Source organism: Oncorhynchus clarkii, chromosome 23 (assembly GCF_045791955.1).
Source record: "Oncorhynchus clarkii lewisi isolate Uvic-CL-2024 chromosome 23, UVic_Ocla_1.0, whole genome shotgun sequence".
Lineage (NCBI taxonomy): Eukaryota > Metazoa > Chordata > Actinopteri > Salmoniformes > Salmonidae > Oncorhynchus > Oncorhynchus clarkii.
This window is the reverse complement of record NC_092169.1, coordinates 44,666,033-44,738,121: the sequence shown is the minus strand read 5'-3', so window position 1 is coordinate 44,738,121 and position 72,089 is coordinate 44,666,033. Positions and strand designations below refer to the sequence as shown.

Here is a 72,089-nt window from a genome sequence, read left to right as displayed (position 1 = left end):
GCTTCAATTCAGATTTTTGGTTGATGTATCACACATAGCTGTTTTAAAGATGATATTTTCATTCACTCCTGATGTCAGACTTTCTTCTGTCCAGCCAGCTTTGCCATAAAAGAGGCTTTACCTTTGTGTATCGTCATTGGGTGTTACAGTAAACCCCTGCTCTGTTGCAACGTGTGTGTGTGTATCCTGTCCTGCTGTCCTCCAGGTGTGTATCTGTCACCAGCGCAGCTTCAACACGGCCGTGAGGGCCACCCTCAGCTCTGGCACAGACAGGTCAGCTACCTCAGGCACCTTTTGACATCTCACATTCTCACCACTCAGAACAGATCAACAGCAAATCATATGGGATTGTCTGGGAGGGGGGGGGGGGGGGGGTCTTATATGAGATCTTGTAATCACCTCATTAAATGCATCCATAGAGTAGAAATACTGTGTTGAATACATTTTGGCTGACTAGTGCAGCTGTGATTACAATAATCACTAACAAGATCACAGTGAATATGCAGGGGAATGCATTGAATGTATAATCATATATGAAGCGACGTGCAGTGTCTGAAAATCTATAATGTGTGTCCTGCAGGGAGTGGATGGCGAGGACCCACCAGTGCCCACACACCAGCTCAGAGGTACTTTATAGCCCTGTTATATAGGAATAGCCTTCACCGCTCTTCGCATGCCAGGGGGAATATACCCCCGCAGGGATTATAATGTCCCTTTTATGAGGCAATGAGCACAGGGTGTTAGACAGCACAAATATCTTACTGCAAGGCTGGGTGATTCACACCTCCAGAGTCCAATTCCAACAGTGGGAGAGGAGAGACAGTAGTAGGGAACAATGCAGTGTCGATGTTGGCTTAACTGTTCTATGTCAGACCTGTGTCAAATACATTTTGCCAAACATTTGAGCTGCATTTGATTTAGTTTGGGCTGGAAAATGGAACAAAAGGAATAGTCCCAAAAGTTGAAACTCCAAGCTTGAAATTGCACGTATGTAGACTATATATAAGGTATGTTATCAGTTGCATTTGTTCTACTGAGTGAAATGTTTCGGTAATGGTTGTTGGCCTGTATGTTTTTAGATGTGTCTCCCACAACACAGTCCCTGTGTGGGGACGTCGTGACAGTGCTACTGTCTTCTGTGAGAAGATGGAGGGGGTTGACCAGTAAGAATGATTCTTTATTCAGAGTTAAGGGCTTGTAAGTAAGCATTTCACTGTAAAGTCAACACTTTGTTGTATTTGGCGCATGTGGCAAATAAAGTTTGATTTTCTACTATTTTTTGATCCTGCTGCTCAGCCACTTTACCCCTGATTGTGTACATAGAACTACCTCATCTATCACTGATATCGTTATTGATATTGTTCTTGTACATACTCTATATTATTTTCTTTATTTTAACACTATTTCTGATATTGCTACTATGCAAGTAATCATTTCGCTGTACCATTTGCACCTTCTATAGAGACCCATCCACTTAGCTAGACGTGGCTAGGGGTTATAGCTTTTCTTTCACATGACCCATCAATTTAGACAAGTGTGTTTGGGTAAGCGTCATCTAATACTTATAAAATCATTTATTGGACACTTTCTATTTACCTTGAATTTTTCCTTATTGTAGGTTACTACTTTTAGTCTTAATCTTTACTACACTACTCACTGTTTAGCACATGACCTCATGTGAATCCTTACAGAGATGGGTGGGGCTGGCTTAAGAGGGTGTAAACAATGCTGAATGGGTGTAGACAAAGGAGAGCTTTCCAGTAGGTACCAAAACATTCAAAGGCCATTTTCTCAAAAGTGTATCAACTTTCAAAGCAGAATTAGTTTCCCAATGTTCCAGAAATGCAGTGTATGATATACCATTTTGTAGCTCTGTGTTTCTGCTTTTATCCAATGTAAAAAACACAATTTCAAATGTTGCTACATAAGACCGAATCAAGGTGGATAGTCATAAATACACTCTTGATGATGTTTATACTAACTTACCTGAGCCGAGATGCGGGAACCTTGGCTGATCCATTTTGTTTCTGAAGTGTTTCTGTAATCCTATTCAACACAAAAGTAACAGATTACAGGTAAAACAGAAAAACACAAAGGACTGTACTGGCCCCATGGTTCTCCGTCTGTCTGTAGAATAACATAGGACTGGACAGCAATCTGGTTCTCAGTCGTTCTGTACAAAACAGTCATTGTTGTGGTACAGTATCAGAAACATAGGTCAGTTTGGTTGATGTTTTCTAGAAAAACAGGAAGTTCATAAAAATCTATCACCATAGGATGATATTCACATGTGGTGTGGTAGTGGATAAGTTCTCCTTGCCCTTTCCTTTATCCATGTGCAATATTGCATTAATCTCGCACCAGCATACCTGCTGTCCATTGGAATGCAGCTGCAGGAAGGAGGGCAGCTGTCTGCCAGGCAGCCCTGTGCTATCGTGTCACTCTAATTCCTCACAGAGAGGTGACAGGAGCCTTGCAAAGAGCAGGTTCCACCGTGGTGTGGACAACTACAGTACTCAGTAATGTACTTCACAACAACCTGGCATTTTGGTATTGCATGAAAGAAAATGTGGCTGTCAGTGATAGAACTTGGCCTGAAATTCAAATGTGAATATGCAAATGTGCTCTGTACTAATGGGAAAACTGCTGTGCCATTATTGAATAGGCCTACCTGTCATATTCTGTGACTACAAGTTCCTAAGGGAGTCAATAATATGGCTCTGTGTAGGGCCTAAAGAATGTGCCCAGTGGGGTCAATAATATGGCTCTGTGTAGGCACTAAATAATGTGCCCAGGGGTCAATAAATATGGCTCTGTGTAGGGCCTAAAGAATGTGCCCAGTGGGGTCAATAATATGGCTCTGTGTAGGCACTAAAGAATGTGCCCAGGGGTTAATAAATATGGCTCTGTGTAGGGCCAAAGAATGTGCCCAGGGGTCAATAAATATGGCTCTGTATAGGGCCTAAAGAATGTGCCCAGGGGTCAATAAATATGGCTCTGTGTAGGGCCTAAAGAATGTGCCCAGGGGTCAATAAATATGGCTCTGTGTAGGGCCAAAGAATGTGCCCAGGGGTCAATAAATATGGCTCTGTATAGGGCCTAAAGAATGTGCCCAGGGGTCAATAAATATGGCTCTGTGTAGGGCCTAAAGAATGTGCCCAGTGGGGTCAATAAATATGGCTCTGTGTAGGGCCTAAACAATCTGCCCAGGGGTCATGGAAAGTGCATTATATATTATTATCTCATACAACAATATTCATAAACATTATGATTGAAGCAACAGCTATTGCCCACCTGTCATTCATAAACGTTATGGATTGACGCAACAGCTATTGCCCACCTGTCATTCATAAACATTATGGATTGAAGCAACAGCTATTGCCCACCTGTCATTCATAAACATTATGGATTGACGCAACAGCTATTGCCCACCTGTCATTCATAAACATTATGGATTGAAGCAACAGCTATTGCCCACCTGTCAATTGCATTCGGGACAATAGAAGTAGGGGACAGAGTGCTTTAATAATTGCACTGATCTGGGTGCTGTCAAATTGGCCATGGCACATAATGCTACGTTCGTTTCAGGAAGCCTGAAACACCGAATATTTGTCATCTTTAGCCTATCTTTGGACAGTTTTCGAATCTATGACAGGTGCAACATTGTCTGGTGTCTGTAGCAGCCTGTTATTATAGGCTACTCACCCCAGGCGAAGAGGCACGCATTCCGAATTGCTTTGTACTTATTTCCAGATGCGTCCTTTTGTAGCTTATATAACAGGGTTATGTTGGTGATTCCCCTTGCCACTTTATTGTTAAGCCAATGGGTTTTTGGTTTGAGTTTGTCTTGCCTTCACCTACTCAACATGGCATCTTATTGGCTGGTTTGCGTAGCTTGCTTACAAGGGGGGAAGTGCCAGTTAGAATCGTCCCAGTGAACAACCACCAAACCAGCGGTAAGTTGTTGGTTGCAAAGCACTGTACATCAAAAGTGATTTTTATACTCTCAAGTGATGATTTAAATGTACAATTTATATCAAATTGTTTGTAAATGTTGTTCGAACATCACACATAAGATGCAGCGGTTTTTGGAGAATATTTGTTGTGCATTTTGTTGTGAAGAATTCCCGCCAGTACTAGCTAGCAACTTACTGTGTCTGGTGGGGGGAGGTTCATATATTTTGTACAGTGCGTGAGTGCAGAGTTGGATGGTGAGAAGTGCATTGCATGACGTGCAATTTTGTGTCGTTCCTAACAGGTACATTGTTAAAGATATTATATTGTATATTGTAATTTTATTATTTTGGTAACTAGTCCCAGTGAACAAGCACCAAACCAGCGTGCGTGAGTGCAGAGTTGGATGGTGAGACGTGCATTGCATGACTTGCAATTTTGTGCCGTTCCTAACAGAATAAAGCTACATGACTGGTGCTACATGTTGGAGTTCCGTGTCGATGACTGATTGTACACAACGCAAGAAGAGTACTGTTACACTTACTTAGTATTCCGTCCGTGACGAGAAGAACATGACAAAATTAGCAATTTTAAAATAAGTGCGATGGTCCAGTTCACGGGCGCAGCATCCCTATTCTCTTATCATTCACTCCCATGCCATTGGTGTAAAACCGAACGTCAAATCCGTGGAGATGAGACGAAGCGTTTATTTACAGTAGTTCCAGGGTTTTCAACCTGTTTTATATTGACGCGACCTGATCATTCTCATAATGAAACACCTGCATTCATCGACAAATTACATGCCTATCTTCCAAATGAGCTGTCTTTATTCGAGTATGTATGGCCCATATTCGTTCTTGGAAACTGTGGCCATGGCACTCTCTTCTGGAACATTATAGGCCTATAAGTACAAATATTGTTGGGATGAATATAGTAGTATTTTCAGAATAAACAATCTAGCCCCGAGCCTGAGGTCAATGTAGACATGTAAAACACGTCATTCTCCAGCCGATGGACTCAATGGAATCTGACTCCATGCATTAGATTTTTTCTCACTCCAGGAAAACGCACGGGCTTCTCTTGTCACTAGTTACCACAGACAAAAAGTGTTTTTTTTTTTTAATGTTTTTTTTTTATTAATTAAAAGTTAGGATTAGGCATAAGGTTAGCAATAAGGTTAAGGTTAGGGTCTAAGGTATGTTTCGAATCTGATTTTAAGAAGATATAGTGCAGAAATAGGCGGGGTTTAGGCTTTTGTGGCTGTAGTAACTAGTGACGACCTCTAACAGCGTGATGCAACACAGCAGCCACAGTAGCTGCGAGTGTCCAAAAACACTATTAAGAGGTAAGTCTACCTTATTTGATTTTGGATACAATGGTGCGTGTACCAAATACATGTATTAACTCAACATTTGTGTAAGGTTGAGAAAGGCCTACAATATAATAATAACTCAAATCGTATTAGTCACATGCGCCAAATACAACATGTGTTGACCTTGAAGTGAAATGCTTACTTACGAGCCCCGAACCAACCATGCAGTTTCAAAAAATACAGATAAGAATAAGAGAAAAGTAACAAGTAATTCAAGAGCAGCAGTAAAAATAACAATATATACAGGGGGTGCCGGTACAGAGTCAGTGTGTGGGGGCATTGGTTAGTTGAGGTAGTATGTAGATCTAGGTAGAGTTAATTAAAGTGACTATGCATAGATGACAACAGAGAGTGGCAATGCAAATAGTCTGGGTAGCCATTTGACTAGATGTTCAGGAGTCTCATGGCTTGGGGGTAGAAGCTGCTTTGAAGCCTCTTCGACCTAGACTTGGCACTTCGATACCGCTTGCCATGTGGTAGCAGAGAGAACAGTCTATGACTACAGTGGCTGGAGTCTTTGACAATTTTTTGTGCTTTCCTCTGACACCTCCTGGTATAGAGGTCCTGGATGGCAGGAAGCTTGGCCTTAGTGATGTACTGGGCTGTTCGCACTACCCTCTGTAGTGCCTTTCGGTCAGAGGCCAAGCAGTTGCCATACCAGGCAGCAGTTGCCATACCATGCTCTCGATGGTGCAGCTGTAGAACCTTTTGAGGATCTGAGGACCCATGACAAATCTTTTCATTCTCCTGAAGGGGAATAGGTTTTGTCGTGCTCGCTTCACGACTGTCATGTGTGCTTGGACCATGTTAGTTTGTTGGTGATGTGGACACCAAGGAACTTGAAGCTCTCAACCTGCTCCACTGCAGCCCCGTCGATGAGAATGGGGGTGTGCTCGGTCCCCTTTTTCCTGTAGTCCACAATGATCTCCTTTGTCTTGATCACGTTGAGGGAGAAGTTGTTGTCCTGGCATCAGCCAGTTCTCTGACCTCCTTAAAGGCTGTCTCGTTGTTCTTGGTGATCAGGCCTACCACTGTTGTGTCATCGGGCAAATTTAATGATGGTGTTGGAGTCGTGCCTGGCCGTGCAGTCATGAGTGAACAGGGAGTACAGGAGGGGGGTGAGCACGCACCGCTGAGGGCCCCTGTGTTGAGGATCAGCATGGTGGATGTGTTATTACCTACACTTACCACCTGGGGGCAGCACGTCAGGAAGTCCAGGATCCAGGTGCAGAGGGAGGTGTTTAGTCCCAGGGTTCTTAGCTTATTGATAAACTTTGAGGGCGCTATGGTGTTGAATGCTGAGGTGTTGTCAATGAATAGCACTCACATAGGTGTTCCTTTTGTCTAGGTGGGAAAGGGCAGTGTGGAGTGCAATATCAACTGCATCATCTATGGATCTGTTGGGGCGGTATGCAAATTGGAGTGTGTCTCGTGTTTCTAGGATGATGGTGTTGATATGAGCCATGACCAAATCAAAATCAAATCAAATTTATTTATATAGCCTTTCGTACATCAGCTGATATCTCAAAGTGCTATACAGCAACCCAGCCTAAAACCCCAAACAGCAAGCAATGCAGGTGTAGAAGCACGGTGGCTAGGAAAAACTCCCTAGAAAGGCCAAAACCTAGGAAGAAACCTAGAGAGGAACCAGGCTATGTGGGGTGGCCAGTCCTCTTCTGGCTGTGCCGGGTGGAGATTATAACAGAACATGGCCAAGATGTTCATAAATGACCAGCATGGTCAAATAATAATAATCACGGGCAGAACAGTTGAAACTGGAGCAGCAGCACGGCCAGGTACACTGGGGACAGCAAGGACTCATCATGCCAGGTAGTCCTGAGGCATGGTCCTAGGGCTCAGGTCCTCTGAGAGAGAGAAAGAAAGAGAGAATTAGAGAGAGCATACTTAAATTCAAACTGGACACCGGAAAAGACAGGAGAAGTACTCCAGATATAACAAACTGACCCTAGCCCCCCGACACAAACTACTGCAGCATAAATACTGGAGGCTGAGACAGGAGGGGTCAGGAGACACTGTGGCCCCATCCGATGATAGCCCCGGACAGGGCCAAACAGGAAGGATATAACCCCACCCACTTTGCCAAAGAACAGTCCCCACACCACTAGAGGGATATCTTCAACCACCAACTTACCATTCTGAGACAAGGCTGAGTATAGCCCACAAAGACCTCCGCCACGGCACAACCCAAGGGGGGGCGCCAACCCAGACAGGAAGATCACATCAGTGACTCAACCCACTCATGTGACGCACCCCTCCTAGGGACGGCATGAAAGAGCACCAGTAAGCCAGTGACTCAGCCCCTGTAATAGGGTTAGAGGCAGAGAATCCGAGTGGAAAGAGGGGAACCAGCCAGGCAGAGACGGCAAGGGCGGTTCGTTGCTCCAGAGCCTTTCCGTTCACCTTCACACTCCTGGGCCAGACTACACTCAATCATATGACCCACTGAAGAGATGAGTCTTCAGTAAAGTCTTAAAGGTTGAGACCGAGTTTGCGTCTCTCACATGGGTAGGCAGAGCATTCCATAAAAATTGAGCTTTATAGGAGAAAGCCCTGCCTCCAGACCACCATAGTGGAGAGCAGCTCACCGATCACTGCACCTGTTCATAGCTCATCTGTATACAGCCCACCTCATCCCCATACTGTATTTATTTATTTTGCTCCTTTTTTTCTCCTTGCACATCCATATTTTGAACATTTACCATTCCAGTGTTTAATTGCCATATTGTAATTACTTCGCCACCATGGCCTATTTATTGCCTTAACTCCCTTATTTGACCTAATTTGCACTTACTGTATATAGACTTTGTTTTCTTTTTTTCTACTGTATTATTGACTGTATGTTTTGTTCATTCCATGTTGGTGTATGTGTTGAACTGCTATGCTTTATCTTGGCCAGGTCGCAGTTGCAAATGAGAACTTGTTCTCAACTAGCTTACCTGGTTAAATAAAGGTGAAATTAAAAAAACACCGAGCCACTGCCTGTTCACCCCGCTATCATCCAGAAGGCGAAGTCCGTACAGGTGCATCAAAGCAGGGAACGAGAGACGGAAAAACAGCTTCTATCTCAAGGCCATCAGATTGTTAAACAGCCACCACTAACATTGAGTGGCTGCTGCCAACAGACTGACTCAACTCCAGCCACTTTAATAATGGAAAAATGTATGTAAAAATGTATCACTAGCCACTTTAACCTACATTGGCACCCCATCCCGGATCTGGGAGCGTAATCATCGACTGGCACTAATTAGCATAACGCAACGGACATAAATATTACTAGAAAATATTCCTATTCATGAAAATCACCAGTGAAATATATTGAGACACAGCTTAGCCTTTTGTTAATCACCCTGTCATCTCAGACTTTCAAAATATGCTTTACAGCCAAAGCAAGACAAGCATTTGTGTAAGTTTATCGATAGCATAGCATTATGTCCAGCTATCAGCAGGTAACTTGGTCACGAAAATCAGAAAAGCAATCAAATTAAATTGTTTACCTTTGATGAGCTTCGGATGTTTTCACGCACGAGACTCCCAGTTAGATAGCCAATGTTCCTTTTTAGCTCCGTTTGTTCTTCACGTTTGGCTGAGAAATCGACCGGAAATTGCAGTCACGACAATGCCGAAAAATATTCCAAATTAGCACCATAATATCGACAGAAACATGGCAAACGTTGTTTAGAATCAATCCTCAATGTGTTTTTCAAATATCTATTCAATAATATATCCACCAGGACAATTGGTTTTTCAGTTGGACCGATTGGAAAAATGGCTACCTCCTGTATTTTACGCGAGAATCACTCTGAGAGCCATCAGGTGACCACTTACACAATGTAGCCGCTTACGGGTATTCTTCCACATAAAGGCGTAAAACTATATCACAATGCTGTAGACACCTCGGGGAATACGTAGAAAAAGTAATCTGGTTGATAGCCCATTCACTGCTCAATAGGGACGCATTGGAACGCAGAGCTTTCAAAACATGAGGCACTTCCGGATTGGATTTTTCTCAGGCTTTCGCCTGCAATATCAGTTCTGTTATACTCACAGACAGTATTTTTACAGTTTTGGAAACTTTAGAGTGTTTTCTATCCTAAGCTGTCAATTATATGCACATTCTAGCATCTTGTCCGGACAAAATATCCCGTTTACTTTGGGAACGTTATTTTTCCAAAAATGAAAATACTGCCCCCTAGTCACAAGAGGTTTTTAAACAATGCAACTTAATACAATGTTTACATACACTACATTACTCATCTCATATGTGTATACTGTACCCTATACCATCTACTGCATCTTGCCATCTTTATGTAATACATGTATCACTAGCCACTTTAACTTCTTGCGTTGAGCAATCCCGTATCCGGGTGCGTAATCATAGCCTCAAGCTCATTACCATAACGCAACGTTAACTATTCATGAAAATCACAAATTAAATGAAATGAATATATTGGCTCACAAGCTTATCCTTTTGTTAACAACACTGTCATCTCAGATTTTCAAAATATGCTTTTCAACCATAGCTACACAAGCATTTGTGTAAGAGTATTGATAGCTAGCATAGCATTAAGCCTAGCATTTAGCAGGCAACATTTTCACAAAAACAAGAAAAGCATTCAAATAAAATAATTTACCTTTGAAGAACTTCGGATGTTTTCAATGAGGAGACGCTCAGTTAGATAGCAAATGTTCAGTTTTTCCAAAAATATTATTTGTGTAGGAGAAATCGCTCCGTTTTGTTCATCACGTTTGGCTAAGAAAAAAACCTGAAAATTCAGTCATTACAACGCCAAACTTTTTTCCAAATTAACTCCATAATGTCGACAGAAACATGGCAAACGTTGTTTAGAATCAATCCTCAAGGTGTTTTTCACACATCTATTCGATGATAAATAATTTGTGGCAGTTTGGTTTCTCCTCTGAACCAAATGGAAAAATGCACGCAGCTGGAGATTACGCAATAATTTCGGAGGACACCAAGCGGGCACCTGGTAAATGTAGTCTCTTATGGTCAATCTTCCAATGATATGCCTACAAATACGTCACAATGCTGCAGACACCTTGGGGAAACGACAGAAAGTGTAGGCTCATTCCTGGCGCATTCACAGCCATATAAGGAGACATTGGAACATAGCGCATTCAAAATCTGGGGCACTTCCTGTATGAAATTGCATCTTGGTTTCGCCTGTAGCATTAGTGCTGTGGCACTCACAGACAATATCTTTGCAGTTTTGGAAATGTTAGTGTTTTCTTTCCAAAGCTGTCAATTATATGCATAGTCGAGCATCTTTTCGTGACAAAATATCTTGTTTAAAACTGGGTTTTTTTATCCAAAAATTAAAAGAGCGTCCACTATATCGAAGAAGTTAAACAATGCCACTTTTATGTTTACATACCCTACATTACTCATTTCATATGTATATACTGTACTATATACCATCTACTGCATCTTGCCTATGCCGTTCTGTACCATCACTCATTCATATATCTTTATGTACATATTCTTCATCCCTTTACACTTGTGTATAAGGTAGTTGTTGTGTAATTGTTAGGTTAGATTACTCATTGGTTATTACTGCATTGTCTGAACTAGAAGCACAAGCGTTTCGCTATACTCGCATTAACATCTACTAACCATGTGTATGTGACAAATAAAATTTTATTTGATTAGATGACTACAGGAGGATTACGCAAAGTAGCTGGCAAGAGCTGTTCTCAATGGAAGGTTTCTGAAATACTCTCTCCAAGGCGAAGTGACCGTGAAAGATCAGTCATCCATCTCGTTGGAAACGACTTGGAACACACAAAGGGGACAGCCCTGGTGCGTCAGATGAGAGCAGACTTCGAAGTAGTCATCAGAATGTTCCCTGGGACAATGGTGGTCTACTTTGACATCACACAGTGGACTAGTTAGATGTTCCAGTGGAAGGAGGACATCAACAAGCACATAGAGATGGCCCAGTGCTCCGTGACAAGCGCATGCCCACAATTCGCCACTTTGCCATACATTAGTGTGGGCAGTGTAGTAGAACAGCGTTTCCCAAACTTGGTCCTGCCATGTAGTCTTCTGGACTTTGTACAAACAAGCTAACGTTAGCTAGGTAGATAACTAGCTAACGTTACCTAGCTATCAAAATATCTGTTTGCATTGATTAACCTCAGCTTGAATACTACCATATAGCAAGCTATAGACCGTAGTCTAGGGCTTCGTTTCAAACTCAAAGTAGACCGCCCTCGGTCCTAAACCCTCAGCCCTTGAATGGCGTTTTACAATGTCACATCCAAGTGTACCTTAAATGTCCCTTACCCAAGCAAGGGAGAGTGATGATCGCAGAGGCAACGACCTTGGTGGAAATCTTGAAGTTGAGCTTAAAAACAACCAACCTAAAGCTATTAATGTACCTAGTAAGCTAACATAGCTAGGTAGCTCACCTGCCATGTTGCTAGCTACAGTTACCCATAGCTGACTAGCTAGTTTTATAGTTTGGTAATTTATTCCAAAACATTTCAGAATTGCCAAAAATATGTTTATGAATCTAGCAACTTTTTATAGGCTCCTCACTACGAGACTAGGCCAAGGAGGAGGAAAATGCAAAAGATAAAAGGTATGCAGCTATATCATCTCTTTATGAGTATAATATTATGCATGTAATGAAATAGGCTAACAAATAAGTGTTATACTAGCCTATGTAGCTATGTTGCTTGCTATGCTATTACACACAGAGCGACAATATTCCGTTTTCTGTCCAACTAGCTGACATAACATTGGATATAATTTCAGTTTCATCATGATAATGTGTGCAGCCTGCAGCAAAACTATTACAACCTAACTAGCACGTTGCTCGTCTTATGTGGCAGGGCTTGCAAACTATACAGACGACAAAGGGAAGCACAGCTGCGAGCTGCCCAGTGACACGAGCCTACCAGACGAGCTAAATCACGTTTATGCTTGCTTCGAGGCAAGCAACACTGAGGCATGCATGAGAGCATCAGCTGTTCCAGACGACTGTGTGATCACGCTCTCCTTAGCCGACGTGAGTAAGACCTTTAAACAGGTCAACATACACAAGGCTGCTGGGGCCAGACAGATTACCAGGACGGGTGGTGCCAGAATAACAACCTATCCCTCAACGTAACCAAGACAAAGGAGTTGATTGTGGTCTACAGGAAAAGGAGAGCCGAGCACGCCCCCATTCTCATCGACGGGGCTGTAGTAGAGCAGGTTGAGAGCTTCAAGTTCCTTGGTGTCCACATCAACAACAAACTAGAATGGCCCAAACACACCAAGACAGTCGTGAAGAGGGCGCAACAAAGTCTATTCCCCCTCAGGAAACTAAAAGGATTTGGCATGGGTCTTGAGATCCTAAAAACATAAAAAGGTGGGAAACAGAACCCTATTTCGGTAATCCAACCAGTTGAAAATATGTGTTGGTACTTAATGAATATGAGTCAGATCAGTTGGCATCTGAGACATTATTAGTGATGGTAGGACAACAAACTGTATATTGGAAAGTCTACACATTCTAGTTATCGGATTCACATGAAATTGTTGTGCAATTTCAATGTTTAAACATGAAACTATTTGTGAAAAGATTAAATTTAATTTTAGCTTCTAAATAAGAGAATTGGTTTTCATGAGTGAACTATGCTCAACTTATTGGCCCCGCCCATGTGACATTGGTTGTAAACTATGAAACACGGCCCTATGTAAGAACCTTTACAAAATATTACTTCCTGTTCCGAGGACGGCAGCCCTATGTTAAAAGGGCTCAGATAATAACCTAACAAAATTAGCATCGTGTTCAATGTGAAGGTGACGATCGACATGCCGAAAGGATGAATTTTTGACTATACCAGCCAGAATATAGCACAAGCTTAAAAGTATGGCAACTTAGTATGAACTTTGAACTCCTATTCACTCCAGAAGTGATATCTCCTAGCCGTTGAGTTAGCAGCAGCCGCTGTAAACGTGGGCTAGGAATGGACGGACGACGTATCCATTCTAACACACACACTGATACTACAACGTATCCAGTTTACCACCAGAGACATTCTTCAGAGGACAAGAGATACATGCTGGACAACCCGGCCTTCAATCTTCTATCTCTGAGCTGTGCTTCTATTTATTGCATTTTCCTTTTTCAAATGGGCAGTTATTTAGAATGCATAAGATACTGTATTTACGATAGCATAGCTGCCTACGGGCCGATAGAGACAAAATATTTATGTTCCTCAGTCTTCCCACTCTTTCATTCAAAGCCCAACCCCCTTTCTTTGTGTAACCAGCTGTCATATCTGTTCCGTCCGCTAGGGACGTTTTCCTTTATGACATAATTTGTAATCAATGTATGATCCATTCTGTGTAGATGTAATTCTGTGTGATTATTTAGTAAATAAATAATTAAACCAAATTTTGTATTGCTGATTTAACTTGTTAGCCAGGGTTCGTGAAGATGACCAAGAATTTACAACTTTCAGATAAGACTGAATAAAGTGACGATTAAATATTGACTGCTACTGATGTAAAAGATTACTAGGTCTTTAAGAGGATAGGATAACAGCTCTACAAAAATAATTTTGTGGTGCCCCGACTTTCTAGTTAATTACATAAACCTGATTAGCTTAACCAGGTAATATTAATTACAGAGAAATTATTTTATAGAATAGCATGTCATATCACTTAATCCGGCATAGCCAAAGACACAACAATCCTGACTTGTTGCATTACTGCCTGGTACGGCAATTGCTCAGCCTCTGACCGTAAGGCACTACAGAGGGTAGTGCGTATGGCCCAGTACATCACTGGGGCTAAGCTGCCTGCCATCCAGGACCTCTACACCAGGCGGTGTCAGAGGAAGGCCCTAAAAATTGTCAAAGACCCCAGCCACCCCAGTCATAGACTGTTCTCTCTACTACCGCATGGCAAGCTGTACCGGAGTGCCAAGTCTAGGACAAAAAGGCTTCTCAACAGTTTTTACCCCCAAGCCGTAAGACTCCTGAACAGGTAATCAAATGGCTATCTAGACTATTGCATTGTGTGCCTCCTCCCAACCCCTCTTTTTACGCTGTTGCTACTCTCTGTTTATCATATATGCATAGTCACTTTAACTATACATTCATGTACATACTGCCTCAATTGGGCCGACCAACCAGTGCTCCCGCACATTGGCTAACCGGGCTATCTGCATTGTGTCCCACCCGCCAACCCCTCTTCTATACTACTGCTACTCTCTGTTCATCATATATGCATAGTCACTTTAACCATATCTACATGTACATACTACCTCAATCAGCCTGACTAACCGGTGCCTGTATGTAGCCTCACTACTTTTATAGCCTCGCTACTGTATATAGCCTGTCTTTTTACTGTTGTTTTATTTCTTCACCTACCTATTGTTCACCTAATACGTTTTTTGCGCTATTGGTTAGAGCCTGTAAGTAAGCATTTCACTGTTGTATTCGGCGCACGTGACAAAAACTTTGATGCTATAAATGCTGTGAATAATATGTGTAAACTAATGCCCATGTGCTCTCCATTAGAAATGCCTGTAGCAGCATCCCACCAAATCCTGCTGCTGAGGAGGAACCCACTGTCTACAGACCCTGCTGATGTAACAGTACTCTTCTTGCATCTTGTGTGATGTTCGAATAACATTTACAAACAATTTGATATAAATTGTACATTTAAATCATCACTTGAGAGTATAAAAATCACTTTTGATATACAGTGCTCTGCAACCAACAACTTACCGCTGGTTTGGTGCTTGTTCACTGGGACGATTCTAACTGGAACATCCCCCCTCGTAAGCAAGCTACGCAAACCAGCCAATAAGATGCCATGTTGAGTAGGTGAAGGCAAGACAAACTCAAACCAAAAACCCATTGGCTTAACAATAAAGTGGCAAGGGGAATCACCAATATAACCCTGTTAGACTGACTGGCCTTCAGTTCTGACTGACAGAATTCAGACACAACTAGTTTGCAGAGGACCAAGTGAGGTACCACCTAACTTTGTTTTCCCAAGGAATGAAAGTGATGGAAGAAGTTGCCACCACCAGTATTTCAGGAAGACCTTGGTGAGTGGTGAAAAAAATCCCTAGAAGTTGGTTGGTGTATTCTGAAAGAAGAAAATGAATTTTGCAAGTGTCAGTGTGTTGGCAGCAGCCACTCAGTGTTAGTGGTGGCTGTTTAACAGTCTGATGGCTTTGAGATAGAAGCTGTTTTTCAGTCTCTCGGTCCCAGCTTTGATGCACCTGTACTGACCTCGCCTTCTGGATGATAGCGGGGTGAACAGGCAGTGGCTCGGGTGGTTGATGTCCTTGATGATCTTTATGGCCTTCCTGTGACATCGGGTGGTGTAGGTGTCCTGGAGGGCAGGTAGTTTGCCCCCGGTGATGCGTTGTGCAGACCTCACTACCCTCTGGAGAGCCTTACGGTTGAGGGCGGAGCAGTTGCCGTACCAGGCGGTGATACAGCCCGCCAGGATGCTCTCGATTGTGCATCTGTAGAAGTTTGATGTGCTTTTGGTGACAAGCCAAATTTCTTCAGCCTCCTGAGGTTGAAGAGGCGCTGCTGCGCCTTCTTCACAATGCTGTCTGTGTGAGTGGACCAGAATTAACTCACTGATTTGTTGAGCAGCAAGGTCATTTTAATAAGTGAGTGACATCAAGCTGGCAAAAATGATTCTCTATCATTCTAGATTGCACCTCAAATGTCAGCCACACTGAACAGTTGTAAATTGTGATTAGAATGGTCACTGAAGGACTAGCCCCACAAAAGGAACATTTTATGGGGTTTTAGGAGTCAGAGTCCACAGGCCAACATTTGGCATCCCTGATTCTCAAAAGATTAGAGGAGCTAAAAATTCAGAGGACAGTCTTATGATAATGGGGCCAACATGAGAGGCAAAAACAAAACTGTCCAAGCCAGACTCCTGGAAATGAATCCAAGAGCTCTATTTGTGCCATGTGGGGCTCACACATTGAACCTGGTTGTGGCTGATACTGCTAAAAGTTCTGTCGATGCCACACATTACTTTGGCATCTTACACAAACTGTATACCTAGTTCTCAGCCTCCACACAGCAATGGGCCATCCTGAAAAAACATATGGACATCCCTTTGAAGATGTGGACTGATAGGTGGGAGAGTAAAGTTAAGAGTGTTGAGCCACTGAAGTATCAGGCAGCAGCAGTGAGGGGCACTGATTGAGGTGAGGGATAAAACCAAAGACCCTGTGATAAAGACTGAGGCCCAGTCCTTGTCAGAGGTGGGATCATACCGCTTCAGCATCTGTACAGTGGTGTGGTATGACATCTGGAGCCATATCCAACATGTTAGCAAGCTGATGCAGTCTCCCAGTATGCATGTGGATGTTGCAGTCAGTCTTCTCAGAAAGACAGAGAGGTCTCAGCAACTAGAGGGCAACAGGCTTTATGACTGCACAAACGTAAGTCAAGGATATTTGCGAGGGTATAAATTAGATGCCGTTCTACAACAAAAAAGGCTGAGGTCCACAAAGCGGCACTTTTCATTCGAATCATTTGATGAGCCTTTGAGTGATGCCCTGAAGAAGCTGGAGGTGACATTCTTCAATGTCGTTGTTGATGCTGCAACCTCAGCCCTATTGGAAAATGTGGGAGAGAAGTTTGGAGTGCTGTCAACCTTCCAAAGTCTCTCAAACAAGGAGCTGACAATGTGAGGCCCTTAGTATGACACTGCACTATAAAGAACACTCAGACATGGAAGACAGAGAGCTTGCACAGGATCTGAAGAACTCGCATGACTTGCCATCAAAGACCATGAGCCTGCTTGAGCTGCTGAAATTTATACACGAAAGGAAGCTCTCAGAAATGTGTCCAAATTTGTGGACTGCTCTCAGAATTTTGTCTTACTCTTCCAGTGACCGTAGCTGAAGCAGAGGAGCTTTTCAGAGCTGAAGCTCATCAAATCCTACCTGAGGTCCACCCTGTCACAGGAACGCCTTAGTAGCCTTGTTGTTATCAGTATTAACCATGCAATTGCTGGGCAGATTTTCTTAAGATGATGTAATTAATGACTTTGCATCAAGGAAGGCAAGAAAGGTCAGGGTTTAGATGGCAGATGTGCAATTTAGTTTGTGTGTTTCTTGTTTGAAGTGTAATAATCAGGTTCTCTTCTCTATAAGTGTGTATTTGTGTGCAATTTAGTTTTATCTGTGTGTTTTCTGTTAGCAATAGGGTATTAATTTGATTATCTTATTTGTATTTTTATACTACAAATTGTTTCCATTTGTCTTTGTTACTTTTTGTTATGAGTTATTTTTGTATATATTTATATAGTTTTAAATGTTATGACTATTTATGTGTTGGGGGGGTTCATACAAGCTAGAACCGCCAGGTGTCACTCAGAGCCCATCCAGTGAGAAGACATATTCACTTATACTCACACTTACTGTGTGACAGTAATGGAGTTACTGCATAATATGAAACAGAATAAAGCAGAATTTCTGCAGTCCAAACACTTGAAACACACCCTCGTCCACCTACTCTCGCCTTATGCCCTTGGGGGAAGCCCAGTCACCATTAAGGGCCGTCCAAATTATTAGCCAAGCAAGGGAAGTTTGCAACGTAAGCCCCTCAGCACTTGTTTTTAGTCGAGTTTGCGAGTGTACTATTATGTTCATACTTCGGAGCCTGAAACTCACCATAATTCAATTCGCGACAATTGTACATCCGCTAAGAAAGGTCCGCCAAAAACTAAAACCTCAACGTCAATATATGGAGTCAACTTAAAAGTGTAAATTAAGACGAATGTAAATCAGTTTGAAATGGTGCTACAAATGCAAACAAGTCTCGTCAAAGTAATTGTGTTTTTGTTTGGTTAGATTTTGGAAATTGTAGAAATAAAACATTTTCGTTCTTCACTAGTTCCAGCTAGGCAGGTTAACGTTATTTAGCTAATTGATTTGCTAGCTATCATACAGTAGGCGTATATTAATAATTGTATATTTAATGTAATGTGGCAAACCTCTTCAAGGTTAGGAGCGTTTGTCACAAATTAAGTAGTAAACTGTCACCAAATCACCCAAGAATGAGAGTTATTTCGAACAGGACAGTCAGTACCTGTGTGTTTGTTTCTCCGTCCTGGTCCACCCAGGCCATAGGCGAGGTCAAGGATAGCAGGGTTCGGTACACAAATCGGGTTCTCGGTAGGTCCAGGTCCAAACACCAACAGGTATGTCCAAAACAATCCAGCTCATACACGGTAAATCCAGCCAATCTCTACTGTCTCTTTCTCTATTGTTCATAGATCCTTCCAGCACTCTCTCTCTCTCTTCCTGGTTTTTCTTGACCCTTTATCTGTGGGTTGGCTCCACCTTCTGAGGGTTCCCCTTGCTTCTGGGACTTGTAGTTTTGGCGGTCGGCCATTTTGTGATCTGTAGTTCTGACAGGGGTGGCCATTTTAGTGATCGGGAACCACAAACTCTCTCTCAAAGTCTGGTACCACCAGCACTGGATTACAGCAGAGAGCCTCCTGTAATGTCCTAAATGCTTTGGTGGCCCTTTCATCCCATTTGACCATGTTTGGCCCTCTGGCTCTAGTCATGTCGGTAAGTGGGGCGGCCACTGTGGCATAACTTGGGATGAACTTCCGGTAGTAACCGGTCAGCCCTAGGAAGGCTCGAACCTGCTTCTTATTTACTGGTTTCGGCCATTCTCTAATTGCCTTCACCTTCTTACCTTCTTCTTGGGATTTCTAATCTGGGCTGTAGATCCCCACGTCATCTAAATAAGCTGCGGCGTATGCTTTGTGCTGTTTTAGGACTTTGTCCATGAGCCGTTGAAAGGTGGCTGGGGCCCCGTGTAAGCCGAATGGCATGACAGTGTATTGAAACAAACCGTCAGGTGTTGCAAAGGCTGTCTTTTCTTTGGCCCTGGGGGTCAGAGGAATTTGCCAGTACCCTTTTGTCAGATCAAGGGTCGTAATGTACCGAGCATTTCCAAATTTCTCCAGTAGTTCATCTACTCGGGGCATGGGGTAGGCATCAAACTTGGAGATTTCATTTACCTTCCGAAAGTCGTTACAGAACCGCAAAGACCCATCGGGCTTGGAGACCATCACAATTGGGCTAGACCACTCACTATGTGACTCTTCGATCACTCCAGCTGTCAACATTTTCTCTGTCTCTGCTCTAATCGCTGCCTGTCGAGCCTTGGGTACCCGATATGGCCTCATGCTCACTTTTCTCCCTGGTAGGGAAACAATATCATGAGCCGTAACCTCAGTTCGGCCAGGTACCTCTGAAAACACATCTCTGTTTTTCTGGATCAGGGTCTTTACTTCCTGTACTTGTGCTGGGGACAGAGTGGGTGAAATATTTACTTTGGCTGTCTCCTGAGTGTGTGTCGGGTAAGTGACCATCAGTGTTTCTCTCTCTCTCCATGCTTTTAACAGGTTTATGTGATACATCTGTTCCTGGGGCTGTCGACCTGGCTGTCGGATCCGATAATTTACTTCTCCTATTCTCCTTCTGAAATTCCCTCAGGGTAGCCTGCCGGTTATAAGTGTGCCGCTGGTGCTCCTGTGCTTGTCTCATGTGCTCTCTGACGATGGGCATGACTGTGGCTATCCTGTCTTGCATTGCCGTGACGTGCTCTATGACACTAGTATACGGGGTGGATTGGTGCTCCCAGGTTTCCCGGGTGATGTCTAAGATTCCCCGGGGATGCCTCCCATATACCAGCTCAAAGGGAGAAAACCCCAGCGAGGCTTGAGGAACCTCTCTAATGGCAAACATCAGATACGGCAACATGCAATCCCAGTTTTTCCCATCCTTATCGATTACCTTCCTGAGCATTGACTTCAGGGTCCGGTTGAATCTCTCAACCAGCCCGCCCGTCTGAGGATGGTAAACCGATGTCCTCAACTGTTTCACCTGCCACAGTTTACAAAGGTCCGCCATAAGGCGGGACATAAAGGGGGTCCCCTGGTCGGTAAGGATCTCCTTTGGAACCCCTACCCTGGTGAACAAGAGCACTAAATTCCTTTGCGATATTTTTGGAAGCCATCGTCCGAAGGGGAAAGGCTTCTGGGTAGCGAGTGGCGTAATCTAGAATGACCAGAATGTATTGGTGCCCTCTGGCGGATTTGGGTAGTGGGCCCACTAAATCCATCCCTATCCTCTCAAATGGCGTTTCGATTATGGGGAGTGGCAATAACGGGCTTCTAACAGATGGTCGGGGAGCTGTTAACTGGCACTCCGGGCACTCTCCACAATGCCGAGCCACTTCAACTTGAATTCCTGGCCAGTAAAACCTACTTACAATCCGGTCTCGGGTTTTATCGATACCAAGGTGTCCACCCAGAATGTGCCCATGAGCTAGATCCAGTACTGTCCTCCGGTACCGGGTGGGAACCAACAACTGTTCCACCACATCAACCCCTATTTTCGAGACTCTGTACACCAAACCCTTTTTCATGATGAAGTGGGGAAAACTATTAGGTACAGTGCCTTGCGAAAGTATTCGGCCCCCTTGAACTTTGCGACCTTTTGCCACATTTCAGAATTCAAACATAAAGATATAAAACTGTATTTTTTTGTGAAGAATCAACAACAAGTGGGACACAATCATGAAGTGGAACGACATTTATTGGATATTTCAAACTTTTTAACAAATCAAAAACTGAAAAATTGGGCGTGCAAAATTATACAATCCGGTATTGATTTCTGGCTGGTATTTGAAGATATGGCTGACAAAGTTGATACAGTTTCAATTGAACCATAGATTTTTAACAGACCACAAAGGGATTTCAATAAAGATAAATATGTTTGGTTTGTGAACAAAAAAATGTTAAAGGTTAAGAAGGAAGTAGAAGGAATTATTGATAAATATTGGAACCGTGTGTGTGTGTGTGTGTGTGTGTGTGTGTGTGTGTGTGTGTGTGTGCGCGTTATGAATACGTTTGGAAGTTATTTAATTAAGTTATTTAATTAAGTTAATTGCTTGTGTCAAGAGAGAAAGAATATAACATCATAAAGGGAATATTGCATTATACAAAAAAAAACTGATCGAACTAATCTGGAATTACTGGAGCTATCATCACTGCAAATGCAGTTAGACTGTATCTATGAGGAAAAGGCCCAGGGAGTGTTTGTAAGATCAAGACAAATGGATGGAAGAGAGAAAAAGAGAGAGAAATACAAAATATTTCTTTAAATTTAGAAAAATGGGCAGGCGAAATGACTTCCGTATGTAAATTAATGATTAATAATACTCCCAATGAAAATCCAAAATAAATCTCTCAGCATGTTACCCAGTTTTAACAGAATCTGTATACATCAGTCCAGTCAACTTCCAATATGTATTATTTCTTAGACAATATAGAAAACGTTGCTAAGAAGATAGCAAATTATTTCTGTGATGAGTTTTCCGAAATTGAGATAAAAGATTGTATTAAAAGCCTTAAAGACAATAGATCCCCTGGAAATTATGGTTTAACAAGTGAGTTCCATAAAACGTTCAGTGATTGATTAATTCCTTTCATTCTTGCTATGTTCCAAGAATCAATAGAAAAGGGGGAGTTACCGACTTCCTTCTGATTCCCAAACCTAATAAGGATAGTCTTTATATAGACAACTGGAGGCCCATTAGCCTGTTGAGTAATGATGGAAAGTTATTTTCCCTTGTATTTGCTAAGAAGTTGAAAAAAGGCTTACATCATATAATTGATGAAGAACAATCTAGTTGGTCGACACATTAGTAATAACACCAGGTTGATCTTAGATATGATTGACTAGAATGACCTCATCCTTGATGATAGTTTTCTAATGTTTGTTGATTTTTATAAATCTTTTGACACTGTAGAATATAAGTTTATGTTCAAAGCAATATGTTTTTTGGGGGTTGGTGACTTTTTTTTGTAAAGCAGTCCAAACTTTATATAGTGGTTGTACTGGCTCTGAAATTAGCTCACGGGACATCCCAAAGATTTGATATTGGGCGTGGCATCAGACAGGGCTGCCCAATTAGTTTATTTTTATTGGTTACTCAAATTATGGCTCTTCATATCAAGAAAGGGTATTTAAGGTTTTTCAGCACTTGGCAATGAATTTAAACTATGTCAACTGGCTTGATGATATCCACATATTTTTGTGACACAGGAATGAGGTTTCTAAAGCAGTTTCCTCTATTGAAGACTTTTCCTTAGTTTCAAGTTTGAAAATTAATAATAATAAGTCAGTCTTATTTTCACTCAAGGACTGTGTTTTACAGGAAGTATATGGTATCCCAATTAAAGATAAGGTTACTTATCTTGGAATTGTTATATGCAATGATGAAAAACAAAGGAGTGAATTAAACTTTAACCCCATTATTGAGAAAACAAAGGAGAAATTGAACCTCTGGTTGATGAGAGAGATTTCATTATATGGTCGGGTTTTATTGTCCAAAGTTGAATGGTTATCCAGATCAGTTTATGTCTCGTTATCACTTGACCTACCCCTTAAAATTGTAAATGACTTAGATCAGATTCTTTATAATTTTATTTGGAGGAACAAGCCTCACTATCTACGGAAAGATCTTCTCAGTAAGTAATACCTAAGAACAAGGAGGTCTTGAGGTTTTAGATTTCAATAGTCTAAATAGTACTTTTCAAATAAATTGGATTAAGTATATTAAGAAACAGAACAGTATTTGGAATCTCTTCCCTAAGTATTTATTTGATTCTGGTGGTGGTTTAGAATTTCTGCTTTGGTGGAATTGTGATGTTGATAAAATCCCAGTAAAATTGGCCAAATTCCATAAGCAGGCACTTTTAGCTTGGATGTTAGCCTATAAACATACTTCCTATCGAACAACAAAGATATGCAATTTAAAAATAAGTATGTTTTTTTCGTTACTGGTTTGAGAATAAAATTATTTTGGTTGGTCAGTTACTGAATGAGGATGGATGGACTCTCATATGGGGAATTTCTTGCTAAGTTTAGAATTCCAATAACCCCGAAATAATATGCAATTGTTTTTGATGCGATTCCAAAGGGGCTTGTAATTTATTTTAAATTCCTCTGTGGCTGATGTAAGTATCATACATTTTAAATGAAAATATATTCATTGGCAATATTAACATCCTCAAAGATAAATGTAGTAATAAACAGATTAGAAATATTGTTTGTGATACTACATTTCCCTCAGCAAGATTTTTTGGGTCAAATGTCTGGTGATATACAATGGGGGAAAGCATGGACAATTCCTAACAAATATTGTGTCGGTAACAAGGTAAAGGATGTTTCATTTAAATGTTACATATAATTTATCTTGTGAAACGTGTTTTGCAAAGATTCAAGCTGAATATTGACTACAATTGTGGTTTGGAGAAAGAGACCATTTTTTTTTTACCTGTATTTATACACTGCTCAAAAAAATAAAGGGAACACTTAAACAACACAATGTAACTCCAAATCAATCACACTTCTGTGAAATCAAACTGTCCACTTAGGAAGCAACACTGATTGATAATAAATTTCACATGCTGTTGTGCAAATGGAATAGACAACAGGTGGAAATTATAGGCAATTAGCAAGACACTCCCAATAAAGGAGTGGTTCTAAAGGTGGTGACCATAGACCACTTCTCAGTTCCTATGCTTCCTGGCGGATGTTTTGGTCACTTTTGAATGCTGGCGGTGCTTTCACTCTAGTGGTAGCATGAGACGGAGTCTACAACCCACACAAGTGGCTCAGGTAGTGCAGCTCATCCAGGATGGTACATCAATGCGAGCTGTGGCAAGAAGGTTTGCTTTGTCTGTCAGTGTAGTGTCCAGAGCATGGAGGCGCTACCAGGAGACAGGCTAGTACATCAGGAGACGTGGAGGAGGCCATAGGAGGGCAACAACCCAGCAGCGGGACCGCTACCTCCGCCTTTGTGCAAGGAGGAGCAGGAGGAGCACTGCCAGAGCCCTGCAAAATGACCTCCAGCAGGCCACAAATGTGCATGTGTCTGCTCAAACGGTCAGAAACAGACTCCATGAGGGTGGTATGAGGGCCCGACGTGCACAGGTGGGGGTTGTGCTTTACAGCCCAACACCGTGCAGGACGTTTGGCATTTGCCAGAGAACACCACGATTGGCAAATTCGCCACTGGCGCCCTGTGCTCTTCACAGATGAAAGCAGGTTCACACTGAGCACATGTGACAGACGTGACAGAGTCTGGAGACACCGTGGAGAAAGTTCTGCTGCCTGCAACATCCTCCAGCATGACCGGTTTGGCGGTGGGTCAGTCATGGTGTGGGGTGGCATTTCTTTGGGGGGCCGCACAGCCCTCCGTGTGCTCGCCAGAGGTAGCATGACTGTCATTAGGTACCGAGATGAGATCCTCAGACCCCTTGTGAGACCATATCCTGGTGTGGTTGGCCCTGGGTTCCTCCTAATGCAAGACAATGCTAGACCTCATGTGGCTGGAGTGTCAGCAGTTCCTGAAAGAGGAAGGCATTGATGCTATGGACTGGCCCGCCCGTTCCCCAGACCTGAATCCAATTGAGCACATCTGGGACATCATGTCTCGCTCCATCCACCAACACCACGTTGCACCACAGACTGTCCAGGAGTTGGCGGGTGCTTTAGTCCAGGTCTGGGAGGAGATCCCTCAGGAGACCATCCGCCACCTCGTCAGGAGCATGCCCAGGCGTTGTAGGGAGGTCATACAGGCACGTGAAGGCCACTCACACTACTGAGCCTCATTTTGACTTGTTTTAAGGACAATACATCAAAGTTGGATCAGCCTGTAGTGTGGTTTTCCACTTTAATTTTGAGTGTGACTCCAAATCCAGACCTCCATGGGTTGATAAATTTGATTTCCATTGATAATTGTTATGTGATTTTGTTGTCAGCACATTCAACTATGTAAAGAAAAAAGTATTTAATAAGAATATTTCATTCATTCAGATCTAGGATGTGTTATTTTAGTGTTCCCTTTATTTTTTTGAGCAGTGTAGTTGATTTTTTGGGGGATTGACATGGAGAACTTTGTTACGAAGAAAACGGGACAGGTTGTACATTGATAGTTTTGATATAATGATTTATTTCAGAAATTCTGACATTGACAAAGATGTAGTGTATTTAATTCAACTGCTATTAATATTAGGTACATTACAAATTGAGAAATGCAAATGGTCTAATTCAAAACCTATTTGTTTCCCTTTATAAATTAATTTAAACAATATGGCACTACTTTAACAAAAATGAAAAACAAAAAGGCAATTAAAACTATTATTAATGAATATGATTTGTTTCTTTAGGATTCCTGGCAAAGTAAATAGTTGGTATGTATGCTTGTTTGCGTGACTATTTATTTAGTTTGTTGATAATTGTAAATAAAATACAAATAGTTAATTTAAAACGGTGTATAATCGTCAGACGTAATGATACGTCATCAGAAGTATCCACTTAAGGGCTGAGGGGATAGGGTGTGTCTTTTAAGTGTTTGAATTGCGGCCACTGTCAATGGGTTGGGCTTGAGATGCTGGTTGGGTTGACTCTCGCCCCTTCGCCACGCCTGACGAGAATGAGCCTGCATGCCATTCCAAGTAATTTAAACAGGTTTAGGCTACTGTGCATGGATTACGTTGCAAACTAGGGTGGGGCTTTCAGATTTGATCAGTAAAAAAGGTGTAGCCTACACAAACCCACACGGTATTTGGACGCCTGACCGCTTCTATCCGCACTGTCTGGTCTGTTTGTCGAATATGTTTCGCTGTGGAATTGCGTATCCAAGATGCAGGTGGATCGTACCACTTCTTTTGCTTTTTGCGATTATATTTGACATTATTGCAATTGCTGCTACTTCGGGATGGGTTGAGGACAAGGACGCGAAGTCCCACTACGCAAGTATGTGGAGTCAATGCCGATTTCGGAATGACAACTGGGATTGCAAATCTCTCATGGAATTCTGTGAGTATCATATTGTAAAACAATCTATAAAGATTCAATTAACAGCCCTAATCATAGTGACAATGAAAATAACACCATATTCATTATTTGACAATATAGCCTACTGTACTATAGTGTGTATGTATTCAGAATTTGATTTGGAGCCTGCTCACAGTAAGGCTGATCTGGGGTGGGTGTAATTTGTGGAACGTTCCAACGGGAATCTGTTCCAAAGTACAAGGTTTGCCAACAAACAACACATACAAAGTAGCATGATCAGTTCACCAAGCTAACTAGCTGCCGAAAAACGTAATTAAATAACCCGCTCCCCCACAACTTTGTATGTGTTTGTTGGCAACCTTGTTATTTATGAAGTTTTTGGAACCGATTCCTGTTGGAACGTTCCACAAATTATACCCACTCTCTGATCAAGATCATAATAACTCATATTCAGCCTACACAGTAGAAAAGGAATTCCACAGATGGCATTTCATTAGTTGTATATTGTTTGTTGGTCAAGTGCATGGGCCTACTTCATGAACAACCTATTTCTTTATTTTGGTCCACAATTCATTTTACTTAAGTCAGCCTTCAACAAGCAAAGGAATGCTCTCCTGGGAGTTTTTCAATGGCAAAGTGGCAGCCAGTCAGAGTAAACTTCGAACAACACTTGATTCTCCCTGTTTCCCATTGTCTTTACCCCCTGTTTGTTGGTGTTTTCTTGCACATTTTACATATACTATAACATCTCAACTCATCATGGTAATCAGAAAATATTTCTGATCAAGCACATATCCACTCAGATCCTTTCTCATACTAAATTAAAATGTTGGCTGCATTAGATATATTGTAAGAATAGAAATCAAACGTCAGAGGCTGCGTCAACATGTAACCAAGGTTCCAATTCCTAACAATAGTATATGATAGAACAAAATAGAATAAATAATTACCTTTTGAATATTGGTATTAACAGGCAGGATGGATTCATATCAAGATGGCTTTCTCAGTCATGTTCTCAGGGCTATTTTTAGAAGTGTGATGAGTGCCCCTACCAAGCTGGAGAAGTCCTGCTACAAACCACTTCCAGACAATCTGTGGTGAGAAAAAATATAGAGAAAATGCCTCGGTCTTCACTGGACACTGGTGAAAAATATCCATGTCTGGTACATTCGGAACATATGCTATTACTCAGAACTCAGGAAGTACTGCTTCAGTCAGTCAGTTAGGACAGCTGTGTTGTCATTCAGGTAGCAGTCCAAATGGAGGAATAGTTTCAGGTCTCAGTAAACAACATTGTTGATGTTATAAGGTGAGGAAAAGACAGTTACACTTATCCCAGTGTCCTTGCTCAGTCAGTGGGCTACTTACCCCAGTGTCCTTGCTCAGTCAGTGGGCTACTTACCCCAGTGTCCTTGCTCAGTCAGTGGGCTACTTACCCCAGTGTCCTTGCTCAGTCAGTGGGCTACTTACATAAATGCAACCATTCATTTACCCTAAACTGTGGGATTGCATAGCCCATTAGTGAACAAAGCAGGCAGGTGGAATTGGAGAAATAAAATTGGTATAATTGTACCCTTCATTTTCATACCATAAAAAGTTAGTTCATAACTAGTCAAATACAAATCAAGGAGAATGATATATTCCTTTTTATTATGCAGTGTATGTGGAGTCGGTGCTGCTGGTCCAAGGTTAACAATGTTTGGGTGAGTGCAGTTGGCTGTAATGTCGCTATCTGACTGGTGCCATCAAGATGAACTAGTATTGACATATTACCACTGGAACTTAACTTTGTTGTGATTAATCAACCTCAGCCGGATGTTGTCCATTCCAAGGGCCACTTACTGTCCCTTCCTGGGTGGGGAGATGGCATGGAGGGATTCTCTGGAATTAGTGGTGTCATGTTGCATGGATGATATGGGAGTTGTTTGTCTTCACAATCAAACCCGTGTGAACATTTTACATTTTCTCTGTATATTGTGTAATAACACAGTAATTACTATTGTATCTACATTGTTTTAATATTATCAGACTAATTTATTAATCACGCAATAATAGGAATTGCTTAATGAGGTTAAGCTTTTTGTGATTATTAGGCCATGTAAAGTTTTTGTTGCCAAATCAATGTGATGGAGCCTACCTAAAACTGCAAGCATACCTCTTAGCTTGGAGTCACATAACAAACTTGCTCATTTAAAATGCACAGTGCATGAATGACATCAACAATACTCAAACGTGCACCTGAACAAAACACTGTCAAACTCAATTATAGAATCTGTACTTAATTGCTGTAGATGACGACTCAACTGATTCAATCGATTTAAGTTCAGACCCATACTTTTTTAAATGAACAACATTGGTTTGCCATTGTTTGTTTATTTTGAACTTGATTAGGAAAGACACAAGACAGATGTTCCCCTTCTGGAGAGTATTTAGACTCAGGTGTATTTGGGAGCTATCTTCGGCCCTGTGAGCTGTCCACATCACACTTTTTGAATTAGATTGAAGTACTCGCACTAACATTTTAAAGAGATCCTTTGCAACAGTCAAACAACTGTAACAGTCGGCTACTAATACACAAAAACTGTTCTCGACCATGGACTTGAGATCCAGAGAAGCACATCATTTTGAGCGTGAGAATATCTACATTTTCTGAACACAAGGGACATTATCCTTTCTCACGCCACCTCTCTGTACATCTGTTTTAATGTTTTAATGATACTCTTCTGTATGGTTTAGTTCACACAAAGTTAAACTTGTTAGACTAGGATCCTGTTGTCTGTTAAAGGCAAGTGAAGGCATGACTGCAGTGCCTGAAGCTCAGGCGTAGGCTGCCTGCCATTTAATCCTGATGGTAGACAGAGTGAATAATTTAAGGTGTGAGCTCTGCATTTGCATACAACAGATGTCAGTAACCTACCACCAGTAATGTGTAACCAGTAACCTACCACCAGTAATGTGTTGAAATACGATGCAGTTGTGATACTGTAGAACAAAGGCTTCATTGCAATGCGGAGCAAACCTATCAGGATTCCTTCATAAATGTATTCTAATACACGGGTTTCGTTGCAATATTTGTGTTGCGGCATGACAATGTACTAACCTCCTTACCTAATACAGGTGTAAATATTTGACTAAATTGGGCCTTCCTCTATTATACTTATGCTAAATAGTTTATTCTATTCTACTGACATTTACTTTTTGTTCATGTTCTTATATTTTCTTATTTCTTATTGTTGTTGCTTTGTCCAGCATGAACCTGCCAGTAACCATTTCGTTAGACGGTGTAAACCATGTGTTTCATGTACATGACATACGACTCTAATAACTTGGAACTTGAATGTTTATTTTTTTAAATTAAATACAGAAATATTTAATTGACATAAATATTCACACCCCTGAGTCGATACATGTTAGAATCACATTTATTCAAGTTAAAGTTTCAATGTTACATGCACAAGGACAGTGAAATGCCTTTCTTACAAACTCAAAACCCAACCAGTAATCAATAACAATGTACTACTAGATGAAAAAAATAAAACGAGAAATAATAATAAAAAATATGAAATACACAATTAAGTAAGTAAGAATAGCATACTATATACAGTAAATATTTAACAAGTTAGTTCCAATACCATATTTACATGTGCAGGGATATTGGATTGATATGTATAGGGGTAAGGTGACTAGGCAACAGAATATAGGATAAATAGTAGCACAGTTTGTATGTTTTTAAATGTTTTATTTCACCTTTATTTAACCAGGTAGGCTAGTTGAGACCAAGTTCTCATTTGCAACTGCGACCTGGCCAAGATAAAGCATAGCAGTGTGAACAGACAACAACACAGAGTTACACATGGAGTAAACAATAAACAAGTCAATAACATAGTAGAAAAAAAATAATCTATATACATTGTGTGCAAAAGGCATGAGGAGGTAGGCAATAAATAGGCCATAGGAGTGAATAATTACAATTTAGCAGATTAACACTGGAGTGATAAATGATCAGATGGACATGTGCAGGTAGAGATACTGGTGCGCAAAAGAGCAGAAAAATAAATAAAATAAAAACAGTATGGGGATGAGATAGGTAATTGGGTGGGCTATAAACCGATAGACTATGTACAGCTGCAGCGATCGTTTCGCTGCTCAGATAGCAGATGTTTGAAGTTGGTGAGGGAGATAAGTCTCCAACTTCAGAGATTTTTGCAATTCGCTCCAGTCGCAGGCAGCAGAGAACTGGAAGGAAAGGCGGCCAAATGAGGTGTTGGCTTTAGGGATGATCAGTGAGATACACCTGCTGGACCGTGTGCTATGGGTGGGTGTTGCCATCGTGACCAGTGAACTGAGATAAGGCGGAGCTTTACCTAGCATAGACTTGTAGATGACCTGGAGCCAGTGGGTCTGGCGACGAACATGTAGCGAGGGCCAGCCGACTAGATCATACAGATCGCAGTGGTGAGTGGTATAAGGTGCTTTAGTAACAAAACGGATGGCACTGTGATAAACTGCATCCAGTTTGCTGAGTAGAGTATTGGAAACTATTTTGTAGATGACATCGCCGAAGTCGAGGATCGGTAGGATAGTCAGTTTTACTAGGGTAAGTTTGGCGGCGTGAGTGAAGGAGGCTTTGTTGCGAAATAGAAAGATTTGATTTTGGATTGGAGATATTTGATATGAGTCTGGAAGGAGAGTTTGCAGTCTAGCCAGACACCTAGGTACTTATAGATGTCCACATATTCTAGGTCGGAACCATCCAGGGTGGTGATGCTAGTCGGGCGTGCGGGTGCAGACAGCGAACGGTTGAAAAGTATGCATTTGGTTTAACTAGCATTTAAGAGCAGTTGGAGGCCGCGGAAGCAGTGTTGTGTGGCATTGAAGCTCGTTTGGAGGTTAGATAGCACAGTGTCCAAGGAAGGGCCAGCAGTATACAGAATGGTGTCGTCTGCGTAGAGGTGGATCAGGGAATCGCCCGCAGCAAGGGCAACATCATTGATATATACAGAGAAAAGAGTCGGCCCAAGAATTGAACCCTGTGGCACCCCCATAGAGACTGCCAGAGGACCGGACAACATGCCCTCCAATTTGACAGACTGAACTCTATCAGAGAAGTAGTTGGTGAACCAGGTGAGGCAGTCATTAGAAAAATCGAGGCTACTGAGTCTGCCGATGAGAAAATGGTGATTGACAGAGTCGAAAACCTTGGCCAGGTCGATGAAGACGGCTGCACAGTACTGTCTTTTATCGATGGCGGTTATGATATCATTTAGTACTTTGAGCGTGGCTGAGGTGCACCCGTGACCGGCTCGGAAACCTAATTGCACTACGGAAAAGGTACGGTGGGATTCAAGATGGTCAGTGATCTGTTTGTTGACTTGGCTTTCGAATACCTTAGATAGGCAGGGCAGAACTGTAACAGTTTGGGTCCAGGGTGTCTCCACCTTTGAAGAGGGGGATGACCGTGGCAGCTTTCCAATCCTCCAGGATCTCAGATGATATGAAGGAGAGGTTGAACAGGCTGGTAATAGGGGTTGCGACAATGGCGGCGGACAGTTTCAGAAATAGAGGGTCCAGATTGTCAAGCCCAGCTAATTTGTATGAGTCCAGGTATTGCAGCTCTTTCAGAACATCTGCTATCTGGATTTGGGTAAAGGATAAGCTGGAGAGGCTTGAGCGAGTAGCTGCGGGGGGGGGGGGGGGGGGGGGGCAGAGTTGTTGGCCGAGGTTGGATTAGCCAGGAGGAAGGCATGGCCAGCCGTTGAGAAATGCTTGTTGATGTCTTCGATTATCACGGATTTATCGGTGGTGATCGTGTTACCTAGCCTCAGTGCAGTGGGCAGCTGGGAGGAGGTGCTCTTGTTCTCCATGGACTTCAGTGTCCCAGAACTTTTTGGAGTTAGAGCTACAGGATGCACATTTCTGCTTGAAAAAGCTGGCCTTTGCTTTCCTGACTGACTGCGTGAATTGGTTCCTGACTTCCCTGAACAGTTGCATATCGCGGGGACTGTTCGATGCTATTGCAGTCCGCCACAGGATGTTTTTGTGCTGGTCGAGGGCAGTCCGGTCTGGAGTGAACCAAGGGCTATCTGTTCTTAGTTCTATCATTTTTTTGAACGGAGCATGCATGTCTAAGATGGTGAGGAAGTTACTTTTAAAGAATGACCAGGCATCCTCAACTGATGGGATGAGGTCAATATCCTTCCAGGATACCCGGGCCAGGTTGATTAGAAAGACCTGCTCGCAGAAGTGTTTTAGGGAGCGTTTGACAGTGATGAGGGGTGATCGTTTGACCGCGGATACAGGTGATGAGGCTGAGATGCTGATTGAAGACAGCAGAGGTGTATTTGGAGGGCAAGTTGGTCAGGATAATGTCAATTAGGGTGCCCATGTTTACGGATTTAGGGTTATACCTGGTGGGTTCCTTGATGATTTGTGTGAGATTGAGTGCATCTAGCTTAGATTGTAGGACTGCCGGGGTGTTAAGCATATTCCAGTTTAGGTCACCTAACAGAACAAACTCTGAAGCTAGATGGGGGGGCAATCAATTCACAGATGGTGGTATGTGAGCGGGTGTGCGGGTATGTAGTCAGTATAAATGGTGATGGAGTGAGTGTTTGTGTGTTGTAGTGACAGTGTCTGTGCATGTGTAGTGCCCTGTGAGTGTGCATAGAGCGATCAACTACTGAAATAAAAGGTCAATAAAGAATCAAGGTAAACTCGGTCCGTGTAGCTATTTTGTTAGCTATTTATCAGTCTTATTGCGTGGGGATAAATGCTGTTCAAGCGCCTGTTGGTGTAAGATTTCTGGGTAAGTCTCTAAGAATGCAAATGCATGCTTTTCAACCAATCGCTGCCCCCGCCCACCCGCCCGACTAGCATCACTACCCTGGACGGTTCTGACTTAGAATATGTGGACAACTACAAATACCTAGGTGTCTGGTTAGACTGTAAACGCTCCTTCCAGACTCATGTTAAACATATAAAATCCAAAATTAAATCTAGATTCAGCTTCCAGTTTTGCAACAGCCTCTTTCACTCATGCTGCCAAACATACCCTCATAAAACTGACTATCCTACCGATCCTTGACTTCGGCAATGTCATTTACAAAATAGCCTCCAACACTCTACTCAGCAAATTGAATGCAGTCTATCATAGTGCCATCTGTTTTGTCACCAAATCCCTATATACTACCCACCACTGCAACCTGTATGCTCTCGTTGGCTGGCCCTCTCTTCCTATTCTTTGCCAAACCCACTGGCTCCAGGTCATCTATAAGTCTTTGCTAGGTAAAGCCCCGCCTTATCTCAGCTCACTGGTCACCATAGCAACACCCACCCGTAGCATGCGCTCCAGGAGGTATATTTGACTGAAGCCAACATCCAACATCCCCAAAGCCAACTCCTCCTTTGGCCGCCTTCCAGTTCTCTGCTGCCAATGACAGTAACGAATTGCAAAAATCACTGAAGCTGGAGACATATCTTCCTCGCTAACTTTAAGCATCAGCTGTCAGAGCAGCTTACCGATCACTGCACCTGTACACCGCCCATCTGAATCTAAATAGCCCACCCAACTCTTTTGCACCCCAGTATCTCTACTTGCACATCATCATCTGCACATCTCACTCCAGTGTTAATGCTAAATTGTAATAATTTCACCACCATGGCATATTTATTGCCTTACCTCCCTAATCTTACTACATTTGCACACACTGTACATGGATTTTTTTTATTGTGTTATTGACTGTACGTTTGTTCATCCCATGTGTAACTCTGTTGTTTTTGTCGCACTGCTTTGCTTTATCTTTGCCAGGTCGTAATTGTAAATGAGAACTTGTTCTCAACTAGCCTACCTGGTTAAATAAAGGTGAAATAAAAACATTAAAAAAAAAAAAAAGAACTTTACACAACTGGATTGTTCAATATTTGCACATTCTTTTTAATATTCTTCAAGTTCTGTCAAGTTGGTTGTTGATCTTTGCCAGACAGACATTTTTAAAGTTTTGCCATGTATCTTCAGGACGATTTTTAAGTCAAAATTGTATCTAGGCCACTCGGGAACTTTCAACGTCGTCTTGGTAAGCAACTCCAGTGAATATTTGGCTTTGTGTTTTAGGTTATTGTCCTGCTGAAAGGTGAATTTGTCACACAGTGTATGTTGGAAGGCAGACTGAACCAGGTTTTCCTCTAGGATTTTTCCTGTGCTTAACTCTATTCCATTTCTTTTTATCCTAAAAACACTCCCTGGTCCTTGCAGATGACAAGCATACCCATAACATGATGCAGCGACCACCATGCTTGAGAACATGAAGTGGTACTCAGTGAAGTGTTGTTGGATTTGCCCCAAAACATAACACTTTGTATTCAGGACATAAAGTAAATGTATTTGCCACTTCTTTAAAAAAAATATTTTTTACAGTTTTACTGTTTTTGAATATTTGTATTATGTACAGGCTTCCTTCTTTTCACTCTGTCATTTTGGTTATTTTGTGGAGTAACTACAATGTTGTTGATCCATCAGTTCTCTTATCACAACCATTGAACTTGTTTAAAAGTCACCATTGGTCTCACGGTAAAATCCCTGAGCGGTTTCCTTCCTCTCCGGCAACTGAGTTAGGAAGGAAACCTTGTTCTTTGTAGTGACTGGGTGTATTGATACACCATCCAAAATGTAAGTAATAACTTCACCATGCTCCAAGGGATATTCAATGTCTGCTTTTTACATTTTTACCCATCTCCCATGTCTTTGTGGTTGAATCTGTGTTTGAAATTCTTTGCTCGACTGAGGGACCTTACAATTATCTGTATGTAGTACAGAGATGAGGTAGTCATTCAAAAACACTATTATTGCCAAACAACTTATTATGTGACTTGTTAAGCACATGTTTACTCCTGACACATGTTTACTTCCACTTTGACAAAATGGGGTATTGTGTGTAGGCCAGTGACACAAAATCTCCAATTTAAATTCAGGCTGTAAAACAACAGTATGTGAAATAAGTAAAGGGGTGTGACTACTTTCAGAAGGCACTGTACCAAACATTGCTTATTGTCTTTTCAGCTTGGGCCCAGGCTGTGGCAGCTCTTATGATCATCGGCCTCATCATCCTTATCATAGCCTTCATTATCTCCTGTATCGCTCTCTGCTGCACCCTCAACATCAGCCTTCTACCTGTCATTGGGGTCCTGCTCTTCATCACTGGTAAGAAACACAACACCATTCTGTTCTTCTTGGGGTGGTTTCCCGGATTAATTTTACTCCTGGACTAAAAAGCCATCTCCATTAAATGCTTTTTAGTCCAATATTAGGCGTCATCTGTGTCAGGGAAACCGCTCCCTTATGTTTTTGTACTTCAAGTGTCTGAGCTAATGGAGGAGAAGTTAGTTATTGAAGACGTAGTGAAATATTAACAACTGGCTTTCCTTTGTTAAAAACCTCTTCATCCTACCCCCTCCTTTTTTGAACATTCTGTTAAAAATCGCGCAACTTTTCAGCGTCCTGCTACTCATGCCAGGAATATAGTATATGCATATGATTAGTATGTGTGGATAGAAAACACTCTGAAGTTTCTAAAACTGGTTAAATCACGGCTGTGACTATAACAGAGCGTGTGTTTCATTGAAAAACGCAAGAAAAACTGCTCTCTGAAAGCAAAAAATAATTTCCATAAGTCACTTCCACCAGTTGTTAAAAGAGAACAGAAATTAATGGGAATTTGCCTGCACCTCATACAAATTCCGCACGATGGCGCCATTGTACTAATTTTCAATTGAATTAATTGTTGGAAAATACATCTGTCTGACCTCCATTTTCCCAGTCTTCACCCGGAAGCAGTTTAGGGAGAGATCAGATGGCATTGTTTTTGAAGTGAGGACCTATTGAAGAGACATCGCCCTGTAATCATTTTGATAGATTATAAACGTTTACTAATACCTAAAGTTGGATTACAAAAGGATTTCGAAGTGTTTTGTGAAAGTTTATCGTCGACTTTTTTAATTTTAAAAAATTACGCAGCGTTTAAAAACGATGATTTTTTCTGAATGACACAACTTCTATACAAAGCTATTTTGGGTATATATGGACCGATTTAAACGAAAAAAAGACCCAATAGTGATGTTTATGGGGCATATAGGAGTGCCAAGAAAGAAGCTCGTCTAAGGTAATGAATGTTTTATATTTTATTTCTGCGTTTTGGGTAGCGCCGGCTATCGCAAAATCTGTTGTTTACGTGTCGAGCTGGCATTTTGGGGGGTGCATGCTATCAGATAATAGCTTCTGATGCTTTCGCCGAAAAGCATTTTAAAAATCTGACTTGCTGGCTAGGTTCACAACGAGTGTAGCTTTAATTCAATACCCTGCTTGTGAATTTTGATCAAGGTTTGAGTTTTAACGAGTACATTTAGCATTTAGCGTAGCGCATTTGCATTTCCAGGTGCCTACTTGGGACATATGCGTCTCAAGTAGGAGCAAGAAGTTAATTTGGCTTGCCTCCATGTATTGCTCCAAACCTCAAACTACAATTACTCTCATACTTTAGTGCTTCCTATGCTCCTCCATGTTCCGAGGGGGCTCAAGTAGCATGGCAACCATAGCTACTGTGGAGTTGGCGAGTCTTAAAGATATTCTTCTTATTTTAGCCGTTGCCAATGAGGAGAGGGAGTGGGAGTTGTTTGTGTCCCTACTCTGCTCTGAGGTTCAGGGAAGGGCTGAGAGAATGTTCTGCATCTGGCTGAGTCACAGCACTGATAGTGAGATAATAGGAACACTCCCCCTCCTCCCTATGCCCCCCCCTTCTGCAGCTGCCACCCTAGTGTGAAACCTGACAGCCCAGCCTATGCCTAGGGGAAAAAGAGACTACACAGTCACTCAGAATTACCCTGAAACTGTCTCAGACATAGCGGAATCATAGAGGTGTCTGACTATAAAACCGCCGTTCTCTCATGGGAATGTTTTCCCAGTGTTTAGAGTGTAGTAAATAAGTATTAGTATTTATAACTAGTTCTGACTGGATCACCAGTATATGTGGATGTAAAGTAGTAACAGTAGTAATCATCGCTATGTGATCCATTGTTTGATCCCACTTTGTGATTCGCCATCCATACAGTGAATGTGTAAAATATCAACTTTACCTCACAGTACATCCACTTTATTATCCACCTTCTAATCTAGTTATCCACCTTCTAATCTAAATGACACATGCTCTAACTTGTTGTTACATCTAAACCCTAGAGATTTAAGTTCACACGCCCTCACGCTAGTTTTGGTAGACTCTCCCACTTGTGTCACTGTTCCACAGAGTCAGCCTCCTCCACTGTTTGGAATGATCCATCACTGATGACCCTCTCTGTTCCTGAATGATCCACCACTGACAAATCTCTGTTCTGCCTGTTTCTCACCACAGTGGTCATTCAGTTCATCGCCCTCATCATCTACCCAGTCAGGTTCAATGACCTGATCTTCGAGGGCCGCTACGACTACACCTGGGCCTACGGCTTCGGCTGGGGGGCCACCATCCTCTGCATCGGCTGTGGGATCCTCTTCTGCTGCCTGCCTCGCTACGAGGATGAGCTCACGGGCCTCGCCAAGACCAAATACATCTATACCTCAGCTTAGAGGAACCACGGACACCCCCAGGCTACATCTCAATAGTCTGAAGTGACTTCCCTTCTCCTTATCTCCTTCCCTTTATCTTCTTTTTCCCTTCTTCTCTTCATCTCCTTCCCTTCATCTGCACTGAGGAAAACAACACAGGACAGTGAAAGCAATATAGTAGTCACCTACCAAGAATTTACTTTCACCTGCTCAGGTTCTTTCATATCAGCCAGATGAAGGAAAGGAAGCCCACTTTAGACTATTGAGATGCAGCCCCAGGCGAACAGAAGCACCTCTGCCACCACAGAGGACACTGACACTTAGACATATCATTGGAAGTCACTTTTGTCATTTCTAACAACGCTGAATGCCCTCTCCGTTGGAAGGATCCCATAGATGTGCCCTATTTCCGACCCTATACTGATCCCCATATTGATTTGAGTGGTCCACATGTTACCAAGGGAGATTGCCAGGTATGGCTATTCCAGTGGCCTTTTTTCTATCACCTTCAATGTTTTTCCACATTTGATGTTTGTGTAGAGTAGTTGAAGTGACTCAGAAGCAATATTGCAGATTATACATAAAAAATGTGCATAAACCGCCATAACCTTATCCTTAAATTAGTTGAATGCAAAATCACAGAAGTGCACTTAATATCAACGGTAAGGACTCCATCCAAGAGTTGATGGATAATGTCAAGCGTTCTAACCAGCTGTGTTAGAGGGCGTATGCCCTACACACAGCTAATGTATTTGACTGCAGGGTTGTTGGATGTTTTAAGATGTCGCTTTTCAAAAATGTATTCACTTTAATCCTAATTTTAATGGTTCAGGTCATTTACTGGCTAAGCTGAATTGTAAGTACAGTAGGGAAAATGTAAACATGAATGTATACTGTGTATGGTGCAAGGAAAGAGGCAAGTGTTGATTTGCTTTTATTCGATTAGTTTAAGAATTGTGTTTCTAGTCATTATTATGCAACACACAGCTGTGTTTTAAGATTTTCTTTTCTTTTTTTACATTTAAGTTTTCTTACTCCAACAAGGACAATGCTCTTGATTGGCTATGAATGGGTATTGCTGGACATTGTTCTTGATTTGCCTATGAATGGGTATTGCTGGACATTGTTCTTGATTTGCCTATGAATGGGTGTTGCTGGACCGTGTTCTTGATTGGGTATTGCTGGACATTGTTCTTGATTTGCCTATAAATGGGTATTGCTGGATTGTATTGTTGTGAAAACTAAAACAAATAAAGGAGAAATGCACATTTGGCCTGGATTCAATCTGTAGATTGTGGATTCAATCACCTATAAATTTCAACCGCGCTACAACGCTGATATTCGGCACTGCAGATTGAATGTCCATTCCATGTGCTGATAATGGTAACCAACATGAAGCACCCAACCACAGACTTTTAGATATACAATTCATTCAGCATTTGACTTATAAATGCTTGCAGAAGACAATGTAGCGTCTTTCAACAGCATCAGGTGATGAGTCTGCTATAGAAGACTAGTAGTGTCATGTCAAACTCGGACATGCCTTCATTTTTCATAATTGCAAAATGTGTGGTTGACATTGAAGGGGACATTCTATGGACTCAACTCAAGTCATATTTCAGTTGAAATGGAAAAGGTCATCGATATTCTGGTGATAATCTTTTGGGTTTATTTAGTCCTTTTGAATATACAACTTTCAGCAGTGTCTTTTTATGCAATAAAGAGTTGTTTTTTCGTCAAGTTCTATCTTCAGACCGTGTTTGCGTGTGTCTCCATGGCTGTGTTGGTGATGGAACTTGGTTGTAGTCTTACTGTTAAGTTACTATAGAACACACAATTCTAAATGTAGTTGTACAGCAGCAGATGTTTTCTTATGTCAGTCAGACAGTCACTTAATTAGCATGTCAGCTACCAATTTTTTGATTAGTATCTAAACTTGCAAGGCATGTGCCCAGGGGCCCTGACCTCCATGTGGCCCCCATTGATTTTTTATAGTCTCACTCAGATATCATTAACATGGCATAATTCATGACAAACTGTGTAGAATTGCATGGAATTTGTTATAAAACTGCTAAATGTTCTCTCCACCCCATGGCAAAATGTGTAGAATTCCAGAAAACTTGCTTTAAACCTTCAAATACTTTCTCTCCACCTCATGGCAAAATGGGAAGAAATGTACTTTTTAATATACTTAAAACAATTCTCTCCACCATCAAAAGGGGAGCAACAAAAATGTTTTGCCCGCAAGGTGTGCGGCCCCCCAACCAAATCTCACTCAGGGCCCCAAAAAGGCAAGGACCGGCCCTGTGTGTGTGTGTTAATAACAAAAATAGCACAATCAAACATTTTGCACTGGTAGGTCACTCAAGACTGACTTTCAAATTAGATGTCTATCCGTGTCCTGAGGATGTCGGGAAACACATTCAAAACCAGTTACTAGGGGCAACATTGAGCGCTATTACCATCAAGTAGGCTTGATTTTTAAGGCCTTATCTCACAAACTGCATTGTGCTCTTTTTGTCCAAATTCTGAAAAAATACAGATACCACTTGATGCACAGCAATTTTGTTCACGCCAAGTCCAATGCACTTTTCCAAAAAATTTGCATAATGTCATCAACGCTGCTGGGGCCATTCTTACAGGCTTATATGCTGTTCAAAGTGGCTAGAGAGGATGCAATTATTATTATTGTTTTTTAATTTCACCTTTATTTAACGAGGTAGGCTAGTTGAGAACAAGTTCTCATTTGCAACTGTGACCTGGCCAAGAATGAAGCAAAGCAGTTTGACACATACAACAACACATGGAATAAACAAACATACAGTCAATAACACAGTAGAAAAAGTCTATATACAGTGTGTGCAAATAAGGTAAGATAAGGGAGGTAAAGCAATAAACAAGCCATGGTGGCGAAGTAATTACAATATACCAATTATACACTGTAGTGATTGATGTGCAGAAGATGAATGTGCAAGTAGAGATACTGGGGTGCAAAGGAGCAAGATAAATAAATAAATAAAAACAGTATGGGGATGAGGTAGTTGGATGGGCTATTTACAGATGGGCTATGTACAGGTGCAGTGATCTGTGAGCTGCTCTGACAGCTGGTGCTTAAAGTTAGTGAGGGAGATATGAGTCTCCAGCTTCAGTCATTTTTGCAGTTTGTTCCAGTCAGTGGCAGCAGAGAACTGGAAGGAAAGGCGGACAAAGTAGGAATTGGCTTTGGGAGTGAGATATACCTGCTGGAGTGCGTGCTACGGGTGGGTGCTGCTATGGGGACCAGTGAGCAGAGATAAGGTGGGGCTTTACCTAGCAGAGACCTGTAGATGACCTGGGTTTGGTGACGAATATGAAGCGAGGGCCAGCCAACGACTTACTTCCGGCGCCGACAGAGATGGCCGCCTCGCTTCGCGTTCCTAGGAAACTATGCAGTTTTTTGTTTTTTTACGTGTTATTTCTTACATTAGTACCCCAGGTCATCTTAGGTTTCATTACATACAGTCGAGAAGAACTACTGAATATAAGATCAGCGTCAACTCACCATCAGTACGACCAAGAATATGTTTTTCGCGACGCGGACCCTGTGTTCTGCCTTACAAACAGGACAACGGAGTGGATCCTATGCAGCGACCCAAAAAAACGACTCCGAAAGAGAGGGAAACGAGGCGGTCTTCTGGTCAGACTCCGGAGACGGGCACAGCGCACACCACTCCCTAGCATTCTTCTTGCCAATGTCCAGTCTCTTGACAACAAGGTTGATGAAATCCGAGCAAGGGTAGCATTCCAGAGGGACATCAGAGACTGTAACGTCCTTTGCTTCACTGAAACATGGCTCACTGGAGAGACTCTATCCGAAGCGGTGCAGCCAACGGGTTTCTCCACACATCGCGCTGACAGAAACAAACATCTTTCTGGTAAGAAGAGGGGCGGGGACGTATGCCTCATGGCCAACGTGACATGGTGTGATGAAAGAAACATACAGGAACTCAAAGCCTTCTGTTCACCTGATTTAGAATTCCTCACAATCAAATGTAGACCGCATTATCTACCAAGAGAATTCTCTTCGATTATAATCACAGCCGTATATATCCCCCCCCAAGCAGACACATCGATGGCTCTGAACGAACTTTATTTAACTCTCTGCAAACTGGAAACGATTTATCCGGAGGCTGCATTCATTGTAGCTGGGGATTTTAACAAGGCTAATCTGAAAACAAGACTCCCCAAATTTTATCAGCATATTGATTGCGCAGCCAGGGGAGGAAAGACCTTGGATCATTGTTACTCTAACTTCCGCGACGCATATAAGGCCCTGCCCCGCCCCCCTTTCGGAAAAGCTGACCACGACTCCATTTTGTTGATCCCTGCCTACAGACAGAAACTAAAACAAGAGGCTCCCACGCTGAGGTCTGTCCAACGCTGGTCCGACCAAGCTGACTCCACACTCCAAGACTGCTTCCATCACGTGGACTGGGAGATGTTTCGTATTGCGTCAGATAACAACATTGACGAATACGCTGATTCGGTGTGCGAGTTCATTAGAACGTGCGTTGAAGATGTCGTTCCCATAGCAACGATTAAAACATTCCCTAACCAGAAACCGTGGATTGATGGCAGCATTCGTGTGAAACTGAAAGCCACTGCTTTTAATCAGGGCAAGGTGTCTGGTAACATGACCGAATACAAACAGTGCAGCTATTCCCTCCGAAAGGCTATCAAACAAGCTAAGCGCCAGTACAGAGACAAAGTAGAATCTCAATTCAACGGCTCAGACACAAGAGGCATGTGGCAGGGTCTACAGTCAATCACGGACTACAGGAAGAAATCCAGCCCAGTCACGGACCAGGATGTCTTGCTCCCAGGCAGACTAAATAACTTTTTTGCCCGCTTTGAGGACAATACAGTGCCACTGACACGGCCTGCAACGAAAACATGCGGTCTCTCCTTCACTGCAGCCGAGGTGAGTAAGACATTTAAACGTGTTAACCCTCGCAAGGCTGCAGGCCCAGACGGCATCCCCAGCCGCGCCCTCAGAGCATGCGCAGACCAGCTGGCCGGTGTGTTTACGGACATATTCAATCAATCCCTATACCAGTCTGCTGTTCCCACATGCTTCAAGAGGGCCACCATTGTTCCTGTTCCCAAGAAAGCTAAGGTAACTGAGCTAAACGACTACCGCCCCGTAGCACTCACATCCGTCATCATGAAGTGCTTTGAGAGACTAGTCAAGGACCATATCACCTCCACCCTACCTGACACCCTAGACCCACTCCAATTTGCTTACCGCCCAAATAGGTCCACAGACGATGCAATCTCAACCACACTGCACACTGCCCTAACCCATCTGGACAAGAGGAATACCTATGTGAGAATGCTGTTCATCGACTACAGCTCGGCATTCAACACCATAGTACCCTCCAAGCTCGTCATCAAGCTCGAGACCCTGGGTCTCGACCCCGCCCTGTGCAACTGGGTACTGAACTTCCTGACGGGCCGCCCCCAGGTGGTGAGGGTAGGCAACAACATCTCCTCCCCGCTGATCCTCAACACTGGGGCCCCACAAGGGTGCGTTCTGAGCCCTCTCCTGTACTCCCTGTTCACCCACGACTGCGTGGCCACGCACGCCTCCAACTCAATCATCAAGTTTGCGGACGACACAACAGTGGTAGGCTTGATTACCAACAACGACGAGACGGCCTACAGGGAGGAGGTGAGGGCCCTCGGAGTGTGGTGTCAGGAAAATGACCTCACACTCAACGTCAACAAAACTAAGGAGATGATTGTGGACTTCAGGAAACAGCAGAGGGAACACCCCCCTATCCACATCGATGGAACAGTAGTGGAGAGGGTAGCAAGTTTTAAGTTCCTCGGCATACACATCACAGACAAACTGAATTGGTCCACTCACACAGACAGCATCGTGAAGAAGGCGCAGCAGCGCCTCTTCAACCTCAGGAGGCTGAAGAAATTCGGCTTGTCACCAAAAGCACTCACAAACTTCTACAGATGCACAATCGAGAGCATCCTGGCGGGCTGTATCACCGCCTGGTATGGCAACTGCACCGCCCTCAACCGTAAGGCTCTCCAGAGGGTAGTGAGGTCTGCACAACGCATCACCGGGGGCAAACTACCTGCCCTCCAGGACACCTACACCACCCGATGTCACAGGAAGGCCATAAAGATCATCAAGGACATCAACCACCCGAGCCACTGCCTGTTCACCCCGCTATCATCCAGAAGGCGAGGTCAGTACAGGTGCATCAAAGCTGGGACCGAGAGACTGAAAAACAGCTTCTATCTCAAGGCCATCAGACTGTTAAACAGCCACCACTAACACTGAGTGGCTGCTGCCAACACACTGACACTGACTCAACTCCAGCCACTTTAATAATGGGAATTGATGGGAAATGATGTAAATATATCACTAGCCACTTTAAACAATGCTACCTTATATAATGTTACTTACCCTACATTATTCATCTCATATGCATACGTATATACTGTACTCTATATCATCGACTGTATCCTTATGTAATACATGTATCACTAGCCACTTTAACTATGCCACTTTGTTTACATACTCATCTCATTTGTACATACTGTACTCGATACCATCTACTGTATCTTGCCTATGCTGCTCTGTACCATCACTCATTCATATATCCTTATGTACATATTCTTTATCCCCTTACACTGTGTACAAGACAGTAGTTTTGGAATTGTTAGTTAGATTACTTGTTATTACTGCATTGTCGGAACTAGAAGCACAAGCATTTCGCTACACTCGCATTAACATCTGCTAACCATGTGTATGTGACAAATAAAATTAGATTTGATTTGATTTGAGAGCATACAGGTCGTAATGGTGTGTAGCATATGGGGCTTTGGTGACAAAACGGATGGCATTGTGATAGACTGCATCCAATTTGTTGAGTAGAGTGTTGGAGGCTATTTTGTAAATGACATCGCCAAAGTCGAGGATCGGTAGGATGGTCAGTTTTACGAGGGTATGTTTGGAAGCATGAGTGAAGGATGCTTTCTTGTGAAATAGGACGCCGATTCTAGATTTAATTTAGGATTGGAGATGCTTAATGTGAGTCTGGAAGGAGAGTTTACAGTCTAACCAGACACCTAGGTATTTGTAGTTGTCCACATATTCTAAGTCAGAACCGTCCAGAGTAGTGATGCTGGACGGGCGGGCAGGTGCGGGCAGTGATCGGTTGAAGAGCATGCAATTAGTTTTACTTGCATTTAAGAGCAGTTGGAGGCAACGGAAGGAGAGTTGTATGACATTGGAGCTCGTCTGGATGTTAGTTAACACAGTGTCCAAAGAAGGGCCAGAAGTATACAGGATTGTGTCTTCTGCATAGAGGTGGATCAGAGAATCACCAGAAGCAAGAGCGACATCATTGATGTATACAGAGAAGAGAGTCGTCCCGAGAATTGAACCCTGTGGCACCCCCATAGAGACTGCCAGATTTCCGGACAACAAGCCCTCCGATTTGACACACTGAACTCTATCAGAGAAGTAATTGGTGAACCAGGCGAGGCAGTCATTTGAGAAACCAAGGCTGTTTAGTCTGCCGATAAGAGTGTGATGATTGACAGAGTCGAAAGCCTTGGCCAGGTCGATGAATACGGCTGCACAGTAATGTCTCTTATCGATGGCGGTTATGATATCGTTTAGGATCTTGAGCGTGACTGAGGTGCACCCATGACCAGCTCTGAAACCTGATTGCATAGCGGAGAAGGTGGGATTCGAAATGGTTGGTAATCTGTTTGTTAACTTGGCTTTCGAAGGCCTTAGAAAGGCAGGGTAGAATAGATATAGATCTATAGCAGATTGGGTCTAGAGTGTCTCCCCCTTTGAAGAGGGGGATGATAGCGGCAGCTTTCCAATCTTTGGGAATCTCAGACAATACGAAAGTTGAACAGGCTAGTAATAGGGATTGCAACAATTTCAGCAGATAATTTTAGAAAGAGAGGGTGCAGATTGTCTAGCCCCGCATATTTGTAGGGGTCCAGATTTTACAGCTCTTTCAGAACATCATCTATCTGGATTTGGGTGAAGGAGAAATGGGGGAGGCTTGGGCGAATTGCTTTGGGGGGTGTCGGGCAGTTGACCGGGGTAGAGGTAGCCAGGTGGAAAGCATGGCCAGCCGTAGAAAAATGCTTATTGAAATTCTCAATTGTAGTGGATTTATCAGTGGTGACAGTGTTTCCTGGCCTCAGTGCAGTGGGCAGCTGGGAGGAGGTGCTCCTATCCTCCATGGACTTTACAGTGTCCCAGAACTTTTTTGAGTTTGCGCTACAGGATGCAAATTTATGTTTGAAAAAGCTAGCCTTAGCTTTCCTAACCGCCTGTGTATATTGGTTCCTAACTTCCCTGAAAAGTTGCATATCAAGGGCTATTCGATGCTAATGCAGTATGCCACAGGATGTTTTTGTGCTGGTCAAGGGCAGTCAGGTCTGGCATGGACCAAGGGTGTTAAGCATGTCCCAGTTTAGGTAACCTAGCAGCACAAGCTCTAAACATAGATGGGGGGCAGTCAATTTACATATGGTGTCCAGGGCACAGCTGGGGGCAGAGGGTGGTCTATAGCAAGCGGCAACGGTGAGAGACTTATTTCTGGAAAGGTGGATTTTTAAAAGTAGAATCTCGAATTGTTTGGGTACAGACCTGGATAGTAAGACAGAGCTCTGCAGGCTTTCTCTGCAGTAGATTGCTACTCCGCCCCCTTTTGGAAGTTCAATCTTGTCAGAAAATGTTGTAGTTAGGGATGGAAATTTCTGGGTTTTTGATGGTCTTCCTAAGCCAGGATTCAGACACGGCTACAACATCCGGGTTGGCAGAGTGTGCTAAAGCAGTGAATAAAACAAACTTAGGGAGGAGGCTTCTAATGTCAACACGCATGAAACCAAGGCTTTTATGGTTACATAATTTAAAAAATAGGAGAGAAAATAGGAGAGATAATCATATCCTACAGGAAAAATAACATGCTACTTAAAATATTAGGATATAGGCTATTAATTCTATAGGATGAATCATGAAAGGAGCTTGGCTATGTTTAATTCAGTTGCACCCCATTTAATAAGAGAGGAATTGCAAAACTGGCTTCTGTCCTTATTCCTCACAGATACGCTGACCCTGATTTAAGAGATGAAGTCCAGACTGGCTTTTTTAGGAAACTTTCTGAATGGACATAGAGAATTAGTGAACTCGTACACACCCACCCACCTGAAAGGACCCATCAATCAAAGCTGCAAGCAGCGCATCTCACTCAGACACAGAAGCAAATTAAATTTCTCCTTTCCCAAAAACGTTTTAAAAACCTTGCCTTTTTTGGTAGTGTATCAAAAAAGAGTCTACAATATAGGATAATGCTAAATCAATGCAGCCTATCATAAATTGACGAGGAAAGTTTTAAGGGGGAGATATAGCCTAGAGACAGCTGTGATATAGGCTATGAAGAAGAAATTAGAAAATATAAACATATTCATGTAACCTGTCCATAGCCTAATGAGTGAACAATGGGTGGTTATGTTCACACTTCATTTTAATTACAGTGCTTTATCTAAATCTGGGCAACCACTTATTGATAAGGGTCAACTCTGGCGGATATTGTTTTGTCTCTGTCTTTTAGGCTTGCCTATAGCACAGGTGGTCTAGGCCTATATTAACTTTAGCAGGCCTATAATATGTAGCCTAGTGGTTAGAGTGTTGGGCCAGTAACAAAAAGGTTGCTAGATTGAATCTTCTAGCTGACAAGGTGAAAATCTTAAGGCAGCCCCCCGCACCTCTGATTCAGATGGATTGGGTTAAATGCAGAAGACATGTTTCAGTTGAAGGCATTCAGTTGTACAACTGACTAGGTATCCCCCTCTCCCCTAATATATAGGCCATATGAATGATGCATCAATATATTAACTTCTAACTCACAAATCTCTCTGTCTTCTTCACTGTTCCCTTCTTGCGCAATTCACGCATCTCCGCTGGCATCTCCATTGACATGTCTCTTCCCCCTCTCTCTAGCTCTTGAACATGTAGCCTATATAGACAATGAACAGCAATATAGTTTGAAACTTATTTCAATACATTTTTACAAACTAATAAGCCTAGTCCTTTTGGAGGAGGTAGGCTACATATTGCTCTCTCAATTTCAATTTCCCCGCCAGTGTATTGCCAACTTTGTAGCCTATTTTATAGTCATTCGGCAAGCAAAAGGAGGGTCATAATCCCATGACTTTGTATCAGAGGGTTGCATGTTTGAGCCCAGTGCTGAACACCAGTTTGAACACGAAATTTGATGTTTGGAGACATGTGGATAAACATGTAATTCTGCTGTCAGACTGTGAGAGCCTGTTGGTTTTGCATGTACAGTCGTGGCCAAACGATTTGAGAATGACACAAATATAAATTTTCACAATGTCTGCTGCCTCAGTTTGTATGATGGCAATTTGCATATACTCCAGAATGTTATGAAGAGTGATCAGATTAATTGCAAAGTCCCTCTTTGCTATGCAAATTAACTGAATCCCCAAAAAACATTTCCACTGCATTTCAGCCCTGCCACAAAAGGACCAGCTGACATCATGTCAGTGATTCTCTCATTAACACAGGTGTGAGTGTTGACGAGGACAAGGCTGGAGATCACTCTGTCATGCTGATTGAGTTTGAATAACAGACTGGAAGCTTCCAAAGGAGGGTGGTGCTTGGAATCATTGTTCTTCCTCTGTCAACCATGGTTACCTGCAAGGAAACACGTGCCGTCATCATTGCTTTGCACAAAAAGGGCTTCACAGGCAAGGATATTGCTGCCAGCAAGATTGCACCAATATCCACCATTTATCGGATCATCAAGAACTTCAAGGAGAGCGATTCAATTGTTGTGAAGAAGGCTTCAGGGTCCCAAGAAAGTCCAGCAAGCTCCAGGACTGTCTCCTAACGTTGATTCAGCTGCGGGATCGGGGCACCACCAGTACAGAGCTTGCTCAGGAATGGCAACAGGCAGGTGTGAGTGCATCTGAAGACTTTTGGAGGATGGCCTGGTGTCAAGAAGGGCAGCAAAGAAGCCACTTATCTCCAGGAAAAACACCAGGGACAGACTGATATTCTGCAAAAGGTACAGGGATTGGACTGCTGAGGACTGGGGTAAAGTCATTTTCTCTGATGAATCCCCTTTCTGATTGTTTGGGACATCCGGAAAAAAGCTTGTCCGGAGAAGACAAGGTGAGCTCTATCATCAGTCCTGTGTCATGCAAACAGTAAAGCATCCTGAGACCATTCATGTGTGGGGTTGCTTCTCGGCCAAGGAAGTGGGCTCACTCACAATTTTGCCTAAGAACACAGCCATGAATAAAGAATGGTACCAACACATTCTCCGAGAGCAACTTCTCCCAACCATCCAGGAACAGTTTGGTGACGAACAATGCCTTTTTCAGCATGATGGAGCACCTTGCCATAAGGCAAAAGTGATAACTAAATGGCTCGGGGAACAAAAAACATCGATATTTTGGGTCCATGGCCAGGAAACTCCCCAGACCTTAATCCCATTGAGAACTTGTGGTCAATCCTCAAGAGTGGGGTGGACAAACAAAAACCCACACATTCTGACAAATTCCAAGCATTGATTATGCAAGAATGGGCTGCCATCAGTCAGGATGTGGCCCAGAAGTTAATTGACAGCATGCCAGGGTGGATTGCAGAGTTCTTGAAAAAGAAGGATCAACACTGCAAATATTGACTCTTTGCATCAACTTCATGTAATTGTCAGTAAAAGCCTTTGACACTTATGAAATGCTTGTAATTATACTTCAGTATTCCATAGTAACATCTGACAAAAATATCTAAAGAAGTCTAAAGCAGCAGACTTTGTGAAAATTAATATTTGTGTCATTCTCAAATATTTTGGCCACGACTGTACAGTATATTATTCACTAGGACAGAATATTTTAACCACTTTACAGTAACACAGTACAGTATTCCAACTTCAATGATAACACAATTGAATCCGTTATCTTCTTGCTGATCTGATACAGGCCCAAGGACAGGGATTGGACTAGATAAGTAACTGAGTCATCTTATCTAATTGGGTATTTTTAATCAGTGAATCAACCATATGTTTTAGATTAGTGCAAATGGTGATGCCTCTGCAGTTTGGTCTCGCAAAAACTCAGTAGAGATCAGTCAACCAGTAAAATAAAGCTGGACGTATTGGTAATGGTCCTATCATAGATTGACCGTGTGGTCAAAATAATTATCTTGCCTCTGCTGTGAGAATCCCATTGAGGACAAAGGAGAAAGCATTTGATACACAATAGCAAGCTACATTACATAAACAAAAGTCTATGGACACCTGCTCATTGAACATCTCATTCCAAAACCATTGGCATTAATATGGAGTTGGTCCTCCCTTTACTGCTATAACATCCTCCACTCTTCTGGGAATTGATATTGGAACATTGCTGTGTGGACTTGTTTCCATTCAGTCATAAGAGCATTAGTGAGGTTGGGCACTGATGTTGGGCGATTAGGCCTGACTCACAGTCAGCATTCCAATTTATCCCAAAGGTGTTTGATGGGGTTGAGACCAGGGCTCTGTGCAGGCCAGTCAAGTTCTTCCACACCGATCTCGTCAAACCATTTCTGAATGGACCTAGCTTTGTGCACAGGGGCATTGTCATGCTGAAACAGGAAAGGGCCTTCCCCAAACTGTTGCCACAAAGTTGGAACCACAGAATCATCTAGAATGTCATTGTATGCTGTTGCGTTAAGATTTCCTTCACTGGAACTAATGGGCCTAGCATGAACCATGAAAAACAGCCCCAGACCATTATTCCTCTTCCACCAAACTTTACAGTTGGCACTATGCGTTGGGGCAGGTAGCATTCTCCTGGCATCCGCCAAACCCAGATTTGTACATCGGATAGCCAGATGGTGAAGCGTAATTCATCACTCCAGAGATCGCCTTTCCACTGCTCCAGAATCCAATTGTGTCCAGCTTTACACCAATCCAGTCGGCGCTTGGCATTGCGCATGGTGATCTTACCAAAAATGTGAAAAAAAATATCAGAATTGTGCTGTGTCCCGTGTGGCTCAGTTGGTAGAGCATGCCAGAGCATGGCACTTGCAAAGCCAGGGTTGTGGGTTGGTATCCCATGGGGGAATCACACGAGTCCATCTGACCTTTGTGTAAACACACACGAGTAATGGATGATCATTGAATACACACCCAGTACGCCACACCTTGGGAGTTCTTATTAAGTGTGACTGACGCATTTTTTGAGACAGTGAGAACTGTTTTCTATTCAGCATGCCCTGACAAGAGCTTCATCAGGCAGACAAAGACATCTGGTGGGAGATCATCTGAACTCTGATGACTGTTAAGTGTTTAGAGTTAATGATCTCACGTTACACACACAAATCCAGGAAATTGGCACACCCTCTTTGTGTACACTGTACATGTCTGGATTTCAATACACTCAATGCTTCAGCATTTTGCCTTTGAAATAACTATTTCAGCCATATGTCTAACATTTTAAAAAGCATGCAGGACAAGACCTTTGTTCCACTAATTGGTCTTTTGACCAATCACGTCAGTTATTTTCACATTCAATCTTTTTCAGATCTGATCTGATTGATCAAAAGACCAAAGATGTGAAAAAAAGATCAGAATTGAGCTGTGTCCTGTGTGGTGCAGTTGGCAGAGCGTGGCAGAGCATGGCACTTGCAAAGCCAGGGTTGTGGTTTGGATTCCCATGGACAAATGAAATGGTATGTACTCACTACTGTAAGTTTCTCTCAATAAAAGTGTCTGCTGAATGTGAAAATAATTGAATTACCTGTGTAAATGTAGCCTCTGATTGGTCAAAAGACCAAAGATGAGAATTAAAGATCAGGAATGAGTTGCCCGTGTAAACACAGCCTCTAAACAGTATAGCATGACTGATTAAAAATGGCGCTGGAGTTGAAGGCAGATGTTTTACGTGTCCCCAACCGATTGTGTTTGTTGATTTGCGTTGTTTATAACTTATTTTTTTACTTATTTTGTACATAATGTTGTCACTACCGTCTCTTATGACAGAAACAACTTCTGGACATCAGGACTGCGATTACTCACCACTGACTGGCAGAATCCTTTTTTTCCTTTAACGAGTCTGATGAGCCCGAAGCAAATTATATCCTGCTTTCTCAGGAACAGGCCCAGATCCCCGTAATTTGCGTGAAGAGGAGGCAGAGAAAAAGGGACCAGAGGGAGGCCTGCCTTCTGAGAATTCATAGGCGATCAAATAAACCCCCACTTCCTTCCATTCTGCTAACAAACGTGCAATCTTTGGAGAATAAAATCGATGAGAGGGACTCTAACCCGGAAGCTTACAATAAATCCCGCTATGCCCTCCGACGAAACATCAATCAGGCAAAGCGTCAATACAGGACTAAGATCGAATCGTACTACACCGGCTCTGGCGCTCGTCAGATGTGGCAGGGCTTGCAAACCATTACAGACCGCAATGGGAAGCACACCTGAGAGCTACCCAGTGACACGAGCCTACCAGACGAGCTAAACTACTTCTATGCTCGCTTTGAGGCAAATAACACTGAAACATGCATGATAGCACCAGCTGTTACGGAAGACTGTGTGATCACGCTCTCCACAGTCGATGTGAGTAAGACCTTTAAACAGGTCAACATTCACAAGGCCGCAGGGCCAGACGGATTACCAGGAGGTGTACTGCGAGCATGCGCTGACCAACTGGCAAGTGTCTTCACTGACATTTTCAACCTCTCCCTGCCCGAGTCTGTAATACCAACATGTTTTAAGCAGACTACCATAGTGCTTGTGTTCAAGAACACTATGGTAACCTGCCTAAATGACTACCGACCCGTAGCACTCATGTCTGTAGCTATGAAGTGCTATGAAAGGCTGGTCATGACTCACATCAACACCATCATCCTCGAAAGCCTAGACCCACTCCAATTTGATGATGATGCAATCTCAGTTAAAACGTCTTAGGGCTAGCGGTCCAGTTAGCGGGACAACTTCCGGTGAAACTGGAGGGCACGTAATTCAAATAAATAATGATAAATAATATGGATTTGAAACATTTATCAGCTGAAAACTTTAATTCTTGTTAATCTAACTGTACTGTCCGATTTACAGTAGTTATTACAGCGAAAACATGCCATGCGATTGTATGGGGATGGTGCCCCATATCAAAATATTTTTCAACCGGCACAGGTTTCATACATTCACAAATAACGATTAAATATTCACTTTTTTAAAATCTTTTTTTGAAAATCTTCCTCTGATTTGTCATCCAAAGGGTCCCAGGTATAACATGTAGTGTCGTATTGTTAGATAAAATCCTTCTTTATATCCCAAAAAGTATTTTTATCTGGCGCCATCGATTTGAGTAATCCACTCGTTCAACATGCAGAGAAAGGAATCCGAAAATCTACCCCTAAACTTTGTTAAAACAAGTCAAAATACGTTTCTATTAACTCCTCTGATACTCTAAAATGCAATCAAACTATAATATTTCTTACGGAAAGAAGTATGTTCAATAGGAAACCGATTTTCGCAGGTGCTTAATTTTTTCAGGGCGCGCGCAAACACGAGTTTCCAAGACTGTGTCCTTCTGCTAAAACTGATATTTCTTATTAGTTTTTGAAGTTACAAGCCTGAAACCTTCAACATAGACTGCTGACACCCTGTGGAAGCCATAGGAATTGCATCCAGGGAGCTATTTACTTTTACTTGCCTTTACTTGCCTTTCTAAAAGGATGGTCTCTCTCAACAACAACAATCTGGTTAGTTTGTCTTTGGATTTTCTCCTACCATATCTATTGTGTTATGTTCGCCTACATTATTTTAACATTTCTACAAACTTCAAAGTGTTTTCTTTCCAATGGTACCAATTATATGCATATCCTGGCTTCCTGGCTTCAGGTTCTGAGCTACAGGCAGTTTACTTTGGGCAAGTCATTCAGACAGGAAGTGGAGAAAAAAGGGGCCTAGCCCTATGTTCCAGGCCATCATTGTAAATAAGAATTTGTTCTTAACTGACTTGCCTAGTTAAATAAAGATTAAATAATAAATAAATAAATCATTCTCTCTACTATTATTCAGACATTTCACTTCGTTATTTCGTACATTTCGCTACTGTTATTTTACTGCTGCTCTTTAATTACTTGTTACTTTTATTTCTTATTCTTATCCATTTTCAATACTGCATTGTTGGTTAGGGGCTCGTAAGTAAGCATTTCACTGTAAGGTCTACACCGGCACATTTGACTAACACAATTTGATTTGAAGTATAATTCTTCCACCTTTTTAAATGTGACTCTGAACAATAACCACCAGAGGTCAGTATTTATTGGGAAATAATACTGTTTGCAAATTAATTACTTAAAAATCATACAATGTGATTTTCTGGATTTTGGTTTTTAGATTCCGTCTCTCACAGTTGAAGTGTACCTATGATTAAAATGACAGACCTCTACATGCTTTGTAAGTAGGAAAACCTGCACAATTGGCAGTGTATCAAATACTTGTTCTCGCCACTGTAGATCGGCGGTAAGGGTGCTCTCGAGTGGCTAGATTTCCCATTCGGCATCAGATATGCCACCAATGCTCATCACTGCACTCTATCCTCCTCTGTAAACGGATCATCTCTGTATACTGTACCCGTCACAAGACCCACTGGTTGATGTTTATTTATATAACCCTCTTAGGCCTCACTCCCCCTATCTGAGATACCTACTGCAGCCCTCTTCCTCCACCTACAACACCCGTTCTGCCAGTCACATTCTGTTAAAGGTCCCCAAAGCACACATATCCCTGGGTCGCTCCTTTTTTTCAGTTCGCTGCATCTAGCGACTGGAACGAGCTGCGAAAAACACTCAAATTGGACAGTTTTATCTCCATCTCTTCATTCAATTTAGGGCTCCCGAGTGGCACAGCGGTCTAAGGCACTGCATCTTAGTGCTGGAGGCATCACTACAGACCCTGGTTTGATTCTAGGCTGAATCACAACCGGCTGTGATTTGGAGTCCCATTGGGAGGAACACAATTGGCCCATCGTTGTCCTGGTTTTGCCAGGGTAGGCTGTCATTGTAAATGAGAATTTGTTCTTAACTGACTTGCCTCGTTAAATAAATTAAATTAAAATACTCAGTCATGGACACTCTTACACTCTTACTGACAGTTGTGGCTTCGTGTGATGCATTGTTGTCTCTACCTTCTTGCCATTGTGCTATTGTCTGTGCCCAATAATGTTTGTACCATGTTTTGTGCTGCTACCATGTTGTGCTGCAACCATGTTGTCATGTGGTGTTTTTACCATGTTGTGTTGTCATGTGTTGCTGCCATGCTATGCTGTTGTCCTAGGTCTCTCTTTATGTCGTGTTGTGGTGTCTCTCTTGTCGTGATGTGTGTTTTCTCCCATATTTTTATTCTTAATCCCAGGCCCCTTCCCCACAGGAGGCCTTTCGACTTTTGGTAGGCCGTCATTGTAAATGAGAATTTGTTCTTAACTGACTTGCATAAAGGTTAAATAAAAAAGGTATTCTAGATGGGATTGACAGAACGAGCCACACGATGGCAGCATCACCAACTTGGTAAAATATGATATGTCTACACAAGGAAAATCTCTCAGAAGCATTTGTTTAGTTTCTTCCTTCAAAGGGTTTATCAGTTGGGTTGTGATGCTCTTTTACTGTCTAGACATAATGTCTAGACTTGAATTCCACATAAAAAAATATTATTGAAAAGTAATTCACTCTGGAACCAAACAGAATAATGGATTATTTGATGTAACATACTTGTGTAAATCATATGCAATGGTTATCAGATAATGCTCTCATGTCATGTCTGTAAACTCCCCAGATGAGACACTTAAACTGGGAAATAAATTAACTTCCTTTTGCGTCCCTTTGATATTTTAAATAGTAATCGTGCCCCAAATATGTAACGTTTTAAAGCCTGTTATATTAAATGAAGTGCCCTTTAATATAGACCACATGGAAAATGCTATAAATCTGCTTCTTAATATAAATACAAATTTGCTGAAGTACCAAAATTCTGCATTTTGATAACACACTTAGCCTTAAAATTTCTCCACGTTTTCACCATCATTGTAAAGCCCTAGTTATTTTGTTTTAATATGGTTAAAGTATTCATTTTAAAAAATATTTTTTTTTAAAAGAAACATTGAACATCTAATCCTGGTGTAAAAGCAGGTGAGCTGGTCCTACTCTTTTTGGCCATTTTCTGGTGTTTTGTGGCGGAAAACTTAGTGGGTCGAGCATACAACCCTGTTACCCATAGATAGCCAGGCTAGAAATGTTTTAACAATTTGAATTGTTTAGTGAATTACCACTTCCTGTTGCACAAAACAAGCTTCAGAAGAGAATGTCTGGTTTATTTAAGATGAAAACCCTGTTACGATCAACCCTGTTACGATCAACCCTGTTACGATCAACGCTGTTACGTTTAACCCTGTTACGTTTAACCCTGTTACGATCAACCCTGTTATGATCAACGCTGTTACTTTATTTGGCATTTAATAGAGACTTACAGTAGTATTTTTTTAATTGAACCTCTTGAGATGGGAAAACATGTTTTTATTAAGTTGAACATCTGCTCTTTGTGACAGAATATTACAATTAGGTGAATCAAAAGTTTTTACACTACTCAAAATGTACCTAATTGGTGGAACTACCCAGAACAATCAAAATAATCCCAGGTGGGTAAATCCCTAGACTTCAGTTTGACATAATCTATATGAAGAGACAAAGTGGAATTTCATCTAGAGAGGAAGTTGAAGAGGTCTCATAAGATTGCTAATTATGATTATAAGTGACCCCATAATAAAACATTGTTTTGGCACAATGCCTGGTTCTCCTTTCACTTGTGAAGTTGAAATACCTACCAGATTGAACATATCTAACATCTATAAATGAGTAGTATAAACTCACAACTGCTGTGTATTAAATGAGCTCAAAAGGTGATAGATACTGTAGGTGATAACATGACAGTCTCGTCTAACCTGCACTGTAGCCATTTCTTTGTGTTGAATAGTGACATAAAAACAGATTGATTTTATATTTGGACAAATAACTAACAGTGAACAAAATCTGATATAGGCCTTTACCCCAACCTCGTCCAGGCCAGCCTCCTACCCATGTCTGGAACCTCTTCTCAGGGACTTAGGCAGACTCAGAGGCATGGTGCACTTTGAGTGTCTTCAAAGGGTCTGGGTCTAGTGCTACAGAGGCCTATTCAGAAACGTTCTTTCACTGGGGACAACCCCCTGAGGTGAAGATGCATATGTTTCGCTGAGAGAGTTAGTTCAGATTTACGGGATCCATCCAGCAGTTCATGTGCAGAGAATTAGTCAGCTAACTGTTTTAATCTGAAGATGGACTCACATTTAAACCAACATGCAAATCACACCTGTTCCCCACTTCTTTTCTCGTGCCTCGTTTACATATGAGAAGCTTTCGATTTGGCTCGTAGAAAATGTCAGCTCCGATACGAATCAACGGGCTGACCCACATGTGTTAACTTTTATATTTTTTACTGAAGTGTTTTAGTATTGTCTTTAGGATGCAACTAAAACTATTGCCAATGGGCATGATGCTCCTGTGACCCAATAACCAAATGACATGTGACCTAATTACTTAGACCCCCATTTTAGGGATTCATGTTTTTCTCTTGTTAAAGCTTTTTTCTTATCATGGAAGACTTCAGTTACAGTTTTTCTCAATCATTCATACATTTTTTGGAACAATGTTGTTGATTTTCAAAACAGTGCACACAAAACACTAAACTCTGTGGCCTTCTGCAAAACAGTAAATGCATTTTCAAAATCTAGTTGCCTTCTAAAAACAATGCATTTATCAAAACTATACAATAGTGTCAAAATTGCAAATATAAATTGAATTTTATCAGAAGAACATGACTGTCTGCAAAAAGCTGACTAAAAACGTCCAAACATAATCCAAAACAACAACCAAAACAAACTGCAAATGCATCCAACAAGTTTGTAGAGTCACAATCTTGATGTAGTCATTGTGTGCAAGGAATATGGGGCCAAATACTAAGGTTTGGACTACTTTAATACACCATAAGTGAATTTGTCCAAATATTTCTGATTTCTTCAAATGGGGGACTAGATACATAAAGAGCTTTCATTTCTAAACTGTAAAACAGATATGTATGAAAATCCCCACAAATAAAAGGTGACACCTAATATGAAAGAGTGATCTCAAATCCAAAATGCTGGAGTATAAATACATAAATGTATATGGTGTGGACTGTAGGTTCCTAACAATTTATTCTGATGATAGGTTCCTTTATAATGCTCCCCAGTCAACACCTACTCAGGACCCTTATTACAGTATATTTTTGGACTAAAGGAGAGAGACTGGCCCTTAAAAACAACTGTCCAGTGTTTCCAGATGTCTATAAAGCCATTGTAATGATGACCTAATTACAATATGAGTGAAATAGTTTTCCTTCCAAAAAAGGATCATTGACCTTTCACTAAGCCTCGCCCCCATTGGTTAGTGTTGCAACCTCAGACAACATTTTCCCTGGAAGCCCATTTTGAAATTCAACCACTGGTGAAATCTCCCCCAATGATCTCAAACAGTGTTTCTAATACACAATGAAATTAAACACAGACTACCCGTTGCTAATCAGGAAACTTTTGGGTATGTTTTGGTGGACTGTCATTACAATCGCTTCATGGGGACCTGGTAAAATGATGTTTGTAGTGTGGCTAGCCACTGTGTGGGCTACAATACCTATTTTGCCATTTGGCCCGGACACCTTTTATTGCCGATACGGAGCCCCGCCGATCCATCACGACTGGACTACCGACGTAATCCGCCCATGGTTGTTTTTTAACTGGCTCCCCCGTCGCGATGTCCCCTGAATGCCCATCTGCTAGCCTGCTAGCCGTGGCACACTAGCTGTCTAGAGCACACTAGGCTGTTAGCTGAAGAAGTCCATCTGCCAATTTTTTGGGGCTACTATACCTATTTTCCCTTTTACTCCACGGAGCCCTGCTGATCCATCATGACTGATGGACGACTACAACTGACTTCTTCCGTCGCGACGTCCCTCTAAGGCCCTTCTGCTAGCCTGCTATCCCCGGTCCGCTAGCTGTCTGAATCGCCATGTCTCCAGCTCCCCGAGCTACTCATTAGACCCAATGATCACTCGGCTACGCATGCCTCTCCCTAATGTCAATATGCCTTGTCCATTACTGTTTTGGTTAGTTATTATTGCCTTATATCACTGTAGAGCCTCTAGCCCTGCTCAATATGCCTTAGCTAACCCTTCAGTTCCACCTCCCACACATGCGGTGACCTCACCTGGTTTAAATTATGTTTCTAGAGACAATATCTCTCTCATCGTCACTCAATGCATAGGTTTACCTCCACTGTTTTCACATCTTAACATAACATAAGTAAAAATAGGCTATTATTTTAGTACAGTTCACAAACACAGTTTGATTATGCTTACTATATAACTAAAACTCTGTTTTCTGTCATTTTCTACATATTTACAATATTCTGTACATTATGCCATGAATCTATTCTACCGTGCCCAGAAACTCTCTGTTCCGAATACACTGGACGACCAGTTCTTATAGCTTTTAGCCGTACCCTTATCCTACTCCTCCTCTGTTCCTCTGGTGATGTAAAGGTTAATCCAGGCCCTGCAGTGCCTAGATCCACTCCCAAACTCCCCAGGCACTCTCATTTGTTAACTACTGTAACCGTAAAAGCCTTGGTTTCATACATGTTAACATTAGAAGCCTCCTCCCTGAGTTTGTTTTATTCACTGCTTTAGCACACTCTGCCAACCCGGATGTTCTAGCCGTGTCTGAATCCTGGTTTAGGAAGACCACCAAAAACCCTGAAATTTAACACTAACTATAACATTTTCTGACAAAATAGAACTTCCAAAGGGGGCGGAGTAGCAATCTACTGCAGAGAAAGCCTGCAGAGGTCTATCTTCAGAGCTCTTGCTGTTAGGTGACCTAAACTGGGACACGCTTAACACCCCAGCCATCCTACAATCTAAGCCTGATGCCTTCAATCTCACACAAATGATCAATGATCCTACAAGGTACAACCCCAAATATGTAAACACGGGCACCCTCATAGATATCATCCTATCCAACCTGCCCTCTAAATACACCTCTGCTGTCTTCAACCAGGATCTCAGCGATCACTGCCTCATTGCCTGCGTCCGTAATGGGTCTGCGGTCAAACGACCACCCCTCATCACTGTCAAACGCTCCCTAAAACACTTCAGCGAGCAGGCCTTTCTAATTGACCTGGCCCGGGTATCCTGGAAGGATATTGACCTCATTCCGATAGTAGAGGATGCCTGGTTATTCTTTAAAAGTGCTTTCCTCACCATCTTAAATAAGCATGCCCCATTCAAAAAATGTAGAACCAGGAACAGATATAGCCCTTGATTCACTCCAGACCTGACTGCCCTTGACCAGCACAAAAACATCCTGTGGCGTACTGCGTTAGCATCGAATAGCCCCCGCGTTATGCAACTTTTCAGGTAGGAACCAGGCAGGCAGTTAGGAAAACAAAGGCTAGCTTTTTCAAACAGAAATTTGCATCCTGTAGCACAAACTCCAAAAAGTTCTGGGACACTCTAAAGTCCATGGAGAATAAGAGCACCTCCTCCCAGCTGCCCACTGCGGCTGAGGCTAGACCCCTAACCCGTTCAACAGCGCTGCACTCCCACAGCAACTTCCCCAAGCCTCCCCATTTGTCCTTCACCCAAATCCAGATAACTGATGTTCTGAAAGAGCTGCAAAATCTGGACTCCTACAAATCAGCCAGGCTAGACAATCTGGACACTCTCTTTCCACAATTATCAGCCGAAATTATTGCAACCCCTATTGCTAGCCTGTTCAACCTCTCTTTCGTATTGTCTGAGATCCCCAAAGATTGGAAAGCTGCCGCGGTCATCCACCTTTTCAAAGGGGGAGACATTCTAGACCCAAACTACTACAGACCTACAGACCTATATCTATTCTGCCAAGTTAACAAACAGATCACCGACCATTTTGAATCCCACCGTACTTTCTCCGCTATGCAATCTGGTTTCCGAGCTGGTCATGGGTGCACCTTAGCCACGCTCAAGGTCTTAAACGATATCATAACCGCCATCGATAAGAGACAATACTGTGCAGCTGTATTCATCGACCTGGCCAAGGCTTTCGACTCTGTCAATCACCACATTCTTATCGGAAGACTCAACAGCCATGGTTTCTCAAATGACTGCCTCGTCTGGTTCACCAACTACTTCTCTGATAGAGTTCAGTGTGTCAAATTGGAGGACCTGTTGTCCGGACCTCTGGCATTCTCTATGGGGGAGCCACAGGATTCAATTCTCGGGCCTACTCTCTTCTCTGTATACATCAATGATGTCGCTCTTGCTGCTGGTGATTCTCTGATCCACCTCTATGCAGAAGACACAATTCTGTATACAATTCCCTTCTTTGGAGACTGTGTTAACTAACCTCCAGACGAGCTTCAATGCCATACAACTCTCCTTCCATGGCCTCCAACTGCTCTTAAATGCAAGTAAAACTAATTGCATGCTCTTCAACCGATCACTGCCCGCACCTGCCCGCCCGTCTAGCATCACTACTCTGGACGGTTCTGACTTAGAATACATGGACAACTACAAATATCTAGGTGTCTGTTTAGACTGTAAACTCTCCCTCCAGACTCACATTAAGCATCTCCAATCCTAAATTAAATCTAGAATCGGCTTCCTATTTCGCAACAAAGCATCCTTCACTCATGCTGCCAAACATACCCTCGTTAAACTGACCATCCTGCCGATCCTTGACTTCGGCGATGTCATTTACAAAATAGCCTCCAACACCCTACTCAGTAAATTGTATGCAGTCTATCACAGTGCCATCTGTTTTGACACCAAAGCCCCATATACTACCCACCACTGCGACCTGTATGCTCTCGTTGGCTGGCCCTCACTACATATTCGTCACCAAACCCACTTGCTCCAGGTCATCTATAAGTCTCTGCTAGGTAAAGCCCCGCCCTATCTCAGCTCACTGGTCACCAGAGCAACACCCACCCGTAGCACGCGCTCCAGCAGGTATATCTCACTGGTCACCCCCAAAGCCAATTCCTACTTTGGCCGCCTTTCCATCCAGTTCTCTGCTGACAATGACTGGAACGAACTGCAAAAATCACTGAAGCTGGAGACTCATATCTCCCTCACTAACTTTAAGCACCAGCTCACAGATCACTGCACCTGTACACGGCCCATCTGTAAATAGCCCATCCAACTACCTCATCCCCCATACTGTAATTTTTGTATTTATTTTGCTCCTTTGCACCCCAGTATCTCTACTTGCACACTCATCTATCACTCCAGTGTTTATTTGCTATATTGTAATTATTTCGCCACTATGGCCTATTTATTGCCTTACCTCCCTTATCCTACCTCATTGGCACACAATGTATATAGACTTTTTCTATTGTATTATTGACTGCATGTTTGTTTATTCCATGTGTAACTCTGCGTTGTTGTTTGTGTCACACTGCTTCGCTTTATCTTGGCCAGGTCGCAGTTGTAAAATAAATACGAAATGGGTGATGGACATCCACAAATAAATACATCCCATACAAAATTTAACAGATCATACTTAATGGAGTGTGTTGGATTTACATACAGAATCTTGTCCTGATGTCACAACAGATGGGAGTTGTATTCATAACATAGCTAACCAGCTGAGCTAGCAAACAATGAAACAATAGTATAATTTCAGATTTAAAAAATTATCCATCAACAGGCTAGGTTCTACATTTCAGGAATCACAGAAGCAAGTACTCCTGTTGCACAGTTCAATTATTTATCCATTCAAACCATTTACACTAAGTGTATTAAACTTTAAGAACACCTACTCTTTCCATGACATAGACTGACCAGGTGAAAGCTATGATACCTTATTGATGTTGTTAAATCCACTTCAGTCAGTGTAGATGAAGGAGAGGGGACAGGTTAAAGAAAGATTGTTAAGCTTTGAGACAATTGAATGTGTGTGTGTGCACCATTCAGAGGGTGAATGGGCAAGACAGAAGATTTAAGTGCCTTTGAAAGGGATATGGTAGTAAGTACCAGGCGCACTGGTTAGCGAAAGGTAAATTATTTCCTGTTTTGGAATTGTGTGGGCGTACCCCAACAACAGAATGGTTTGGGTGCATAACGATCATAACATCTTCCTCTAAGAGGAAATAGCAAGCATTTTTTAAACGTCTTTTTGACGTCTTTTTGAAAGTTTGAGGTGGGTTTTTTTAAGTGTTTTTTCTCCAGTTTATGCTTTGGCCACAAATACGAGTACAGGACGAGTCAACAACATTATTTGGGTACGAATTAGAAATTTGATATGATCAAATTTGATCATTTTGGGGGTGGCAGGTAGCCTAGTGTTTAGAGTGTTGGACTAGTAACCGAAAGGTTGCAAGATCAAATCCCCGAGCTGAAAAGGTAAAAATCTGTTGTTCTGCCCCTGAACAAGGCAGTTAACCCACTGTTCCTAGGCCATCACTGAAAATAAGAATGTGTTCTTAACTGACTTGCCTAGATAAATAAAGGTACATATAAGATACAAATAATAAGATATTCACAGGATGGGTTTTTTAAGTAGCCTGACTGCTGATTTTATTGCTCTTTGGGGTTTCTGTAAAAAACTTGGTGAAATAAATGTGTTTTTTATTTATGAGGAGCGTCAAATCTTTCTGTGATTTTATTGTGAAATCGGTGATATAAGCGTAACTTTTTGCTTTTGTCAGCCCAACCCAAACCCTATATGCAGAACATACAAACATTACAGCAAGACCACTTTCAAGCACACAGGATCTGGTTTGTTTTTCATTCTTTACAATCAGTCTGTTCCATTTTCATCAGACACTCCGCCTTAGTTAGCTTTAGTTTATCATCAGCCTTTATGTAACTAAGACATCGTGGCCACAAGTACATCTCTGATAACTGCTGACTTACTTTAAACTGTCTGGTGTACCAGAGGGGTGTCATCTGGTCTGCTAGCAGACACCTTATGAGTCATCCTGTACCTCAGACTCATACATGATCATGATTCAAAATGAAACTCCCTGTGTCTCATTTTCAGCAGGTACTTACGGTTATTCACCCCATAGGCAAGGTGTACATAGCCTGTGTCGGTTAGTCACCCCATAGGCAAGGTGTACATAACCTGGGTCGGTTCGTCACCCCATAGGCAAGGTGTACATAACCTGGGTCGGTTCGTCACCCCATAGGCAAGGTGTACATAGCCTGTGTCGGTTAGTCACCCCATAGGCAAGGTGTACATAACCTGGGTCGGTTCGTCACCCCATAGGCAAGGTGTACATAACCTGGGTCGGTTCGTCACCCCATAGGCAAGGTGTACATAACCTGTGTCGGTTAGTCACCCCATAGGCAAGGTGTACATAACCTGTGTCGGTTCGTCACCCCATAGGCAAGGTGTACATAACCTGTGTCGGTTCGTCACCCCATAGGCAAGGTGTACATAACCTGTGTCTAAATGAATAGTTGTGAAATGATCTGTTGGGTATTGCTACCATGATCAACTTGTTTTTCTTGCTTTTAGATAACAGGGTCAGCATTGGTTACTAACGCGGATACACCCACTTCCTATTGCAAAACAGAGCTTGCAGCTCAACTTCCTGAATTGAAACTGAAATTCTGAGCTATAACAATTTCACATAGGCTTAACATAAACACATGTTCTAACCCTTGACCATGTGCAACAACATGGTAACTGCCAGGTGATAACACAGCCACCCACTTTGCATGCAAAGTTATTTTCAGATTACATGTTAATGGCGGTAGGCTGAACCACGCTAACACTTTTCCTCCCTCCCACTCACTCCTGAAATGTCACCTCTGCCCAACAACAAATAGCCCTTCCCTCAGCAGCATTAGCTTCTTATGAAGACGTTCCTTTCTGCTGTGACTCAACTGTGAGGATTCTGAGTAAGGGGGTTGACTCTTTTTCAAGCACTATGAACCAAGGCCTTAAGAGGTACAGCGGTGTGGGTTTACTTTCAGAATTACATTGTTAGAAAGAGTGAAAAAAACTACCTGACGAAGTGAAAAAAAGATATACAGTACCAGTCAAAAGTATGGACACACCTACTCATTCAAAGGGTTTTCCTTATTTTTACTATTTTCTATATTGTATAATAGTGAAGACATCATAACTATGCAATAACACATATGGAATCATGTAGTAACCAAAAAAGTGTTAAAACAAAGCAAAATATATTTTATATGAGATTCTTCCAAGTAGCCACCCTTTGCCTTGATGACAGCTTTGCACATTCTTGCCATTCTCTCAACCAGCTTCATGAGGTAGTCACCTGGAATACATTTCAATTAACAGGTGCACATTGTTAAAAGTTAATTTGTGGAATTTCTTTCCTTCTTAATGCATTTGAGCCAATAAGTTTCGTTGTGACAAGGTAGGTTGTGATATACAGAAGATAGCCCTATTCGGTAAAGTCCATATTATGGCAAGAACAGCTCAAATAAGCAAAGAGAAACGACAGTCCATAGTTACTTTAAGACATGAAGGTCAGTCAATCTGGAACATTTCCAGCACTTTGGAAGTTTCTTCAAGTGCAGTCGCAAAAACCATCAAGCGCTATGATGAAACTGGCTCTCATGAGGAACGCCACAGGAAAGGAAGACCTAGAGTTACCTCAGCTGCAGAGGATAAGTTCACTAGAGTTACCAGCCTCAGAAATTACAGCCCAAATAAGTGCTTCAGTGTTCACGTAAGAGACACATCTCAACATCAACCGTTCAGAGTACAGTCGTGGCCAAAAGTTTTGAGAATGACACAAATATGAATGTCCACAAAGTTTGCTGCTTTAGTGTCTTTAGATATTTTTGTCAGATGTTACTATGGAATACTGAAGTATAATTACAAGCATTTCATAAGTGTCAAAAGCTTTTATTGACAATTACATGAAGTTGATGCAAAGAGTCAATATTTGCAGTGTTGACCCTTCTTTTTCAAGACCTCTGCATCTGCCCTGGCAGATTTGTCGGAATTTGCTGCAAATGACCTTCTGGGCAACATCCTGGCTGATGGCAGCCCATTCTTGCATAATCAATGCTTGGAATTTGTCGGAATTTGTGTTTGTTTTTTTGTCCACCCGCCTCTTGAGGATTGACCACAAGTTTTCAATGGGATTAAGGTCTGGGGAGTTTCCTGGCCATGGACCCAAAATATCAAAGTTTTGTTCCCCGAGCCACTTAGTTATCACTTTTGCCTTATGGCAAGGTGCTCCATCATGCTGGAAAAGGCATTGTTCGTCACCAATCTGTTCCTGGATGGCTGGGAGAAGTTGCTCTCGGAGAATGTGTTGGTACCATTCTTTATTCATGGCTGTGTTCTTAGGAAAAATTGTGTGTGAGCCCACTCCCTTGGCCGAGAAGCAACCCCACACATGAATGGTCTCAGGATGCTTTACTGTTTGCATGACACAGGACTGATGATAGAGCTCACCTTGTCTTCTCCGGACAAGCTTTTTTCCGGATGTCCCAAACAATCGGAAAGGGGATTCATCAGAGAAAATGACTTTACCCCAGTCCTCAGCAGTCCAATCCCTGTACCTTTTGCAGAATATCAGTCTGTCCCTGGTGTTTTTCATGGAGAGAAGTGGCTTCTTTGCTGCACTTCTTGACACCAAGCCATCCTCCAAAAGTCTTCAGATGCACTCACACCTGCCTGTTGCCATTCCTGAGCAAGCTCTGTACTGGTGGTGCCCCGATCCCGCAGCTGAATCAACGTTAGGAGACAGTCCTGGAGCTTGCTGGACTTTCTTGGGCATCCTGAAGCTTTCTTCACAACAATTGAGCCGCTCTCCTTGAAGTTCTTGATGATCCGATAAATGGTGGATATTGGTGCAATCTTACTGGCAGCAATATCCTTGCCTGTGAAGCCCTTTTTGTGCAAAGCAATGATGACGGCACGTGTTTCCTTGCAGGTAACCATGGTTGACAGAGGAAGAACAATGATTCCAAGCACCACCCTCCTTTTGAAGCTTCCAGTCTGTTATTCAAACTCAATCAGCATGACAGAGTGATCTCCAGCCTTGTCCTCGTCAACACTCACACCTGTGTTAACGAGAGAATCACTGACATGATGTCAGCTGGTCCTTTTGTGGCAGAGCTGAAATTTTTTGTATATGCAAATTGCGATCATACAAACTGAGGCTGCAGACAGCAACGTTTGGCCACGACTGTAGACTGTGTGAATTAGGCCTTCATGGTCGAATTGCTGCAAAGAAACCACTACTTAAAGGACACAATAACAAGAAGAGACTTGCTTGTGCGAAGAAACACGAGCAATGGACATTAGACTGAAGGAAATCTGTCCTTTGGTCTGATGAGTCCAAATTTGAGATTTTTGGTTCTTTTTAGTTCTTTGTGAGACACAGAGTAGATGAACAGATGATCTCCGCATGTGTGGTTCCCACCGTGAAGCATGGAGGAGGAGTTGTGAAGGTGTGGGGGTGCTTTGATGGTGAAACTGTCAGTGATTTATTTAGAATTCAAAGCACACTTAACCAGCATGGCTACCACAGCATTCTGCAGCGATACGCCTTCCCATCTGGTTTGCGCTTTGTGAGTCTATCATTTGTTTTTAACAGGACAATGACCCAACACACCTCCAGGCTGTGTAAGGGCTATTTGACCAAGAAGAAGAGTGATGGGGTGCTGCATCAGATGACATGGCCTCCACAGTCATCCGACCTCAACCCAATTGAGATGTTTGGGATGAGTTGGACCGCAGAGTGAAGGAAAAGCAGCCAACAAGTGCTCAGCATATGTGAGAACTCCTTCAAGAATGTTGGAAAAGCATTCCTCATGAAGTTGGTAGAAATGCCAAGAGTGCCCAAAGCTGTCATCAAGGCTTTGAAGAATCTAAAATCAAAAATATATTTTGATGTGTTTAACACTTTTTTGGTTATGACATGCTATTTTGTAGTTTTGCTGTCTTCACTATTATTCTACAATATAGAAAATAGTAAAAATAAAGAAAAACCCTTGAATGAGTAGGTGTGTCCAAACTTTTGACTGGTACTGTATGTGTGCGAGAGAACCAAGATGTTTTGGAAACGTAATGTGGATGGTTTAGCTAAATTAAGAGAGTCAGTGTGGTGGTGTTTAACTTCACTTCGGCACAGTCCCATACTGTATGTCCCCACTGGAAAATACCCCACACATCTAGTGATAAAATCACTATGCAAACAGAAAACACAGAATGTCATTTTTTACAACTAACCATTGAGCAACATACAGTCATATACATAAGTGTGAAATGTGGGGATATGTAGAAATACACTAAATATAAACACAATTGTATGTGGACACCCCTCCCTTCAAATTAGTGGATTTGGCCATTTCAGCCACACCCGTTGCTGAGAGGTGTATAAAATGCTAGAGATGTTATTGGGAAGTGGAAACGTCTAGGAGCAACAACGGCTCAGCCGCAAAGTGGTAGGCCACACAAGCTCACAGAACGAGACGGCCGAGTGCTGAAGCACGAGGTGCGTAAAAATCGTCTGTCCTCGGTTGCAACATTCACTACCGAGTTCCAAATCGCCTCTAGAAGCAACGTTAGCACAACAACTGTTTGTTGGGAGCTTAATGAAATGGGTTTCCATGGCCGAGTAGACGCACACAAGCCTAAGATCCCCATGCACAATGCCAAGTGTCGGCTTGAGTGGTGTAAAGCTCACCACTATTGGACGCTGGAGCAGTGTAAACATGTTCTCTGGAGGGATGAATCGCGCTTCACTGTCTGGCAGTCCGGTGGACGAATCTGGGTTTGGCGGACGCCAGGAGAACGGTACCTGCCCCAATACATAGTGCCAACTGTAGATTTTGGTGGAGGAATAATGGTGTCGGACTGTTTTTCATGGTTCGGGCTAGGCCCCTTAGTTCCAGTGAAGGGAAATATTAACGACACAGCATACAATGACATTCTAGACAATTCTGTGCTTCCAACTTTGTGGCAACAGTTTAGGGAAGGCCCTTTCCTGTTTCAGCATGACAATGCCCCTGTACACAAAGCGAGGTCCATACAGAAATGGTTTATTGAGATCAATGTGGAAGAACTTGACTGGCCTGCACAGAGCCCTGACTTCAACCCCAGAGAACAGATTTGGGATGAATTGGAACGCAGACTGCGAGCCAGCCTAATCGCCCAACATCCATTGCCCAACCTCACTAATGCTCTTGTGGAAAGCCTTCCTAGAAGAGTGGAGGCTCTTATAGCAGCAAATGGGGGGACCAACTTAGATGTTCCACGAGTAGGTGTCCACATACTTTTGGTCATGTAGTGTATGTTCTATAGAATTTGACGCACCTACGTGCAAACACACACACACAGTTGAAATAAGCAACAAGACAATGTCAGGTTTTCTTAATAAAAATAATTCATTTCAGGACATATAAATAAGTATTGAAACGCACAGTACAGATATTATTTGATATTAATAAATACTTAACAAAACAAAGCTTTTCATACAATACCCTATTATTGACAGGTTACACAAAAATGTCTCACAACTTTTGCATGTTTTGTTACAACTTTGCGTGTTTATGTGTAACATTGGAATGTCGTCCCTATGTATGTCAAGGAAAGTACCAGAGCAGCTTATTAAGTATTGTGTAGTATGTAGTGGTCTGAACGGGGTTCAGACCCATAACCAAAGAGCATGTACTGACAACTAATTACCCTTGTAATATATTATATTATGTGTATCATCTGCTTAAAGCGCAGATCTATATCTATACTGCCATAAGTCTAATCAACAAAATACATTTTTTTGCAGGTGTCAGATATGCATATTTAACAGATGTCGGATATGCATATTGAACAGACTTCAACGATGCGTTAGTTAAGAGGTCAAATCAATGCTTTGAAGACGATGGCACGTTTTTGGGCAGGAAGGAAATGTCAGTTCAAATATATAGGTTTAAAAGAAGAAAACACAGGCATGTCAGTTTTATATCAAACAGAGTAGTAGAGTGAGGCATCATGTGAGCAGAGCAGATTTCAGCAGAGCCCCTACGATAAAGAGGTACTATACTGCAGGCCAAGTTCTATGGGTGGTGAGGTATTTTACTGCAGGCTTGTATTTGTATTTATTATGGATCCCCATCAGCTGCAGCCAAAGCAGCAGCTACTCTTCCTGGGGTCCAGCCATGCCACAGCTACAAGGTATGAACCAAGCTAAGGGCTGTGTTGCTGTTTTTCCCCACAGGTGTTTGTTAACGTTCTCCCTCCCTCCATCCTCTGAATGAGGTGTTGAGCTCTACGGGGATTTCTCCTGGATTTATGTTCTCCCTCCTCTGAATGGGGTGTTGAGCTGTACAGGGATTTCTCCTGCCTTTATGTTCTCCTTCCTTACCTCCAAACACACACTCCTTTCCTCACTGGCAATCCCCTTGGACGAGATCAACTGAACTCTGCTCTCATCTATAAGTAACTAATTAACTAGGAGTCTGTGTGAAGGTAATTGCCCAGCATTACCACATATAGAACACACTGTAACATGGTACAACTCTCAGGGCAAGCGCTAACTTGGACTTCTACAGTAGAGATACAAAAAGTGGTCGACAACGACATATGTACTGCCAGCAGACATCTATGTGGTGGTGGGAGAGGTTGAAAACAAGAACACAACAGCATATGTACTGCCAGCAGACATCTATGTGGTGGTGGGAGAGGTTGAAAACAAGAACACAACAGCATATGTACTGCCTGTAGACATCTATGTGGTGGTGGGAGAGGTTGAAAACAAGAACACAACAGCATATGTACTTCCTGTAGACATCTATGTGGTGGTGGGAGAGGTTGAAAACAAGAACACAACAGCATATGTACTGCCTGTAGACATCTATGTGGTGGTGGGAGAGGTTGAAAACAAGAACACAACAGCATATGTACTGCCAGCAGACATCTATGTGGTGGTGGGAGAGGTTGAAAACAAGAACACAACAGCATATGTACTGCCAGCAGACATCTATGTGGTGGTGGGAGAGGTTGAAAACAAGAACACAACAGCATATGTACTGCCCGTAGACATATATGTGGTGGTGGGAGAGGTTGAAAACAAGAACACAACAGCATATGTATTGAGGTTGAATATTATTGAGTTTTAACTACCGTTTTTCTCTGTCATGTAACATAACCTCTACGTTTGACTTCTGTTCGAGTAGCACCATTCAGTACTTAAGGGTACTGCCCACTCACAATCACTCAGATACTGTACATTAGCTGTCTAGGTATGGAACAGTTTTGACTGTACCTAATCCTGTTTAAACCACATTTCTACTGACCAAACTCTCATTTTGTTAGTGGTCGTGATGGCTTTGGCACAACTTTGCAGTTGTCAGAATTTTGGTCGATGAGGTTCTTAAACAAAAGCTGCAATTTATCACATTGTGTCGGTGACTAGCTGCTTGATAGAGAATTGCTTGGCCATATTATTAAGCAGCTTACATATTGCGCTTTTTCAAGATACAATCAGTAGTACAGCATGATACTGTACACGTTGTCCGTTGTCTGACACGTATACCTCACCTTTCATCCTGTACACGTGGAATAATAATAATTGCACCAAGAGGTATTCTGCCTGCCATTTCGACTGTCCCTGCTCTTTTCTCTTCATGAGCACATGTTAAAACGGGCGTCTGGCCTTAGATTCACTAGTTTCAGAGATGCTTTGACTAGCATGGTGGCACGACCATTTGAATCTTCCCCAAACCTTTGGGCTCACCCCCTGTAGACCTGCTTAAAGTGGTCACATTCGTTACAGAAGCCTTGCTTCTCTATGTTGGCATAGTGGTCACAGCCTTGGGCTTTACAGCTCTGCTTCATCGTCTCCTTAGGTGCCCCTGCCCTCTCCCTGCGGCTCTCTCTCTGCCCTCGTGTGGCCCGGCACTCTGGACACGGGTCTGTGCAGCCGTGGGAGAAGTTACTGCAGCCATTCCACCTGCACGTGGCCTGGGTCTGGGTCTTTCTGGGTTTGTCTTGTTCTGGTTTAGCAGTCTGCTGCAGATAGAGAAAAACAAAGAGGAAACAAATCATTCTACACTCTGAAACTGTAAAAATTATTTGCAATTCAAGATGTGGT

General features: G+C 42.4%; 2 protein-coding genes across 2 annotated transcripts in view; one reads left to right on the top strand and one right to left on the bottom strand.

Moving 5' to 3' along the window:
- Positions 1-25,781: 25,781 nt before the first annotated feature.
- LOC139381514 (p53 apoptosis effector related to PMP-22-like) lies at positions 25,782-39,574 on the top strand. Its single transcript, XM_071125127.1, has 4 exons — positions 25,782-26,268; positions 35,303-35,443; positions 37,644-38,307; positions 38,375-39,574. Exons 1-3 carry the CDS (start codon positions 26,064-26,066, stop codon positions 37,853-37,855), a joined length of 558 nt encoding a protein of 185 aa, XP_070981228.1. The 5' UTR covers positions 25,782-26,063; the 3' UTR covers positions 37,856-38,307; positions 38,375-39,574.
- A 29,791-nt stretch (positions 39,575-69,365) lies between these two features.
- The window catches only part of LOC139381750 (tumor necrosis factor alpha-induced protein 3-like), a 14,882-nt gene continuing 12,158 nt past the window's right edge, over positions 69,366-72,089 (bottom strand). Inside the window, exon 9 of the mRNA XM_071125499.1 lies at positions 69,366-72,007. Coding sequence (XP_070981600.1) covers positions 71,729-72,007 — 279 coding nt within the window. The 3' untranslated portion in view covers positions 69,366-71,728. The remainder of the gene's footprint in view (positions 72,008-72,089) is intronic.

What these genes read in the sequence shown, in the direction of transcription:
- LOC139381514 (XM_071125127.1), top strand. Translation starts at nt 26,064, where the DNA reads ATGTTTCGCTGTGGAATTGCGTATCCAAGATGCAGGTGGATCGTACCA. An exon ending in CAAATCTCTCATGGAATTCT is followed by an intron (nt 26,269 to 35,302) that starts GTGAGTATCATA and finishes TTGTCTTTTCAG; the next exon opens with CTTGGGCCCAGGCTGTGGCA. An exon ending in GGTCCTGCTCTTCATCACTG is followed by an intron (nt 35,444 to 37,643) that starts GTAAGAAACACA and finishes TTCTCACCACAG; the next exon opens with TGGTCATTCAGTTCATCGCC.